The 72089-nt window shown below is 35.2% G+C and overlaps 3 protein-coding genes and 1 pseudogene across 3 annotated transcripts; 1 reads left to right on the top strand and 3 right to left on the bottom strand.

Moving 5' to 3' along the window:
• Positions 1-36463: 36463 nt before the first annotated feature.
• Positions 36464-37712, bottom strand: LOC148571553 (uncharacterized). The gene is made up of 3 exons (XM_088510158.1): positions 37160-37712; positions 36818-37065; positions 36464-36646 (listed from the first exon to the last, which is right to left on the bottom strand). Exons 1-3 carry the CDS (start codon positions 37710-37712, stop codon positions 36464-36466), a joined length of 984 nt encoding a protein of 327 aa, XP_088366284.1.
• Positions 37713-38136: 424 nt separating this feature from the next.
• Positions 38137-39431, bottom strand: LOC107633332 (uncharacterized). The gene is made up of 2 exons (XM_016336973.3): positions 39022-39431; positions 38137-38905 (listed from the first exon to the last, which is right to left on the bottom strand). Exons 1-2 carry the CDS (start codon positions 39429-39431, stop codon positions 38137-38139), a joined length of 1179 nt encoding a protein of 392 aa, XP_016192459.3.
• Positions 39432-39481: 50 nt separating this feature from the next.
• LOC148571552 (uncharacterized) lies at positions 39482-44738 on the bottom strand (annotated as a pseudogene).
• Positions 44739-50080: 5342 nt separating this feature from the next.
• Positions 50081-51956, top strand: LOC107634514 (1-aminocyclopropane-1-carboxylate synthase 7-like). Its single transcript, XM_016337974.3, has 3 exons — positions 50081-50285; positions 50385-50680; positions 50945-51956. The coding sequence occupies exons 1-3, from the start codon at positions 50112-50114 to the stop codon at positions 51819-51821; spliced, it is 1347 nt and encodes a 448-aa protein (XP_016193460.1). The 5' UTR covers positions 50081-50111; the 3' UTR covers positions 51822-51956.
• The last annotated feature ends 20133 nt before the right edge of the window (positions 51957-72089 follow it).

Below are 72089 nucleotides of genomic sequence, written 5' to 3'. Positions count from 1 at the left end.
GTGGTTATCTTTTCTACTATAAATACATTGAGACCTTCAGGTATATTCAGAACCCAAACCTGCCTAAAGCCTTTACTAACTTAAGCATCGGAGTCTCTTGCAGGTACCACCCCCATCTCTCAACAAGAAACTCGAACAGCAGCATCTCGGCACCAGTACAAGTTACACGCTGCCTCAGAAAGAGTCCAGACCTCATGTTCAGGCCCAAATACAACCTAATTTCAGGTAATCTTCGGAACGTTGGTGTCGTTACCGGGGACCTGGAAGTCTACACCGCACCATGGTGGACGAGCAATTTGAAGATGGACGCACTATATCTGAGTCTGAGCCAAAACCTCAAAATGACGACCGAGCTCTTATGATACCCCCACGACAAGAAGGAACAAGTAATTCTAATGGGGAAGGAACATCACGAAATTCTCACACTCAACGACTACAGTTAGAGGTACATTTACCTGAGAATGAAGAGTCCCCACATCCAACCAAGATCATGAGACTCGTACATGGACAGCAAGCCCGATTGGAGCAACTCGAGCAAGAGATCGAGCGATAAAGAGAAGTTGAAAAAACTCTGTGAAGAAAGGTATGGTGCAGAAGAGAACTCGAGAAAAAGCTTTTAAAAACAGAAGTTGATCTATGAACTCGGACCAACAATGCTGAGGAGAAGAAAGCCCTTGTGGGGGAGAAGATCCCTTTATAGAAGAGATTATGCGGGCTAGGGTTCCAAGGAAGTTTAAAAGTTCCGACATAGATTTTTATGATGACACAACCAACCCATCATCTCAGGAATTTCAAAAGTAGGATGTATTTGTCTGACACGACTCGTTGCAAGACTTTTCCGACAACCTTAACCAAAGCAGGAATGAAATAGTTTGATAGCTTACCACCCAAGTCAGTGACTTGATTTGATGACCTGACCAGGGAGTTTCTTACCATTTTTAATTCAGAAGGACAAAGTCAAACATGCTCTAATCTCTTCTGGGTAAATCAAGAAGTTGGAGAGATCCTCCGAGCTTATATGGAAAGGTTCAACAAAGTCTTCTTAGAAATATAGAATTTGTCTCTCGAAGTAGTAATAATGGGATTAGTTAATAGCTTTAGAGAAGGGTCATTCTCTCAATCCATATGAAAGTGGCATCCAACATCTTTATATGAAGTACAAGAGCAGACAGAAAAGTATATCAATATGGAGAAGAACTCCTGACTTAGAGATCTAGTACCAAGGCCGAACGTACCCTTCCGAGCTCGGGATAAGGAAAAAGAGACAAAGAAAAAAGAGGAGTACAGCTCGAAAAAGCCTCGGAGATACCACAACTACACCCCACTCTGAGTTTCTCTTGTTGATATCTATAGAGAGATCTGTCACACTGAAAAACTTCCACCTCTTCACCCCTACTAAGCACAAAAGGCAGGAAGTCAGACAGAATACTGTGAGTATCATAAACTATATGGTCATTATACCAATGATTGTTATAATCGGAAAAATATTATAGAAAAGTTAGCCAGAGAAGGTCGGCTAGAAAGATACCTCGCTGAAAGGTCGGACGACCCAGGAAAAAGGAAGAGAGGTGATGAAGATGGATGTCGGCGAGATCCACCATGACAAACCCCTGATAGGCACATACACATGATAAATGGAGGATTTGCAGGAGGAAAAATTACTAAATCCTCACAAAAGACATCTTAAGGAGGTATATCAAGTCGGAGAAGACATCGGATATCCAGATCTACCTACAATTTCATTCATCAAAGAAGATTCACAAGGGGTGACATCTTGTCACGACGATCCCATGGCAATTAATTACAATGATCCCTATTAATGCAAACTTCCTTAGAACTTTGGTGGACCAAGGAAGTTCGGCCGACATACTATTCAAGCCCGTTTTTGACAAACTCGGGTTAGAAGAAAAAGACTTAAAGGCTTATCTAGACAACCTTTGGGTTAGAAGATACGCCTACCCGTCCTCTTGATTTCATCTCGTTATATACCATTTTTAGTAAAGGCATGAAATCAAGAACCTTAAGCATTGACTACATTGTGGTTGATTGATGCGTGAGCATTTTTTCTATATTTTCTTAGTAATTTAGATGCGAATTTGTGGAGTTTTTATTAGATTCTAGTGTTTTAAACCTGTTTGGATGCTACTTTGATGTGCCCTGTTGTTCTGGTTATTTCAGGTAAAGTTCAAACAAGTTTGACAGAGTTCTTGTAGAGAAAAAAAGGAAGAATTTTGATGCTGTCAAGCTGGCGCTAAATGCCACAACCCGGCATCTAGCGCCAAGAGCTTCGTAACTTGTGCCAAGTATGTACGCTAGTGGCGATATACACTGCTACCTGGCGTTTAGTGCCAGAAGGCCAGTAACACCAGATTTGCTTTCTGTCCAGCAGCGGTAAACGTCAAGCCTAGCTTTTAGCGCCAATGGCGCATTTTTCACTCTCCACGGAAGGCCTTATTTGATTTTCTTTAATTAGTTTTTAATTTAGAAAAAGATATTATGAGGTTTAGAATTTTAATTTCAAATCAATTAGGATTAGATATAAAAGGAAAAAAGATTCAGCCCTTTGTGCTCTCTGCTCTTCTTCTTCCTCATTTTGCACTTTCATACTTTTGCTTTAGGTTTTTCTCTGAGCTATGAGCAACTAAACCTCTACTGTTAAGGTTAGGAACTCTGTTTATTTTGATAGATTAATGATTAATGTTATTTTCATTCTACTCTTAATTAATGCATTGGTTTAAATTCAAGGATTGTTTTCGTTCTTCATCCTAGGGATTAGAATATATTCGAAGATAACTCCTATTCTAATTGAGTTCTAGTTGAATCTTGGAAAGTTAAATCACTTGAACAACGGCTTGAAATCGATTCCTCATAACCCTCTAACTACCTTGACTTAGTATGATATGTGACATATAATCATCTAATCTTTGGGTACTTAAGGTTTGTGTGGCTCATAAACTAGAATTGGACTTAATCCTCTAAATGAAATTAAGTGACCAAGGAATTAGCGGTTGACTAGGTTAGAGGAGATTAAATTAGTAAAGAATTAGGGTTTAATCAATTAAAGTTTGTCATGAATTGAACCTTTACATGATTAAAGTAGTTGATAAGAATTATTAATCTGGAAAATTAATCACCTCCAAAGCCTTAACTGTTTTCTCATACTATTTTCACCAACCATTCATTACATGCTTTCTTGAATTCTCTGAATTATTGCTTTATGATAATTGGAATAAAAAACACTCAATTTAGCTTGTCTTACTAGCCTAATCACTCAATTATTATTGCTCAGTCCATTAATCCTTGTGGGATCGACATTCACTCACCTGAATTATTACTTGGTACGACCCAGTGCACTTGCCAGTAAGTTGTGGTATTCGAAAATCCGCACTAAGTTTTTGGCGCCGTTGCTGGGGATTAACTGTGATTGACAACTATCCGTTGTTTAATTACCTAAATTAGACGTTTTCTACTTTAATTTGCTTAAATTTTTATTTTTAATTTTTGAGTTCTTTAATTGCATTTTTTCTTGTTTTATTCAGTTTATTTTCTTAATTTTCCTTCTTAATTTTGAAATTTTTTCTTTAATTTTCTTTTTCATTTTTGAAAAAAAGTGCTTCCTTTTGTTTATTTTATTTTATTTTATTTATTTTACTTAGTTTACCTCACTGAGAAATCTCTTTACTTTGACGTAGAGACTCCCACTTTTTTCTGCTTTCTGTTTGTTTGAGTAAGAACAGAGACAAGGAACCTCTTCTTAATTTTGATCCTGAGATTGAAAGAACCGTTAAAAGACGCCAACAACAGACTAGAGCTTATAGAGCTACTAAAAATCTCAGAGACAATTCTAAGAAGGAAGCTGAATGGAGCCAAATAATAACAACAATGTTGCTATTCCCAATGCTCCTAATACTCCTGAGCAACTTAGAAGAACTCTTGGTTCTAACACTGCTCCAAATCCTACCTTCTATGGCAGTAGCATTGTTGCGCCCCCAGTGAATGCCAACAACTTTGAGTTGAAGTCTCAACTCATTACTTTGGTGCAATAAAACTGTCAATTTCATGGACTCCCGCAACAAGACCCAAACTTGTTTATCTCTAATTTCATGCAAATTTTTGATACAGTGAAGACTAATGGAGTCTGTCCTGATGTGTATCAGTTATTGCTCTTTCTATTTGCTGTATGAGATTGAGCAAAGCAGTGGCTTAATACATAACCCAAGGAGAGCCTAGATACACGGGATAATATGGTCAGTTGGTTCTTAACTAAATTCTTTCCACCTCAGAGGATGACCAAGCTGAGGACTGATGTTTAGACCTTCAAGAAACAAGAAGGTGAATCTCTCTATGAAGCTTAGAAAAGATACAAGGTTATGCTCAGAAAGTGTCCTCCCGATATGATTCTAGACTGGATACAGTTGCAGATCTTCTATGATGGGATTACTCAGGCCGCCAGGACCTCTTTTGATAATTTTGTAGGAGGATCCCTGCGTATGACGAAAACTACTAAAGAGGTTCTAAAGTTGATTGAGATGGTTACTAACAACCAATATCTATACTCTTCTGAGATGACCGCCATGAGGAAGGGATTCATGGATCTAGATGCTTTGGATACTATTCTTACTCAGAAAAAGTCATGTCTCAACAGATAAATGTCATTACTCAACACTTGGGTGGATTACAAGTTTCAGCTATGAATATCCAAGATATTCCTTGTGACATGAGTGGTGGAATTTCTCAAGGTGAGAGTTTTAATTATGGTCAATTTTTCTCTGAACAGGTTAATTATGTAGCCAATTCCAATAGCCCCGTAACCATGATCCTTTTTCTAAGACTTACAATTCGGGGTGGAAGAATTAACTAAATTTCTGATGGGAAAATCAACCACAGATGCAACAGAATTTCAATACCAATCATGGCCATAAGAATAATTTCAATCAGAATAATTTCAACAACAATAATCCACCATCCACTTCTCAGAAATATTCTGACTTGGAAGGTTTAGTGGCAGAACTTTCCAAGAATACTATTAGTTTCATGCAGGAAACCTGAGCTTCAATTAGGAACTTGGAGGTTTAGATAGGTCAATTAGCCACACAAGTTGCTGAAATTGATTAGAGGTCCACCAATACCTTTCCTAGTAACACAACTCCAAATCCAAGAGAGGAGTGCAAGGCTATCACCTTGGTAAGTGGACAAGTGACAGGCATATAGACAAAAGTTACTGAGGAGCCGATTGAAAAAGAAGCCCCGGAGAAGGCACAAGTCAAGGAGAAGCACGCCCCTGAAAGGAACCCTGATAATCCCTTCCTGGTTGATGTTGAGCAATACAAGGTGAAGTCTCCAGTGTGTGAGCATAAGCCCAAAATTCCATACCCTTAGAGGTTTCAAAAGGAGACCAAGGACAAGCAGTTTTCAAAGTTCTTGGAAGTCTTCAGAAAATTACAAATTAATATTCCTTTTGCTGAGGTTTTAGAGCAAATGTATCTCTATGTTAAATTCATGAAAGAGTTGTTATATATCCAAGAAGAAGACTTTAAAGGAAGATGAGATAATGGTCTTGACCAAGAAATGTAGTGCCATAATTTAGAGTGATTTACCAAGAAAGAGGCCAGAGCCAAGGAGCTTTCAAATTCCATGCACCATTGGAAGCACAACCTTTTATAAAGCCTTGTGTGATCAAGGAGCAAGCATTAATTTAATGCCCTTGTCTGTGATGAAGAAGCTGCAAATCAAAGAGGCACAACCAACAAGGATAGCATTACAAATGGCAGATAAATCCTTGAAGAGTGCACATGGAATAGTGGAGAATCTCTTGGTCAAAGTGGGAAAGTTCTTCCTCCCAACTGACTTTATCATTCTTGACATGGGGGAGGATGATAACGCCTCTATAATCCTAGGAAGACCATTTATAGCCATTGGGAGAGCTCTAATCGATGTAGGAGAGGGTGAATTAGTGCTTAGAGTGCATGGGGAGCAACTGGTCTTTCATGACTTCAAGAATATGCATTCATCAAGTGAAGAGGAGAGGTGCATGCAGACTAAGCTTATTGATCCAAACCTTAAAGAACCCCCTAATGATACACAACAGGATTTGTAGCCTAAGCCTCCTTTGTTGAAAATCAACAAAGCACCCCATGACATCAAAACTAAGTTTGGTGTTGGGAATGTAGTGCCAAGAAAGGGGGAGGCCCCCAAGAAGAAAGTATCCATGCGATGGAGAAATAAGAAGATTCCTACTGAAGGTTTCTCACCAGGGTTGAAGGTCGTGTTGACTTGCAATCCAGTGTTACCTCATACAGTGAACAAAATTCTCTCTCTTGAGCATATTGAGCTACTTCATGAGGACACAGGGAGAAGATTCACAGTAAGAAGGGAGGAGTTGAAGCATTATGATCAACTCCCACCTTAACAAGAAATCAATCGTCAAGTAATGACATTAAAGAATCGCTTGTTGCGAGGCAGCCCAATCTTTAGTATCCTTAGATTTTATATGCATTTTGGTTTTAGTTATTTTATTTTGGTTTTTTATAGTTTTCCTTCTTTTTACGTTTGTTTTGATCATGCAAAGTATTTAAAACAAGAAATGGTGCAATCAGAAGGGAATTCAGCACACTCTAGAGGATATTCAAGTCAAGTGGCTCGGCGCTAAACACGGGGGCACAAAATTCGAGGAATGGTTGATGGAGGATAAATGTCGATCTAGAAAATCCAAAGGTTTTTAAACTCGAATGTCGCAAGTATAGTCTATACTGACAAGTGATCCTCAATCAAAGTTTAGAAGAGTGTCACAAGAATCAAATCAATTATTGAGAGTAGGTTCCCAGGTCATTTTTCCTAGGACTTGCAATTGAATGCACATCATTGATTAGGAAATTTGGGGGTTTTGAATTGCTTGCAGGAAAAGTAAAGTGACTAGAATTCAAAAGTAATTAACAATTAACATTTAAAATGGGAGAAGTAGGATCACCAAGTAAGTAATTGACTATCTAACAAGCATGCAATTAAGATGATAACAATAAAATGGCATATGACTAAGAAATACGAATTTAAAGTAAAAGAACTAAGAAATTAAAATCAACAAAAAGGATTGACAATCTTTTAATCTAAAGAGCCTTGGCTAGGGGTGAGAACTAAGCTTCCTATCCTTGTTGTTAACCATAAATATGGTAATTAGCAAGAGTATTCCTACTTTGGAATCCTCTAACAATGAAGGAAAGTCTAGTAAGTATAATTGATTTTAAGTAAAGTTCGGGCAAGTTTGACAGAGTTCGTGTAGAGAAAAAAGGAAGAATTTTGATACTATCAAGCTTGCGCTAAATGCCACGATCCGGCGTCTAGCACCAGGAGCTTTATAACTCATGCCAAGGATATACGGTAGTGGCACTAAACGCTGCTACCTGGCGTTTAGCGCCAGGAGGCCAGTAACAGTACATTTTCTTTCTATCCAGCGGTGCTAAACACCGAGCCTAGCGTTTAGCGCTAGTAGCATATTGTCCACTCTCCACATAAGGCCTTATTTGATTTTCTTTTATTACTTTTTAATTTAGAAAAAGATTTTATGAGGTTTAGAATTTTAATTTCAAATCAATTAGGATTAGATATAAAAGGAGCAAAGATTCAGTCCTTCGGGCTCTCTACTTTTCTTCTTCCTCATTCTGCACTTTCATACTTTTGATTTAGGCCAGCATAAGGACATGGAAACAGCTGACAGAAAAATTCCTGAATCAATACTTTCCCCCAAAACGGATGACACAGCTAAGGCTGAACATCCAAGGCTTTAAACAAGGAGATAAGAAATCTCTTTATGATGCCTGGGAGAGATACAGAGAGATGCTACGAAAATGCCCCTCTGAAATATTTTCAGAGTGGGTTCAGTTAGACATCTTCTATTATGGGCTTGCAGAAGGAGCTCAGATGTCTCTAGATTACTCAGCTGGTGGATCTATCCACATGAGAAAGACAATTGAAGAGGCTCAAGAGCTCATTGATACAGTTGCCAGGAATCAGCATCTGTACCTAAGCAGTGACCCTTCCATGAAAGAAGAGGTTCAAACAGTAACTGCTGAACTCAGCCCTGTAAAACAAGCTGCTGAATTCAATCAGCAATTGGACTTTCTAACAAAGCAGTTAGCCGAATTCAAGGATAAACTACAAGAGACAAGGATGGCTAATATAAATATGGAAGAACAATTGAAGCAAACAAAGCAGCAACTGTCAAGACAAATAACAGAAGAATGCCAAGCAGTTCAATTAAGAAGTGGGAAAATATTAAATACCCCACCTCAAGGCAGCAAAGAGTTAAGGAATGAGCAAACAACCCAAAATTCACCTGAGGACAGTAAGAGCCCAGGGAAAAGTAATTCTGGCGTTAAAACGCCAGCAATCTGGTGGAAGGCTGGCGCTGAACGCCCAGACCATGCCCAAGACTGGCGTTCAACGCCAGTAACAAGCAAAGACTGGCATTCAACGCCAGAAACAAGCAAGGATCTGGCATTGAACGCCCAAAATGGGCAAGATCTGGCGCTAAACGCCCAAAATGGGCACAGTTCTGGCGTTCAGACGCCAGGAACAAACAAGGAGTTGACGTCTCACATCACTCCAGCTTCTAACTCTGGCACTCAATTGCCAGTGAGGGATCAGACACACACAAGTGCTGATGACAATCCCTCTAAAAAGGCTTCTTCAGCCACTTCTGTAGACAATAAACCTACAGCGACTAAGGTTGAGGAATATAAAGCCAAGATACCTTATCCTCAAAAACTCCGGAAAGAGGAACAGGATAAGCAATTTACTCGCTTTGCAGATTATCTCATGACTCTTGAAATAAAGATTCCATTTGCAGAGGCACTTGAGCAAATACCTTCTTATGCCAAGTTCATGAAAGAGATCTTGAGTCATAAAAAGGATTGAAGAGAAATAGAAAGAGTTCTCCTCACTGAAGAATGCAGTGCAGTCATTCTAAAAAGCTTTCCTGAAAAGCTTAAAGACCCTGGGAGTTTTCTGATACCATGCATATTAGAAGGTAACTGCACCAAGACAGCTTTGTGCGATCTTGGGGCAAGCATCAACCTAATACCTGCATCCACTGTCAGAAAGCTTGGCTTAACTGATGAAGTTAAACCAACCCGGATATGTCTCCAACTTGCTGATGGCTCCATTAAATACCCATCAGGCGTGATTGAAGACATGATTGTCAGAGTTGGGCCATTCGCCTTTCCCACTGACTTTGTAGTGCTGGAAATGGAAGAGCACAAGAGTGCTACTCTCATTCTAGGAAGACCTTTCCTAGCAACTGGACGAACCCTCATTGATGTCCAACAAGGGGAAATAACCCTGAGAGTCAATGATGATGAGTTTAAGTTGAATGCTGTCAAAGCCATGCAGCATCCAGACACATCAAAGGACTGCATGAAAGTTGATCTTATTGACTCTTTGGTAGAAGAGATCAACATGGCTGAGAGTCTCGAATCAGAGTTGGAAGACATCTTTAAAGATGTTCAACCTGATTTGGAGGATTCAGAGGAGATTAAAGAGCCTCTGAAATTTCCTCTGGAAGAGGAAAAACCTCCTAAACCCGAGCTCAAACCATTACCACCATCCCTGAAATATGTATTTCTGGGATAAGGTGACACTTTTCCAGTGATCATAAGCTCTGCTTTAAATCCACAGGAAGAGGAAGCACTTATTCAAGTGCTAAGGACACACAAGACAGCTCTTGGGTGGTCCATAGGTGACCTTAAGGGCATAAGCCAAGCTAGATGCATGCACAAAATCTTATTGGAGGATAATGCTAAACCAGTGGTTCAACCACAGAGGCGGCTAAATCCAGCCATGAAGGAAGTGGTGCAGAAAGAGGTCACCAAATTACTAGAGGCTGGGATTATTTATCCTATTTCTGACAGCCCCTGGGTGAGCCCTGTCCAAGTCGTCCCAAAAAAGGGAGGCATGACAGTGATTCATAATGAAAAAAATGAACTGGTTCCTACAAGAACAGTTACAGGGTGGCGCATGTGTATTGACTACAGAAGGCTCAATACAGTCACCAGAAAGGATCATTTTCCTTTACCATTCATAGACCAGATGCTAGAAAGACTGGCAGGTCATGATTATTACTACTTTCTAGATGGCTACTCAGGCTATAACCAGATTGCAGTAGATCCCCAGGATCAAGAGAAAACAGCATTTACATGTCCATCTAGAGTGTTTGCTTATAGAAGAATGCCATTTGGGCTGTGTAATGCACCGGCAACCTTCCAGAGATGCATGCTTTCTATTTTCTCTGATATGGTGGAAAAATTTCTGGAAGTCTTCATGGATGACTTCTCAGTATATGGAGACTCATTCAGCTCCTGTCTTGATCACCTGAAACTTGTTCTGAAGAGATGCCAAGAACCAACCTAGTTTTAAACTGGGAAAAATGTCACTTCATGGTGACTGAAGGAATTGTCCTTGGGCATAAAATCTCAAACAAGGGAATAGAGGTGGATCGAGCAAAAATAGAGGTAATTGAAAAATTACCACCACCTGCCAATGTTAAGGCAATCAGAAGCTTTCTGGGGCATGCAGGATTCTATAGGAGGTTTATAAAGGATTTTTCAAAAATCGTAAAACCTCTGAGTAATCTGCTAGCTGCTGACACGCCATTTGTGTTTGACACAGAGTGTCTGCAGGCGTTTGAAACACTGAAAGCTAAGCTGGTCACAGCACCAGTTATTTCTGCACCAGACTGGACATTACCATTTGAGTTAATGTGTGATGCCAGTGATCACGCCATTGGTGCAGTATTGGGACAGAGGCATGACAAGCTTCTGCACATCATTTATTATGCTAGTCACGTTTTAAATGATGCCCAGAAAAATTACACTACCACAGAAAAGAATTACTTGCAGTGGTTTATGCCATTGACAAGTTCAGATCATACTTAGTAGGATCAAAAGTGATTGTGTATACTAACTATACTGCTCTTAAATATCTACTCACAAAGCAGGATTCAAAACCCAGGCTCATCAGATGGGTGTTGCTTCTGCAAGAGTTTGATATAGAAATAAGGGACAGAAAAGGGACAAAGAACCAAGTGGCTGATCATCTGTCCCGGATAGAGCCAGTAGAAGGGACGTCCCTCCCCTCTCTTGAGATCTCTGAGACTTTTCCGGATGAGCATTTATTTGCCATTCAGGAAACACCATGGTTTGCCGATATTGCAAACTATAAAGCTGCAAGGTTCATACCCAAAGAGTACAACAGGCAACAAAAGAAAAAATTAATCACTGATGCAAAGTACTACTTGTGGGATGAACCCTATCTCTTTAAGAGATGTGCAGACGGAATAATCCGTAGGTGTCTTCCTAGAGAAGAAGCACAGAGGATCCTATGGCATTGCCATGGATCTCAATATGGAGGCCATTTCGGAGGTGAGCGATCAGCCACCAAGGTCCTCCAATGTGGCTTCTATTGGCCCACACTCTATAAAGATTCCCGAGAGTTTGTACGTAACTGTGACAGTTGCCAAAGAGCTGGTAATCTGCCTCATGGTTACGCCATGCCTCAACAAGGAATCCTGGAGATTGAGTTGTTTGACGTATGGGGAATTGACTTCATGGGACCTTTCCCACCATCATTCTCAAACACTTATATTCTGGTGGCAGTTGATTATGTATCAAAATGGGTTGAGGCCATTGCCACACCCACCAATGATACTAAAACAGTGCTGAAGTTCCTCCAGAAATATATCTTCAGCAGGTTTGGGGTCCCTAGAGTACTAATCAGTGATGGGGGCACTCACTTCTGCAACAAACAGCTTTATTCTGCCATGGTCCGGTATGGGATTCACCATAAGGTGGCGACCCCATATCATCCACAGACTAATGGACAAGTTGAAGTCTCTAACAGAGAGCTAAAAAGAATCCTAGAACGGACTGTAAATACCTGTAGAAAGGATTGTGCAAGAAGCTTGGATGATGCTCTGTGGGCATACAGAACAGCATTCAAGACTCATATAGGGACCTCTCCATACCAACTGGTCTATGGTAAGGCATGTCACCTACCCGTGGAACTGGAACATAAAGCCTACTGGGCAACCAGATTCCTGAACTTTGATGCTAGATTAGTTGGAGAAAAAAGATTGCTCCAGCTAAATGAGCTAGAGGAATTCAGATTCACTGCCTTCGAAAATGCCAAGCTTTATAAAGAAAAATAAAAAAAGTGGCATGACAGAAAGCTGTCATCTAGAATCTTTGAACCAGGACAAAAGGTTCTGTTGTTCAACTCTAGGCTCAGGCTATTCCCCAGGAAACTGAAGTCCCGGTAGAGGGGACCATATGTGATTACAAGTGTATCACCATATGGTTATGTGGAGCTTCAAGATATTGATTCTGATAAGAAGTTCATTGTCAATGGACAGAGAATCAAGCACTATCTTGAAGGCAATATTGAGCAAGAGTGCTCAAGGCTGAAGCTAGACTAAAAGCTCAGCAAGGTCCAGCTAACGACAATAAAGAAGCGCTTGCTGGGAGGCAACCCAGCCATGGGGCATCAATCCTCTAAGTATTTTTCCCTATTTTTATTTTTATTTGTTTATATAAAGTTTACTGATCCTAAGGTAAAGAGTCAATTGTATAAGTTCACAGGGTTACAAAAGGATTCTGCACACAAAACAGAGAAAAGGAGCTCACTGGCAAGAAAACGCCAGTAAAAGTATGTTTTGGGCGTTGAACGCCAGTGAGGATAGCCATCTGGGCGTTAAACGCCAGAAAGAAGCTCTTTCTGGGCGTTTAACGCCAAATTTACAGCATTCTGGGCGTTCAGAAAAATGCCCAGTAACAAAGGACTTCCTGGCGTTCAACGCCAGAAAGAAGCAGCAGCTGGGCGTTGAACGCCCAAGAGAGGCAGCATTTGGGCGTTGAACGCCCAAAACATGCAGCGTTTGGGCGTTCAAACGCCAGGATGGTGTGGAGGAGGTAAATTCATTTTTCTTCATATTTTTTCATTCTAATCTTAATTTTCATGCTTCAATTCATGATTTTTTGCATAAACATGTTAAGAACCCTGATTTCTAAAATCCCTAATTTCTAAAAACCCTACCTTAAAAATATCAAATATATCTTAATCCATAAGCACCAACCCTCTTTTTCAATCCAATTCAACTCTTTTTCAAATTTTCAAAACAAATCTATCTTTTTACTCTAAAATCCTCTCAACTAATATCTTTTTCAAATCTTCACATTATCTTTTTCAAAAATTAGAGTTATCTTTTTCAAAAATCTTTCATATCTTTTCAATTTTAAACTATATCCTCTCTTATCATATCTTCTATCTTATCTTTTCCAAATCAATCTTTTTTATCATATCTTATGTAAATTTTCGAACCCACCCCCCTCCCTTTAAATATGGGTTCGGCCTCCCTCCCCTTCCATCAACAATTGCACCTAGCTCTCCTTCTATCCCTCTCCTTTCTTTTCCTTTGCTTGAGGACAAGCAAACCTCTAAGTTTGGTGTGTTTATCCGTGATCACTAAGAGCATGGCTCCTAAGGGAAAACAACCCACTTCAAGAGGCAAGAAAGAGAGCGTTCCAAAACCACTTTGGAATCAAGGGAAGTTCTTATCTAAAGAACATTCAGACCATTATTATAAAATAATGGGTCTAAGATCAGTGATCCCGGAAGTTAGATTCGATCTGAAAGAAGACGAATATCCGGAGATCCAGGAGCAAATCCAAGTCAGGAACTGGGAGATCCTAGCCAATCCTGAAACGAAAATGGAAAGGAATATGGTCCAGGAGTTCTACACTAATATGTGGCATACAGACAGGCAAAGACTATCTGGATCTGATATCTATGACTATCAAACTATGGTCAGAGGAAAGATTATTCACACCCACCCTGACAAGATCAGAGAGATCTTAAAGCTACCTCAGCTGAAAGATGATCCAGACTCCTTCAATAGGAGAATGATGAGAACAAACAAGAGCCTGGATAAGATTCTAGAGGACATATGCATCTCTGGAGCCAGTGGACCACCAGCACGAAGGGTGTTCCTAATCAACTCAAAAGAGAAGATCTCAAACCAGTAGCCAGAGGCTGGCTGGACTTCATTGGGCATTCTCTGCTGCCCACTAGCAACCGTTCTGAAGTCACTGTTAAAAGAGCAGTGATGATCCATTGCATCATGATGGGAAAAGAAGTGGAAGTTCATCAACTGATTTCAACTGAATTCTACAAAATTGCTAACAAAAATTCTAAAGAGACCAGGTTGGCTTACCCAAGCTTGATTTCTCTGCTCTGCAAGGACGCTGGAGTAAGGATGGGAATAACTGAGTATATCTCAATTGAGAAACCGATCACCAAAGCATCAATGGAAAAACAACAAGCACAGGATGACCCCATCAAGAAGAAAACACAGGAATTTCTCCCAGAAATCCCTCAATCTGAATATTGGGAGTATCTTGAAACATCAGTTACCAAGATGCAAGAAGCTATGGAACAAATACTAAAGGAACAGAAGGAACAAAGTCAAATTCTTTGCTATTTGATTAAAGAACAGGAAGAGCAAGGGCGTGACTTGAGGGAATTAAAGCGCCAGAAGTTATCTCTTGAAGGACCAAGCACCCCACAGATCTGAGGAACATCCACTTCCCAGAGCAAAGGTTGTTAAATTCCAATTTCTGCTTTAACTCTGTGATAGTTGTCTTTATAGGAGTTTACCTTAGGAGTCATATAATAGTAATTAGTGTCTATTTTGATTTTATCTCCAATTAAGTTATAGTCTATTTTTCTCATCATCAGCAAACATGAATAAAATAGCAGATCTTTTGAATAAGAGGCAATAAAATTCGAGTTTTAATAAGAAAAAAAATTCTAATTAGTAACATGTGGTGGCAATGCTTTCTGTCTTCTGAATGAATGCTTGAGCAGTGCATATATCTTTTGAATTTGTTGTTTAAGACTGTTAAATATGTTGGCTCTTGAAAGAATGATGAACATGAGACATGTTATTGATAATCTGAAAAATCATAAAAATCTTTCTTGAAGCAAGAAAAAGCAGCAAAGAACAAAGCTTGCAGAAAAAAAAATTATAGAAAGAAAAAGAAAAGCAAGCAGAAAAAGCCAAAAGCTCTTAAAACCAAAAGGCAAGGGTAAATAAAAAGGATCCCAAGGCTTTGAGCATCAGTGGATAGGAGGGTCTAAAGGAATAAAATCCTGGCCTAAGCGGCTAAACCAGGCTGTCCCTAGCCATGTGCTTGTGGCGTGAAGGTGTCAAGTGAAAACTTGAGACTGAACGGTTAAAGTCAAGGTCCAAAGCAAAAAGAAGAGTGTGCTTAAGAACCCTGGACACCTCTAATTGGGGACTTTAGCAAAGCTGAGTCACAATCTAAAAGGGTTCACCCAATTATGTGTCTGTGGCATTTATGTATCCGGTGGTAATACTGGAAAACAAAGTGCTTAGGGCCACGGCCAAGACTCATAAAGTAGCTGTGTTCAAGAATCATCATACTGAAATAGGAGAATCAATAACACTATCTGAATTCTAAGTTCCTATAGATGCCAACCACTCTGAGCTTCAATGGATAAAGTGAGATGCCAAAACTGTTCGGAAGCAAAAAGCTACTAGTCCTGCTCATCTAATTAGAATCTGAGCTTCACTCAAAAACTCTGAGATATTATTGCTTCTTGACTTATTAGTCTTCTATTTTATTTGTCTAGTTGCTTGAGGACAAGCAACAGTTCAAGTTTGGTGTTGTGATGAGCGGATATTTTATACGCTTTTTGGGGTTAATTTCACATAGATTTTAGTATATTTTAGTTAGTTTTTAGTTTATTCTCATTAGTTTCTAGGAAAAATTCATATTTCTGGACTTTACTATGAGTTTGTATATTTTTCTGTAATTTCAGGTATTTTCTGGCTGAAATTGAGGGAGCTGAGCAAAAATCTGATTCAGGTTGAAAAAGGACTGCTGATGCTGTTGGATTCTGACATTTCTGCACTCAAAATGGAATTTCTGGAGCTACAGGAGTCCAAATGGCACGCTTCTAATTTCGATGGAAAGTAGACATCCAGGGCTTTCCAGCAATATATAATAGTCCATACTTTGCTCAAGGATAGATGACGTAAACTGGTGTTCAACGCCAGTTCCATGCTGCTGTCTGGTGTCCAGCGCCAGAAACAAGTTACAAAGTGGAGTTCAACGCCAGAAACAGGTTACAACCTGGCGTTGAATGCCCAAAACAGCCCAGGCACGTGAGAAGCTTTAGTCTCAGCCCCAGCACACACCAAGTGGGCCCCAGAAGTAGATTTCTGCACTATCTGTCATAGTCTACTCATTTTCTGTAAACCTAGGTTACCAGTTTAGTATTTAAACAACTTTTAGAGATTTATTTTGTATCTCATGACATTTTAGATCTGAATTTTGTACTCTTTGATGGCATGAGTCTCTAAACTCCATTGTTGGGGGTGAGGAGCTCTGCTGTGTCCTGATGAATTAATGCAAGTAATTCTGTTTTCCATTCAAACATGCGTGTTCCTATCTAAGATATCCATTCGCGCCTAACTATGGAGAAGGTGATGATCAGTGACACTCATCACCTTTCTCAATCCATGAACGTGTGTCTGACAATCACCTCCGTTCTACATCAGATTGAATGAATATCTCTTAGATTCCTTAATCAGAATCTCCGTGGTATAAGCTAGATTGATGGCGGCATTCATGAGAATCTGGAAAGTCTAAACCTTGTCTGTGGTATTCCGAGTAGGATTCTGGGATTGGATGACTGTGACAAACTTCAAACTCGCGAGTGCTGGGCGTAGTGACAGACGCAAAAGGATAGTAAGTCCTATTCCGGTACGACTGAGAACCTGCAGATGATTAGCCGTGCGGTGACAGCGCACCTGGACCCTTTTCACTGGAAGGATGGATGGTAGCCATTGACAACGGTGATCCACCAACACACAGCTTGCTATAGAAGGACATGCGTGCGTGAATCAGAAGACAGAGGAAAGCAGAGATTCAGAAGACGAAGCATCTCCAAAACTCCAACATATTCTCCATTACTGCATAACAAGTAACCTTTAACTCATGCTCTCTTGTTTATTCGCAATTCAACTGATAAATATAATTGACTTCCTGACTAAAAATTGCAAGATAACCATAGATTGCTTCAAACCAACAATCTCCGTGGGATTCGACCCTTACTCACGTAAGGTATTACTTGGACAACCCAGTGCACTTGCTGGTTAGTGGTACGAGTTGTGAAAAGTGTGATTCACAATTCGTGCACCACCGACCTGAATGGTCGGCAAGATGAAAAGACGTGGTACAAATTAGTGTTAGAAGTTATGTAAGCAGTTTGTGGTCCGATCTTAAAAGAGTGGGATCTAAAACGAAATGCAAGAGTAACTTGATAAGTTTGACTACTTAAAGTCAGAATTTTAAAGATTAAGGGAAAATAATATTTATAAATGGAAGGTCCAGAAATGACTGACCTACTCCGCCAACGTCTTTCCCTACTTAATGGAAATTTCTACTGAACTAACAGTTATACCAACTAATGAAAGATGGTTAACAACACAATCATTCATGCGAAAAGCCACTATTAGAATAGTGGAAAAAAGTTTTTAAAACAAAATAAAAGTTTCTCAAACTACAACTATTACAAAAAATTAAATTGTTCATAAAGACCCACAAGCCAGGTCGTTCAAAGCAATGAGTTACAAAGGAAGGAGCTATTCACCAGTAGTAGCGTCTTCAAGCTGAGTAGAGGAGATCAAAATACCTTTAGAAGAAGTAGGGAGTTCCTTAGGAGGAGGTCGGATAGGCTCATTGTTCAGTTGAGCGGCGACCTGATAAGCTCCCCCAACTTGCATCTTCGAGGTTTTGAAGTCGGGCATATGAGTGTCCTCCTCATCTTCAGGAGTAGGAAAAATCTTCCTGTTAACCACCATGTTGTCAGGGCTGATGAAGAAAAGGTTTGACTCAGGAGCAACAACCCAGAACTGAGCCTTCAGGTTCTCCACCATCTCATCCATACCTTCATCTATGGTTGCCTCAAGCTCTGTATATTTATCTCTGGAGTTGGTGACCTCATCTACCAAGACGAGCTTCTTCCCAAAGACCCTGGTGTAACTCTTCTTGGCCTTCTTTTTTAGACCTTCCGCCACGGCTAAAGCGGCCTCAACTTGTTTTACTCTTTCTCGAGATTTGGCCAAGTCGAACACAAGCGCCTCCTTTTCACCCTACAACTCTTTTTTTGCTCCCTAAAAAATGTCACTTCAGCTTGAAGATCAGTCATAGTACACTGAGTGGCACCAAGGGGAGTCTTTTCCAATTTCTTCAACAACAATGGACACATCCTTGCTGTTCGGATTTCACCACGGGCTAGAACTTGGAGATGACTTTTTATAGAAACATCATTCATACCAATAAAACTATTTAGAAGGATGTGTTTTTCGGCCCAAGCTATGACTCAAAACCTTGCTCATAGACTCCTACTGATTCGGTAGTCTTGCATTTTTAGGCTTCGGCTCGGGATTAGGAGGAGGAAGAGTTTGTTTCTCTGAACTAAAAGGAGGAGGAGGAGTGGGATCAACAATTTTTTTTGATACCAAAGCACCTGAGTTCCACTTGGAGGGAGAAGAAAGGTCGCCAGATCCACCGGACTCTTTTAGTAATAGATTTCAGGTAACGATATTCTTCTTGGCGGTCCGAAGAGTCTTCATGGCAGCTGACTTAGGAGCCATCCTTTTTGCACGACATCAAAGTCAGGTTACAACAAAATCTAAGAAACAATCAATAAAAATTACCTTTAAAACATGTAAAAGAAGACTACTTAATTCATGTTGATGTTGCCTTGGATTTTTTAAAAATCTCTTAGTATCCAGATAAGGAGCTCGACCCCAACACTCTTGGATTAAAGATAGTACACTCTCTTCTACCTTATCTAAATTGTCCAGGTTGTATTTGACTATTACGGGACTCTCCTCCCAATACAAAGGAAAGATTGGCTCATCCCTTTCACCTAGAAAGAAAGGTCAAAAACCCTTAACTGCTCAGATTTTGAAGAAGTAAATCTTAAAGTTGTTGAAAGACTCATAAAAAATAGCACAGACCTTCCTCTCTTAGATAGTTCGGAAGGAGATCCAGCCATGTTTTTTGGAACTAAAAGGTTTAGTGACCATAAAAAAGTAAAAGAAAGCTTTAGAGGAAGGTGGGACATCAAGTTCATGGCAAAGGAGTTAATAGATTTTCAGAAAATTCCAAGAGTTGGGATGAAACTGGGAAGGGGCAACATTACAAAGCTTGAGGACTTCTACTTCAAAATCGGTAAAGGAAAGACTAACCCCCAACTTTGTGAAAAAAAAAACACTCATATACATGTATATAAAGTGATGTTCTGACTTGTCAAGTCGGGAAAAACAAATCCTCTCTTCAGGGTCGGCAACTATAATCTTGTGTTTCCTCTCATGCTCTCGATTTTCATACAACCTATGATGTCTATGAAGAGTCTCATTATACTCATCATTATCAATAATGGAAATGGGAATAAGAACAGACATATCTACCTAAGTCAAGTCAAACGGAACTTTAGAAGACATGTTGTGAATTACTAACCGAGACATAAAAGCAATACCTATAATACAACAAACACAGGAAAAACATCACAACAAGTCGAGTATATCAAAGCAACTATAACAATCATAAGAAGTCGGGTCATCGTTAACAAACACCAACAAATACTTATAGAACTCAGCAACTACAATCACACTATCAAAATAGAAACGGCGCCATCTTCAATAACTAAGGTGACGCCATTTGGGGGCAACATAACGTAAAAACCCTACACTCAAGACTCACAGTAACAATCAAAAGTTCAGATTCAATAAAGAAAAGAAGCAAAGTTTTTCAAAACTTCTCCAACAAAATAAAGCAACAACACCATCCAGAGTACAAGAAAATAGAGACAGAAATTTAAAAAAGATAAGCAACGCTAATCTTGAAGGAGCGCAAATCAAAACAGAATACTTGAACAGTAAAAACATGAACGTTCCACTCCAAAAGCATAGACAAAACCCTTTTCAGAAGAAGTGGAAGAAATGTTTGAAAGAAAATAGGCAAACATTTCAGAAGAAGGAGCGAAAAAGGAGAAAGAGAAAAGATTTGGGTATTTATAAGACACAATGGACAAAAGAGTAAATTCACACACCCTCATAAATGATGTGCGTGATTTCCAAGGCAACCACAAAAGTAACGTGTGTCGTACCATAAGGGGAGGCAACATTTTGAAATTTTTCAAAAACACATCGAGTACCTGACCTACTAAAGGCGGTATACTTGACGTAGGAGGCCAAACCTACAAATGCTCGAGCCCGACCTTATAAAAACTCGGAATCAAGCAGAGACACTATTCATACTCTGACCCAAAATAAAACAAGGCCCACAAAGATAAAGCCAACCCAACGGAGGTGGCCTCATCTACTCCTATCCAACCTCATAGAGGTCGGGTGTGACAACAGAAATTCAGCCTTACCTATTTGAATAGATAACTAATCCCTAAGATATCTTCTATCCATCTAGAAGAGAGATCTAAACAACTTCTTCAGAAAAGGGGAATGGCCATCCACCATCTAAGGTAGAACTACTCTAAAAAGTGGTTATCTTTTCTACTATAAATACACTGAGACCCTCAGGTAAGAACTCAATCTACTAAAAATCTGCCTAAAGCCTTTGTTAACTTAAGTATCGGAGTCTCTTACAGGTACCACCTCTCACTTCCTCACGAGGAATTTGGACGGCGGCACCTCAGCACCAGTGCAAGTCGAACGCTACATCAAAAGAAGTCTAAACCTCACATTCAAGCCCAAATATAACTCCGTTTCAGATAACTCTCAGAACATAACATATGTTAAAAAAATTATAATTACAATGATAAAAATTAATATAATACTTATTGAATATTTTTCTTAAAAAAAAATTCAATTAAACAGCCAGTAAAATAGTATTAAATTGGATAAAAAAAATATTCAATTTCTCGAAGATTGTATAAGAAAATATAATTATCTGTAACTTAATTTGAAAGATTTAAATGATAAAAATTATGGTTTATAAATTCTTTATCACTCTATACGGATACAATAAAACTAATATTTATTGAATATTTTAATATTTTTATTTAAAAAAATTAAATTAAAAAACCAACAAAACATAAAATAGTATTTAAAGGAAATCAATTATTGTAACGATTATAATGATGACAAATCTTATTGTGTTCTACTAAATTATTATAATTTTCAAAAATGTATTACTGTATAATTTTCAAAGTCCATTAACAAAAGATGTTATAAAATTTATTGAGTGAATAAAAAAAATTTGAGATAAAACTACTAATGAAATTTTGTGGGCCATAGCCCGCTTTTTCTATTAAAAGATCTGCCAGTGCCCTCTGCTAACAATGTGAGTCCGATTCCTGTATGAAATGGCTTCTCTTAATTATGCTCATAAAAAAAGACAAAAATTATTATATTTTTAATAACTTATTTTTTGTTTTACTAGTAGACACTTCATCTTTTTTTACACGTTATTAACACATAAGAATGTTATTAATATGGCAGCTAAGAATTACGAAATAAAAAATCCTCTGACGTACATTAGCTTTCTATATTCTTTCTTCTGAAAATAAGAATACAACCCTAAAAAAACAAAGATGGTTAGTTAACTGCAACATGATTACTAGAAGCAACATATATATTGACTATTGAGAGGACAAAAAAATGTGGCATACTGTATTGGAAATCTGTTGGCTATTCCTTGTATTATGTTTTGATCTCAATTACCTATTTGCAATGCAAGTGGGCTTAAAATTGAAGAAGGAGCAAATCATCTTTATCTATATATATATTGATTAGTTATACGTACAAGAATACCATATATCGTGAAGAAATATGTGTAATAAAAAAATAATTAACAGTTATGTTTCATGAGTTCCAATATATCGGAGCATAAGTGTAAGTAATACTAAAACGGGTTGTGGTCAAGATTATATTGCCAAGCTGGAATGGTGGCCAGCCAAGCAGAAATGTTCGTTAAAACTGACCAATGAGAAGTGATGCTCGGTAAACAAACCTAGGGTCAAAAGTATGGAGACGGGATATCTAGAATTCAAGGCAATAAATGTTGGTTTTCTGTTGGAAGAAGTAATCATTATTTGATGTGTCCAATCCTAATAAGAAGATTTACTCGTTGAAATTATATATAGGAATTTAGGGAATGCAAGATCATAATTCATATCCGAGCTATACTATATATATGTGTTTCTTCTATTATATTATTTGAACACTACTGATATCACGCATGCACTAGTAGTGGTCTCACATCTCATGTGAATGTGATCATTAGAGAGAATTTCATTAATTACTCCATCTTTACAAAAACAGGCCAATCTTTGGAGCATATTGTTAGTGACGTACAAAATAAGAGACACGCACCTCCATGGGAAGGACCTGAAAACAAAGCCAAGTGGACCAACAAACAACGCCATGCATACGTATACACAACTTTTATTTATATATATGTAGATAATATATAGAACTACTTGTTAATTAATATTAGTTAATTTTTTAATTTTAAAAAACTTTGTTTTAAAAATTTGAAATTTAAATTTAAAATAAATTAATTAATTTTAAAAAATTAGTTAATATTAACTAAAAAAATAATTCTATAACATTATTATTGTTTTCATTAGTAAGGAGATTGTTTTTTTTTTTTTTTTTATCAAAGATAGAAGACTCGAAATCCGCAACCTCTTAATTGAGTATGAAAAGATTATATCATTTGAGTTATAACTCATTAATTGTTATGTTCTTTAATTTTGTCATAATTAATAATCAAGCCCACTAAAGTCAACAAAAAAAGTCAACCCTAGTTAATAGCTACAGGCACATAAAGTTACTTTTTATTTTTATTTTATTTATTATTTTTTTTCTTTCCAACTCCACGATTTTACCCATTACCACCAGCTATCCACCACCACCGTTAGTTAGCCACCAATTGCCGGTTCCATACACATTTCCCTTAAATTTTAAATCTTAAATTTTAAATTCTAAATTAATATTACTTTGTTTTACCTTCAGATTTTTTTTTACTTAAATTTTGGATATTTTTTTTTATTTTATATGTTTCTTTCTGCTGATAATAATTTCTTTTCAACCGTTAACCTATTTTTAAATCAATTGGCTGGATTAATATTACTTTCTTATCATTTTTCGTTAATAATAAATAACGTGATTTTTTAAACCTTTGCTTGAAATTAAATACTATATATGCATATATCACAATTATTTTGAAATTAAACGAGTAATGATTTGTAATAATCCAATGATTTTTTCCCATATATATCACGAAAAATTATAGGCCATACTTGGACTTTTTCCTTTTTGGGGTACAGTTCCATTTCTGGACCCTTTTTTAAATGAGAGTTCCCTACTTGACATTATTAAGGGCATCCAGAATTTGTTTTTAGATACATAATTTTGTTACACAAAGTTATATTTATTGAGAAAAGCGTGTGTACGAACACGGCATATGAATCTTGGTGTTTGCTATGGTACGATGATAAATTTATACGTACCGATATAATAAAAACGTGGACAAATAATAAAACGCCACGTAAATTATATTATCTCCGTCAGCATTTAATTTTTATTTTTTTAAAATATATATTTTAACATTATTTTTACTAAAATACCCTCATAATTTAATAAAAATAAAAAATATTTTTATATAAATATATAAAAAAGACTTAAATGTCCTTTTTTATGTTAAATAAAAATTATCATTTTAAATTAATTAAATTTTAACATTCAACTAACTTTAATCTTATATTTTAAAATCTTAAATAATTTAAAAAAACAAAACAAAAACACATGAAAAGAAAACAAAAAAAATAAAAAAAGTTGTTCATCTAGCTGCTTCGTGTTCTTCGTCTCCTCCCTCCTCTTCCTTCTCTCTGCTAAAGGAGAAGAAGAAGAAGCCCTCTAACCCTAAACCTTTTTTCTCGAGCTTCAATCAGTACTGTTTCTGTTGGATCCACAGAGACGGCGACGCCGGGGTCTTCTGCTTCCTCTCTTTTGTCAGAGCTGCTCACCATCTCCTCTAGTTGTGCGTGGTTCGAATCTATTGCAGCTGCGAGAGACGAAGCCCGTCATGTACCACTGCTTACTGCTTGCCTGAAGCTTTTCTCTGCTCTGCTCTGCTCCGCTGCACTGAAGCGCAGCAAGTCCATCGCCGTACCAAGAAGATCCCGCTCTCTCCTTGACCCCGCTATCTCTTCTCCATCGCCGTACCAAAAAGTTTTATGCCTGTTAATGAAGAGTAATTTCTCTGATATATTTGTCATCTGTTTCTTTACAGATTTTGCAATAGGCACAGATGATATGTACAGAACTGCAGAAGCAATCAAACTTGCTGGAGCAAAGATAAAGAATGCAAATTCCTTTGATAGTTCACATTCATATAAAATTTTATCAGCCTTTGAAGTTTTAATATAATGATATCTTCTACTGTTGGATAGTACAGTGACATTGTGCAAGCTCTCAGAAGGGGGGATCTTCGACATGCACTCCAAGATCATGGCTCTTGGAGGCTGCTCCACACTTCTACCAGCTACAACAATCTAATCCTCTCCACTAAATTGCCTTGACCCTAATTATTGGAGATATCTGAGACAAAGGGAAATGTTTTGCTAAGATATCAAGTCTCTGGTTCAAGTAGGACAGGTTAACTAGTGAGTAAAGGTAGAAATCCCTTTGAATGTCATTTTAAGATTTATTGTTAATCCTTCAAGCTCTCCAGTCCTAATTAGCCAGGTTGCGATTTTAACCATTAACGCTCTATAGATTTTGTAAATTGTATTCAAGAATAACGAAAGGGAAGATTGGTTCCTGCTCATTTTTGAGAAAGTGCCATTTAAAGTGACATATAAAGATAATTAGATGAAGTTTCACTCTTCATCATACATTATTTTATATTTTTTCAACATTACAGTCTGATTGTATTTCGATCATTTTGCACATATACATTACACATATATTCAAAAGAAAACACTGTCAAATCAAATTTTATAAACCACACTAGTAGTTGAATTTGATTTATATTACGAAAAAAAAGTTAAATTTGAATACGTTTAGTTTCATTTCATATTGGAATTATATATTTTGAGAACATTATACCAAATACGAGGCATATTTAATTTCATTTTAAGTAACTTTAATTATTCTCTGTGAAATGTGAAGAAGGGCAAAAGAAAGAAAATGATAAAGGAGTACTTACCCCCCTATTTTGAGGAAATAACAAATTTAGTGAAAATTTTGAAGAGTAAACAAAATTTCTAAAATGATTTCGTCCCAAATAAGATTCCTCTTAAATTTTAAATAAAAGTCATGCATTTTCACGCTACAAAACCCCTTGTAGGAACCAAGACTTGTGGAGTGTCATCGAATTTAAAATTTCATTTACTAAGACTATAGCGCAAATATAGAATTACATGTAATGTAACCAACTAGTCCAAACACTTTGAAGTTCAATGAAGCAGCAAAAAAGAAAAGAAAAAGAAGCAATTGAATGATGGTAAAAATTGAAGCTTTCACAAACCTCGGCCATTTTCTAAAGCATAGTCATAGGTTCAAATTAACTATGATAGCATCTAATTAACTCTTTTTTCTGTCCATACAGGAAGATTGGGTGTTGTGTAGGGTGTTCTACAAGAATAGAGAAGTTGGTGGCAAACCTAATAGCATGCGAAGCTGCTATGATGACACAGAGAAACTGAAGGAACCGAGACATCACTTCTTGTTTCAGAGTCAATGCAGATTATGACACCACTCCCTTCTATTAATGAATTAATCAATTCAGTAAGCTAGGCTAGTCCACCAACAACTAGAAAACCAGTCCCAATTTGCATTCCTTCCACCAACAATCCGAATTTGCAACCAGAGTCAATTGCTCTTCTAAGCACATAAGTACTTATTAAAATATGAAAAAGGGTAAGCATCCATGAAACCAAAAAGTTCACCATACTACAGATTTTTGGCAAAATAGAGAAATCCCAATAACAGAGGCATTGATACATTATATTGACAAGAACAAAGAAACAAAATAAAGATATTGAATCAAATAGAAAAAAAAAGTGATTAAAATTCAGACAAAAAAAAGTTATTAAAATTCAGACAATCATGTGATTAAAATCATGTTCCGTTCGAAGAAATTCCAATTAATAATGGCATGAGCAAGGCTAAAGCATGCTAATATTTAACAAAATCCCAGCCCCAATTTGCTTCCCTGCCACCAATTTGCAATCACGGAGTCAGAAGAGATAGCGGAGTCAAGGAGAGAGCGGGATTTTCTTGGTACGGCGATGGACTTGCTGCGCTTCAGTGCAGCGGAGCAGAGCAGAGCAGAGAAAAGCTTCAGGCAAGCAGTAAGCAGTGGTACATGACGGGCTTCGTCTCTCGCAGCTGCAACAGATTCGAACCACGCACAACTAGAGGAGATGGTGAGCAGCTCTGACAAAAGAGAGGAAGCAGAAGACTCCGGCGTCGCCGTCTCTGTGGATCCAACAGAAACAATACTGATTGAAGCTCGAGAAAAAAGGTTTAGGGTTAGAGGGCTTCTTCTTCTTCTCCTCTAGCAGAGAGAAGGAAGAGGAGGGAGGAGACGAAGAACACGAAGCAGCTAGATGAACAACTTTTTTTATTTTTTTTGTTTTCTTTTCATGTGTTTTTGTTTTGTTTTTTAAATTATTTAAGATTTTAAAATATAAGATTAAAGTTAGTTGAATGTTAAAATTTAATTAATTTAAAATGATAATTTTTATTTAACATAAAAAAGGACATTTAAGTCTTTTTTATATATTTATATAAAAATATTTTTTATTTTTATTAAATTATGAGGGTATTTTAGTAAAAATAATGTTAAAATATATATTTTAAAAAAATAAAAATTAAATGCTGACGGAGATAATATAATTCACGTGGCGTTTTATTATTTGTCCACGTTTTTATTATATCGGTACGTATAAATTTATCATCGTACCGTAGCAAACACCATGAATCTTTAGGGCACTCAGGGCCTGCATGCAAATTAAGCATTTAAAATGGATATCCAAGTACGACTTGGACACTTGTAAGCTGTAATATCTAAATGAATATGTAAGCAAATAAAAAGGAAGGATATGGATGGTAGGAGAAAGAGAAAACAGAAAGTTGAAATATTAATATGACAAGGCTAATGCAATGCAAGCCTTATTAGTCAGTGAATTTAACGTTCGACCTACTCAATATTCTATACTTATCTAACACCATTTAGAGATTAGAGATAATATCCAATCCATGATTAGAACAAAGATTCCGCGCGGCGTGTCACCGTTTGCATTACATCTTCCAAGAAGATTCATGGCCTCTAATTATTTTGATTTGGGGTCCAAATTAATCATTCCATTCCAATTTCCCTTACCCATCATCATTTATTTGTTGTAGTAATATTATATCTTTTCATACATCAAATAAACCTTTTAGTTAGCACTGTCTAGATTTCTGCCTATGATGATTAACCAATTCTTTTAGGCTAGTGTTTTGATGTGTTATGATTAACCAATCTAATTAGATAAATTAATTGATTTATGCATGTGGTGTGGAACTTTCAAATAATATCATTGCAATTGAAATATATTTCTGACTTGTGTTGTGACTTGTGACTTGTGAGAGACCATACATACTTGTTGCTGCATTAAATTTTAGCGTACTTGTCATCCAGGCAATATACAGCTAAATCAAAATGAATAATTAAATGAAATTATTTTGTAATAAATATACTAGTAATATGAATTAGTTTGGAAGTGAATAACGTCATCATCAAGGTGACATGACGTCGGCCCCATGGAGGCCTTCACTTTGAGGTGACACTCTTAGCTGTTAACAATTACAGAAGATCCCATATCCCACGTACGGGTTTGATTTTTACACTTTCAAAGCTTAGAAAAATGAGGTACCAGATGTCGGAGAAAAGCACAAGTGAAGCAGTTTTGTGAGCTTCCTTCAAGAACAATAATAGACTACTAGCTCGTCACTTTCATCACACATCTTAATTAGCATTTTCCATTTTTCATTTTCAAACCAATACTATTTGCTATTTTGGTTAAAGATCATAGACAAGAGTCAGCCACATATTCCTTTTAGCTTCTTCTTTATCTAGTGATAATAGTGCATATCATTCTCAATCATGGCTAATTACTAACTAGTAGTGTAGTTAAGTGTTAATAAGTTAATTCATCAAATCAATATATATATATATATAATCATTAATGTACTTGTCACACCTACAACACAATTAAATTATATTTATATGAAATATTTTAATAGGGATTATTATTAGTTTGATAGATGTTCCTACCTAAGAGGGCGAAGTCGCCGCATAGTCGTGATGGGACCCACCCTCCAATCACGTTATCTAATCTAATAATATTATATATATATTAATTATAATATATCCATAGACGAGTTTGCACTAAGATTCACCATATTAACTGTAGATCTAAAGTTGATCTTCTCTAGCACATTAGCACATGGATATTCATGATCCACCACGTCTTTGTTGTAGACTTGTAGCAACAAGCATATTCTTCTCCCTCATTCCTCGCCCATTGCACAATCTTATCTACTAATTATATGAACACGATCTCCACAAGTATCTTAAATTCCTAACTCATAAACGTACATTGTTGCACTTTAATTTGAACTAACTATATACGTGTTCGTGGCAAAATTACATCTTCAGATTAATATTATTCCATTATGATCCATGATATAATAAGATTGCATAAGATCTAAGTATGCGTATGTGTATCAACTCCATATTATAGAGTATTGTATTGAGGGGTAGGAGACAGAGGAGAGATAACAATTAGGGAGGGAAGGGGCCAGCTACGCGACAGGAACTCGTACGTGGCTTCACTGGCTTGGTTCATTTTAGACTTAGCTCAACTCGATTTATTTTATTAAACAGGTCAAATTTTGAATTTTTATAAAATTTATTAGTTAAAAAAATTACATCATAAACTTTAAAAATTGTCTACAAAATTTATTGGGAGGACTTGTTAAAATATTTTTTTGTAAAAATAAATTATTCTTAATTTAGATTTTTAACTATTTACTTATATTAAATGTAAAATAAAACTAAAAAAATTAATAATCAAGATTAGTTAAGATGGTAGCTTTTTTGTTCGTTCAAAAAAAATTATGAATTGTAAATATAGTTATGATATATGACTAATGATTGGTATATAAATGAATTATTCTTTACAAATTATGAATTATAAATTTTAGAATGCAATCAATGTCAATTTAGATTTTCTTTTTAAGTTTATTATTTGAAGTTATAATTCACCAAACAGATTTTTCAAATAGGTTTATGGTCATGTTGGATTTTAAACAGGCTAAAATCGAGCTTTAAAAAAAAGCCTATAAAAAATAACACATTATTTAAAACATAAATTAGACTCATCAAAGTCAAATTTCAACTCCGCTTAACTCATTTTCACCCTTAATAATAAAGGACACATGCACACTACTATTTATACGATGTACAAATTAAATATCTAAAATACCTAATCATCAGTCAAACCGTGATTAAGTAATTAAATTTGGATTTAAATGACAATTGTTCAGTCATGTTTCTTGCACATTAACTATTAAAATTAAAAATTAATTGGTTGATTTAGTGGTTAATTCACTTATTTTCTTAAACAAATATCAATATAACACCCTAATATTTTTAAATTAGGCTTAAGTCTTATTTAGATATATTAATTGTTGATACTCAAATTTTATAAAATTTATAAAATAAAATTTTATGTAAATTAATTTATAAAAAAATAGTGGATAATTAATTTTTATTTTTTGAAATTAAAAATATTGAAAGCCTTAATTATTAATATCGTTACTAGTTGAAAAAGTAAGTAGATCTAATGATACTAATACAAAAAATGGACGTGCTAAATTATAAAGACAAAAATAATGACAAACTTTACTCATATCAAATAATCATATAAAAAAATATATTATAGTTCACAATTGTAGTCACTCAATAAAGATAAAACAAGACATATCGAAAATTCTAATTCTATCACATTACTTAACTATGACTAAAACAATCGCCTATTCTCCATCCTTAATATAAATTTGAGCAAGTACTTAGTGTTTCGTATCTATGTCCTTGATATCCCGCTCCTAATAATGTACTGATCTTTCAGCTCAATCGAGTAGTGTATTACTTTGCACCCTGTCATTTCTAAAGATGGTATGGGGAAAGGAGTGAGAAACAAAAGTTTCTCAATAGTTTATCTTTATGGTGTCATCTTATCCATCTCCAACCACTCTAAATTTTAAAATAAAAGTAGTGATAATGTAATGTTGTTCAATTATTAGTTTCAAAAGTCTTGTTAGTCAGATGGTGTAATTTTTAGATTCTTTTCATTTACTTATGTTACAACACATATGACTCATGATGACTAAATGCATATAACGTTAAAATCATACAAAATACAAACATATGAATCTTGACTTAGTTTCTCTTAACATTTTCCTAACTTCTCTTTATATGAAAAGAAAATGATCCCTTATTGACATAACTCTTATGCAATGCATGAAATTGACTTTAACTTTTCTTAAGTATTCTTGTAACATTATTTTGACTTTGGAGGGTATTGAGGTCAAATCGTGTATAAAATTGATGGGAGTCTTCTTCTCTTACCGAAGGTTCTTATTCCAAAAGCTTGTCGATTACCTTCTCTTACCAAAGGATCACTTCGATTATCTTGTCTCTAAGGTCACCTTCCCTTACCAAAAGATCATTCCCTCAGTTTCTTAATGTACATAAGATTGTTATTATAATGTTTAATGTGTATGCAATAAAGAAATATTATATCACGACATGCAATGCTAACATCTAAATTAAAAAAATATTTAAGATACGACACAAAAAAGGTAGTATAAAATCACTACTTCCAGTGAAATTTGTAGAAAATACTATATATATTCCAATGCAAATAGATACGATTCGTTAGTGAAAAAAGACTTATTCTACGGCTAGACTTTGTGTGTGTTTTGATGTAGGTATGAATCTTTGGCTAAGGGATTGATTTCATTCTTTCGATGAATATTGAGTTTGCGAAAAATATGAATCATATGCAAATCTCTGAGTCCCTGTTGGCCTTATTGTAAAAAGAAAATCTCCATATTTTTTGTATTCGTAGTTTGTATAGTTCAGAGAGGATACCTTCTCAAACAATATATGAGTGAAATTTGTAAATAATATGGCGAAGAGTTTAGAGTGAGGGTAAGGAAGTGAGAAAAAATGGTTTTTCTTATAATGATGAAGTGAAAAAAATATATGAATAACAATTTATAGAGATAATAAAAGATAGAGAAGGTAGGTTATCTAAAATTTTTGTATATAAAAAAGGAATAGAATGAGAAAGAAAATACTCAAATGACTTTTAGGTATGTGCAGATTATGTTAGGAGAATCTAACTCGCGTTTAGGTAAAATCTCTAATTTGAATTATCACTTTGCAAGCCATATAAAGTTTTCTATGTTTGAAATTTGGAAATAGCTATTAGAAATAAATTTATAAAAAATGGAGTTAAATTTGAAATGAACTTTGAATGAACTCAATCGATAACTATAGCTTGAGATATTTACAAAATACTGTTAGTATATCAAGCTGGTTAGTTAGAGCGCGATTTTCTAATATGAACTTGTAACAGATTTATCTACATAATTGAATTTGAATTTGAGATTTCACTGAACTCAAAGAATAAAACTAGTTTTCTTATCTTTTTATGTAGCCAAAGATTATTCAAATCCAATAAGTATGGAATTAGTTATGATTATATCTTGAAAGGTTATTTATTATCAATTAGAAATTCGCTAAAACTAGTGTTTTTATATTTTTAAACACTACAAGAAAAACATTGAGCACCGTCAAATTTACTGTCGAATTTAGTGTCGCACTTTAACGCCGACTTTACCGGCAGATTTAACGATGGTTTTGGTGTGGGGTTCGTCATGTCAAATCATTACCAGCGTATTTCCATTTCTAACGGTAAATTTGCCGTTAATAATTGGAGGAAAAATGAGAAAAATAGGTGCGAACTTTAGGACAAATTTACTGTCAGAAAAATCCGACGATAAAAACTTTAGTGGAACACTTCGTTTTGGCAACACGCCCCGTTACCGTCGGATTAATCGTCCCTAAATTTGAACCGCAAATCATTTTTCCTTTCATTTCGAATTTCTCTCTCTCTCTCTCTCTCTCTCTCTCTCTCTCTCTCTCTCTAACTTATCGCCTCTCACTCTCTTTCTCTATAACCCTCTCATCTCTCCTCTCTGTCAACATCCTCCTCTCCGGCAGGCCCCTCCAACTGCACCCTCTCACCATTTTACTGTCATTGCTACTGCAAATGCTTCAGCCGCCACTGCAGCAAACGCTTCTGCCGCCACTTTTGCTCTTCTTCTTTTCAGCGCCGGCATGAGGTCAAGGGCTCCTACTATTGTTATTTGTTATTAGTTATTATAAAATAGGATTTGTGTTGATTTTTATTGATTTGTGTTGATTATTCAGGTTGCTTAGTAAAGTTTTTATTATATATTTTTCATTATTGTTAATTTGTTCTTAATATTTTACTTGAAAATTATATTTTAGTGCTTTAATTTTCTTTTCAAATTGGTTGTTGCTTCAATTAAATGATAATTTAGAATCAGTTAGAGAATTTATAAAATGGAATTTGATAATGAAGAAATTAAAATAAATTATATGATTTAGGGTCACTACAACATTTTCAGGTTGAGACAACATTTAAAAAGTGTTGCCTAAAGGCTGACAAAAAGTTGCTTTTGATCTATGGCAACACTTTTGGGCCTAAGGCAACATTTTTGGTCGGCGTTGCATATGCAGCCGTTGCCTTAGATCAAGGCAACACTTTTTTGTTTCAAAAGCAACGCTTTTGAGAGCAACACTTGGTAAGTGTTGCCTTTGGTTGAAAAACAACAACACTTCAAAGGTGTGTTTGAGATAACATTTTTGCAGTGTTATCTCTTCTCTCATATTTTGGTTACTACTAAAAAGTGTTGCTTATTTGCAATAAAATGCAACTCTTTTACGTGTTGCTTATAAATTAGAATTTGCAATCTTTTGAAGTGTTGTCTATTTAAAATAAAATACAACTCTTTTACGTGTTGCTTATAAGTTGGAATTTGCAATCCTTTGAAGTGTTGCCTATTAGTTTTGAATATGCAACCCTTTAAAATATTGCCTTTTCTTTTGGATATGCAACCTATACAAGTGTTGCTTTTTCTTTTGGATATGCAACCATACAAGTGTTGTCTAATATTCAAAATATGCAACTAATAAAAGGGTTGCCTTTTTGATAAAAATAAAAATTATTTTTGTAATAAAAATATAAAAAAATAAAATTTACAATAAAATTTTTTGTTCATACATCTGTAATTATTTTAATTAATAAATAAATTTGTGCACAATAAAAAATAATTATAAAAGAGACAAAATAACTAAAAATGAAATTCTAATTAAAATAGATATTAAAAAGTTCAATTAGTATTTCTAATACATGTTCATCAATAATTCTCAACAAAATAATAAAATTCTTGTCTAACAATAATTGTCATAACAAAATAGTAATTAATATCAATCAAAATAATATCAAAATATCTATGCTTGACTTTGTTGGAACAATCTGATAGTGTGTGGATCCAAAATCAGTGCCAAATGAAAGCTTTTCGGTAACATCAGAGTAATGGTATGATGAACTCAAAATCCTCTTGCCTCCACTGAGTCCAATAACTGCTGCATTTAAATGAATTGGGGTTTAGTTAAAGTTGCATTTAAAAAAAAATTGAAACATAAAAGGTGCAATAACGGAAAATGATGCATGGTATATGTTTGATGAAGTACCTGAGTAAACTGAGAAAGAGAAATGCAATTCAGATAACGATGATTGCTCCAAAAAGGTATTAGCTTAGTAGTTCTTATTTAGAATCATAGAATCACAGGAAGAGACTTCACTCACATAACTGTTTGGTGTGGAAGGAAATAACGTTGCTGCTATATTAGATTTTTCTCTTTTATTTTTTAATGATTATTCTTTTATTATCACTATCGTATAAAATTAATTAATTTATGTTTGAGAGAAAGCAACAGAGAAATAAATGACTGAAACATAAATTTGAAGGGGAAAAAAATGAAAAGATAAAGATATGAAACAACTCCCTTGACAATTTCTGTCATTCCTGCGAATGAAACAGCAGTTACTAGAGTCTGTTGCAGTGACAACACGCATCACTCCCCAACATAGCCACATTATTTCAGCAATGAGGAAAAAATTTTCTTCCTCACAGTAGCACAACGCTACAAAAATAAGTAATTAAAAAGGAAAAAGAAAAAAAGATGATTGATTAAAAATAGCAAGAGTGTATTGCAGAAGCCACCATGAAGTAAGATGGCAGAAGACAGAGAAAGCAAAGGCAAAAAATGTTGATAGTCCATTCCCAATAAATGATAAATCACAAAAATTACTGCAAATTTTTTTGTTATACCTGGTCATCACTTTGGATCACGAGTTGATGAGGAAGGACGATCGTTGCCATTCGAACATTGCTTACTATTTATATCATGTGTTGATTCCTTGGCTCGTAATAAAGATAGTGCTTCATCAATATTTGTGCCAAGAGAACTCTGTTGCAAGAGAAGCTTCACAAGATCCTCCAAACTTTGGACTCTATCTTTTGTCTCATGAAGTTCAGTTTTCATTGAACTTATAGTCTCTGCATGTTGTTGCTTAATTTTAGCAATCTCCCGTTCTTTCTGCAGAGATGTTTTTGTGATTGTCCTCCCATAACATCGAACTCTTCCTGGTTGTTCTTTGCCAAATACTGCAGTAAATGCTTTCTCGAGAGTGTCTCCAGCTTCTTGGTGGCTCTTAAGTTTATCCTATTAAAAGAAAACATAACAATTTTAGCTTGTTCCACTCACTTATTCTCATGCTTCTTTCCAAAACAGTCTAAAAGTAAAGGTGTTATGTCATGGCTATTTCCTCGGTTCAAGAAGAAGCATAGCAATAATGTGATGATGAGTTTCCCAAACAGAACTGAATCTGAGAAAGTTTCTCAAGTTCTTAAGGACATGTGAATAGTTTCAATTGAGACACTCAAGAGGGAGTTAATGGAAGCAAATGAGAGTAGGGATGCAGCATTAATGGAAGTTTCTGAGATGAGAACTTCATTGGGGGAACTTTTAATACTTTTAATAATGATATAATGAACATATTAAAAGTTAAAACTTAGATTTTATGTCCTTTACCAGTCATGTCCATATCAGCTACCCATTAAATATAAATAGATGACAGAAATTAAAGGATGATTTGATTAATTTCAAACCTAAAAAAGCAAGCTGTCTTAAATTAATGCCTACCAAATCCCAAACTCTAAAAGGACACGGGACACTATTGTGAGTTTGTGACAAGTCACTGTTATTTTAATTAGAATTAAGAGGTAATATATCATTTAACATTTGTATCTTTGACTTCTCGCCTGCTATATCTAAATAAATTAAAGCATAAGCAATTCACATGTATATTTTAATTATGGACCCCACAAAACATGATCATGTATGTTTTAAATCTACTTAATTAGTTATTTATAAATTATATTAGCTTTCAAGAAGAATCCTCCTCCACGGGGAATTGACTTTGAAGGCTCTAAAATCAAGATATATACATATTACATACTATAACAATACATTTTTTTAGTTTAAACCCTCCGGTGGGAATCTTAAGGGTAGAAGAGAATCCAGGATTTTATATTCAGGATAGGATCTTAAGTTTTATACAGGACAATCTGACTTAAAATAATACTGTAAATTAAGGCAGTTTTATTTTAGATCAATTTGTAAATTAAGGCAGTTTTACTTCAACTTATTATGACTTACAATAACAGCTTGTGTTCCTGAATCAAGCTCTTTTCCTTTTCGTCCAGTTCGAGTTGCAACAAACACATCAACCTGTGATGGGTCTTCTTTGTTCTCATTCATTTCACGCTACAAGTAAGGGGAAAGAGTATTAAAAATGGCCAAAAATAATATTTATCTAGTTTTAAGATGGTCATTATACAACAAGAAAAAACTTATAAAAAATCAAAATTATTACCATTTCATTACGCACTCTTGCAAAATTTATAGGTCCCATTCGATGTTGATGTTGTTGCTTTTTACGATTTTCAGAATTTAAACGAGATAGAGCCTATACCCAACAAAATTAAAGGGAGTTATATGTAATAAACCAAAAGCATAAAAAAAGACAAAGAAACAGAATTATTTATTCTACAACTCACCTTAACAGAAGGAATACTCCATTATGCAATTAACTTTTGAAATTGAACTTCTGGAATATCTAAAGGGCGATTTTTCAGCATATCTTCAATGTTGTTATATCTCTCAAAATGCTTTCCCTTGATTCTTGTTTTGTAACCTTTCCAAGCTTCTCGAACACCAGTCATCACCCACCCTTTCCCCTCTTTTGGAAGAATGAACTTTGACTACGAAAAAGTACAAAACAAAAATTGTAAATGACAATTCAAGAACACTAAAAACAAAGACAAAACTGTAGTGTAAAACAGCAGCTATATATTTTCACAAAACTACAGCTAAGCCATACGAAATTGAAAATTTTCAGATCATAAAAAATAGATGAGAAATAAAACACTTACATTAATATATTTCCATATGCGCTTTTTTACTTTGAGGGGCACAGCTTTCCAACTAGTGTACATCAATGTTATGAAATCGCTATTCCTTCCCATTGTTCCAATAAAGTAAGTTAAATCATTCACTCTTCTTGGAGTTGGTCCCATTGCTTGTCCTTTATAAAAAGTCACCTCTTCTCTTTCTTCCCAACTTCTTGCATGGATTTTAGCACACCATGTTTTTCCTCGTGTCCTTCTAGTCTTTGGAGTATCTATAAATATGTGCAATTTAACCATTTAAATGAATTATATAGCTATACATGCTAATGAATAAGTAAAATGATAATTATGTATAAAGTGCAGCACCTTTAACATTGTTAGTTTCCATAAGGTGATTGTCATCACCATGAAGAACTTCATCTTCATATTCACCAACATAGTCCTCATCATCCGAGAAATCATCATCATCATCATCTCCAACTTCATTAGCATTTGCTCCACTATGTTCCTCCTCTCCTTCCACATGAATCCCATTTGTCTCCAAAAATGTATCAAGTGTCATGGCTTGACAACTTGATTTTGTATTTGTCTTCCTAAGATTTTGTTGCTTTTCTTGAATAGATCTTTCATTTTCAGCACTTGGTTCAAAATCGTCATCTTCTCTTTCCAAATGAACCCCATGTGTCTCCAAAAATTTATCCATACCCATGGTTGGACGCTTTTTAAGATTTTTTGGTTCTTCTTCACTAGCTCCAATTTTCTGGTTCGGCATACTTTTCATTCTTTTGGAAAGTGGGACTTCTTTTTGAGTGCTTTGCTTAGAAGGCATAGGAGTCACTCTCTTTTGTCCATGACCACCAGCCATCATTGGAGAGATAAAATGTTGCTTCTTATGAATTTCTGCTGTATTTTTCTGCATGAATTGCTTGTTGCTTTGATACTGTTTTACCAGTCTTCTCCGCTTTGGAGTAGTTCTTGTTTCCATTGTATTTCTGAAATAAAACAAAACAAAATAAAAGATGACATTAGACATTAGAATTTGGCAATGTAAATAAAGTTCTTTCCCAACACCAAATTCAGCCTTTAATAAATCATTAAAAAACTGAATGGAGTTGTTTGCTGAGGATATAATTGAAGACTACTATTTAATAGTAATAAACAAGAAGGAGCTGAAGGAGATAACATTGTGGAACTGAAGGAGCTGTTTGCTGAGGATGTAATTGAAGACTACTATTTAATAGTAATAAACAAGAAGGCATGCCATAAGACACATATATAAAAAAGTGATACATCTTTCATTCCACTTCCCTACTATTTAGTGTAATGAAGGAAAAAAGTATAAATCATTCAATGTCGTCTTCGGAATTATCTTCTGATTCTGTGTTGTATTCTTGTGAAAGAAGAACTCCTTTTGAAGCATCTATAACAACTTCGTGCAAGTCACCCCTAATCAAATCAATTTCACCATTATCATTGGGTATAGAAGGACCCATTGACTGGTCAGATGGCTCTTTTTCATATATAGCTTGGGGATCAACATCATCTTCGTCACCTATGCTAAATAAATCCCTTGGAATTGACTTCATAACATAATGTTTATTTTGATCAAATGGATCTTGCACATAGAAGCATTGGTCTACTTGACATGCCAACACAAAAGGCTCTTCTTGATAGCATTTTTTGTTGAATTGAACATACGAAGAGCCATAGCCATCCTCTTGAGTCTCATACCAGTCACATCTAAACAATACAACCTTAAAATTGCCAAAGTAGTCTAACTCAATTATATCATTTATTCTGCCACAGTAGGAAACTTTTGCATGAATTGGATTTGGATCCTTTGCACTTGCAAAGCTCGTAGTCAACGCAACTAAAGTTACACCACTATTTTGCGTCTTGCGTCTTGCCTCACATTGCCTAGTATGAAATCTATACCCATTGATAAAATACCCCGAATATCTTTTTGCAATCTTGTTGGGCCCTCTAGAAAGCTCCTTAATCCAATCTGGAACATTCTGACGCATGGCACGTGCTTTAAACCATGAGGGAAAGTTCATACTATGGTTCTTAGCTTTCACCCAACTTGTTCCTTGTTGATCAGCCTCATGCTCTCTAAATCCAAAATTAGGATTTTCGTAAGTAAAACCTAGAGATAATACCATGATTCATAATTAAAAAAATTAAAAGAAATGGACAGTTCAATAATATGTTTGGTAAGTAGGATTTACCTAACATAGTCTTCAATTTTTCCACAGTTCAATAATATATAGCTATGGGCTTGGTTTCGAGACTTGTCGTCAAGAGAAAAAATCTCACCCTTCTTTGCTCCCAATGGACAGCCTTTCTTAGGAAACAAAATTGGAAATGAATGTGGAATTTCCGCTTCAAAGTCATTAGCATCATTATTCCGGGGTATTCTATTCAATTTTGTTTGAACACCATCATGTAAATAACGTGAGCAAAAAGTTAAACACTCATCAACCAAGTAGGCCTCCGCAATAGATCCTTCAGGACGACTTCTATTTCGAACATATGACTTCAAAGTACACATGTATCTTTCGGGAGGATACATCCACCGAAATTGAACTGGGCCGCCTAGTCTCACTTCATTAGCCAAATGAATAGGCAAATGCATCATTATGTCAAAAAATGAAGGAGGAAAAATCCTCTCCAATTGGCATAGTGTTATCACAATCTCTGCTTCCAATTGATTTATCTCTTCTAATGTGATAACCTTTTGACATAACTGACGAAAAAAAGAGCCAAGCCGAATTAAAGGGATTGCGACCGAATCTGGAAGTATACTTTTGATGGGAATTTGCAGCAAATAATGCAGCATAAAATGGGCATCATGAGTCTTGTAACCTGATACTTTTCTTTCTGCAAGGTTCACGCATCGAGAAATATTTGAGGCAGCACCATCAGGTAGCTTTGCTTTCTTCAAGACATCACAAAAAATTGATTTCTCAGCTTTAGTCATGGAGAAACATGCTTTTGCAAACTTCACTTTTCTATGACCTCTTATTTCTTTTGGATGAAGATTCTTACGAATGCCTATTTCTTTCAAGTCATATCGAGCATTTAGGTGGTCTTTTGTCTTTCCAGATATATCCAAGAGAGTTCCAAGAATACTGTCAACTATATTCTTTTCTATATGCATTACATCAAGATTGTGTCTTGATGTGTTATACTTCCAGTAAGGTAAATAAAAAAAGATTGACCTTTTCCTCCACGGGCCTTCATTCACCTTTTTTTTTGTCTTCCCAAAGGAGTTCTCCATAGAATCTAAGTGACTTAAAACTTCCATGCCCTTTAGCAACGGTGGAGCTTTTCGATGTTCTTCTTTTCCATTAAATGACATTTTATTAGTTCTCCATGGATGTTCCTCGGGCAAAAAAACATGATGACCCATATAACACATCTTCCGACTATGTGTAAGATAACTAGAACAAGTCCTAGAGTTACAAGAAGGGCAAGCTAGTTTCCCCTTTGTACTCCACCCGGATAACATTGCATATGCAGGGAAATCACTAATTGTCCATAAGAGAGCTGCATGCATTTGAAAAGTTTTATTTCTTGCGGCATCGTATGTTTCTACCCCCAAGTACCCATAACTCCTTCAATTCCTCAATCAATGGTTGCAGGTATACGTCAATATCATTTCCTGGCGATTTTGGTCTCGGGATCAACAGAGAAAGCATGAAGTATTCTTGTTTCATGCACATCCATGGTGGCAAGTTATAAGTCATTAAAATAACCGGCCATGTGCTATGAGATATACTCATGGTTCGAAACGGATTGAATCCATCGCTCGCCAAACCAAGTCTCAAGTTACGAGGTTCCTTGGCGAATTCTGAATGTCGGTTATCAAAATCTTTCCATGATTGACCATCGGCAGGATGCTTTAGCTTTCCATCCTTTTTACGCTCTTCCTGATGCCAACTCATATTCTTAGCGGTCTTTGAGCACATGAATAGCCTTTGAAGCCTGGGAATTAGGGGAAAGTGCCGTAATGTCTTTGCAGGAATGTTGTGAGCTTTCTTTGAAGATATGTCACCTTCAACTACCACAGGCTCATTCCAACGAGAAGTTCCACATTCATGGCAACATGTTTCATTCTCGTGCTCTTTCCAATATAGCATGCAGTCATTTGGGCATGCATCAATCTTTTTATAATCAAGACCTAAATCTCTCACCATAGCCTTGGATTTGTTGAAAGAACAAGGGAGATTCAAGTTAGGAATAGCCTCTTTCAACAACTCCAGGAGGGAAGTGAACGAGGCATTGCTCCATCCATGTAGACACTTCAACAAGTATAGTCGGATGGTGAAAGATAACGTAGAAAATCCCTTGCAACCAGGATATAGTTCCTTGCTAGCCTCGTCAACCAAATTATAGAACTTCTTTGCATCTTCGTTCATACCTTCTTTTTCTCCCTCAACATCTGCCACATTCCTAAACCTTTCGTCTAGCAAGCCTTCAATGTCATCGCATGAATAAATCTCACCGGTATCACCAGTATCGACATCCATACCAATTACACTTTCCCCATGATTAACCCATCGTGTATAGCCCTTGACAAATCCAAAGCATATTAAATGGCTATAAATAGACTCTCTTTGACCCCAAAGGAAGTTGCAACATTTTGCACAAGGACATAGAATTTCCTCTCCTTGAGGATTTTCAACGGAGTAAGCATAGTCCAAGAATCTATTGATGCCGTCTCTAAACTCTTGGCTATGTCTTGGTAAACTCATCCAGTTCTTGGATGAGTCCTGGGAAAACCTAATTGTTCATAGTGATATTACTATTAAACTAAAAACGATTTTTATTTATCAAAATGGAATCTGAAACTTGCTATATATGCACAGTTACTTAATATAAAATATATTAAAAAGTGCAAAAGAATAACATAAACATATAAAAGCAAATAAGTATAAGATAGAAATATCTTACGAGGTCATGCCGCAATAATTTGCACTTAGTGTTCAGCTGCGTGCAGTAGCTTCATACTTAGCAGGGTTGGGATCCGTCAACAATGAGCAAATTGACAAAAGAACCTGAAATAGAACAAGATTAAAAACTTTATGTTTTCCAACATTCAAAACAGGATCAGCATAAATGAGGTATTTTCATTCACATAGGATTCTATTTAGAAAATTTAAAAAAGAACAGATCCAGTTCTTATTAAGTATCTGCAGACCACATAGTGAATTATCAAGTTGGAACTAAAACTATAACTCAAGTCAGGATTAATGGATGTCTATTTTAAGTGCAGTATTATTTAATGAAAACTGTCTCCAAGTATGATCAGTACTAACATCTAGATGCATTAAGGAGATCAAATAAAAAATAAGATGAAATGAGAAAAAAAGAAACTTAAAAAATAAATATTTTCTAATTATTTTTAATAAAGAACACAGACCACAATTCTTTTTTTCTTTTTTAGTTTCTTTCTTGACGAGACCTGTAAAATAATGAGTTATATGTGGCGTTGAAAGAAGCCATCCAAAGAAGCCTAGTTAGTTGGATTTTATTATGCGCAAATATAACAGGACTAAGAATATTAGTTTAGTGGACTACTCTACATAAATGAACTAATCACTATTAATCTATTCTCAATTTGTCATTACTACTATACTAATCATTATGATTAGGATGTCAATTTCAATAATGTAATTTCTAGAAACAACCACAGTAGCTAGCTGTCCCACCCAATGACCCAGTCCTCATAATTGGTCCTCTTTATATATGTTTATGCTTAAAGTGGTAATTCACTAATTCCATTTCATTCCCCAGGAAAAGCATCAAAGAAGGAATAAATTATAAGGAAAATGATACTAATTTGATAACCACAAAATTTCCAATTACCAACAACTATGTATATTTTTTAGCAATTGTGCAAATACACATCATGTTAATATAAATACAAGAACCGTCTCTAAAAGATCAATTTGGAGATGTTGAGGTAGTCAAATTAGCATTACCAGAAAAATTAACCATGACTTGGAACCGACTACAGAGCAAGCCTCAGGGCGCTAACAAATTAACCATGACTTGGAAATCCAATGTTAAAAATAATTTAGTATTTATAAAGATTAAATAATAACAAAAAAATGAAAAATACTAAAAATTAATGGTTTGAAGAGTTTTTCTAAGCTCATCGTTACCCAAGGCAGATTATACCTGGTAACCTGAGTAGGAGCAGTAGAATGGGCAAGAAAGCGAGTACGATCCTCTATACTTGTCAGCAAAATCAAACAGCTGCAATGAACATGCATGTGTAGCTTAAATTAAATTAATTAAGTTAAATGTATGTGCAGGAAGAATTAGGCGAAAAAGGTGGTGTGTATTCCTGCACCAGCAGCTGCAAACAGCAGACAAACTGGAGAGGTTGTTCCTTCAGATTTGTGGGCTTGGAGGAAATACGGTCAGAAACCTATCAAAGGTTCACCTTATCCAAGGTAACTACTTCATTCACATTCTTAATTTCTTTTTCTTTACCTCCTTATTAATTACAATAATATTCTTGGTAACATCCATCAAATATTAATTAAATTGTAAAAACACGCTAGCTAGATGCAACAAATAATAATGCACATATTAATATCAATATGTGTATGTATTCTTATAGTAAGTTATATAATATTGCTGACCTATAACTGAAATCATCAATTTCTTGCAGTGTACTACTGTGTCTCTTCCATGTTTCTTGACCATTCAACACTCACACCTTTGAGGTTTTAAAAAACACAACCACATACTATTCAACAAGCTTCACTTAATTTCTTTAGCAACCCAAAGTTAAAAGCAATATCTCCTTTTAATTATTATTGATTGAAGAAATGACATTGTCAATTTGATTATTGTTGGTGATAGAGAGGTTAAATTTGTGTTTCTTAAGATGAATAAGTCTGTGACATTAATTATTATTTATTTTTATTATTATTAGGGGGTATTATAGATGCAGCAGCTCAAAGGGTTGTTCAGCAAGGAAACAAGTAGAGAGGAGCAGAACAGACCCAAACATGCTTGTTATTACTTACACTTCAGAGCACAATCATCCATGGCCTACTCAAAGATAACCATCATAGTGTAAAAATCATGTGTAGCTTGTGTTATCCAATTCACTCCAACTCCTTCCACACACCAACTCATCATAATAATTATACTAATCACTTCAACAACTGCTTCTACCATAACCTATCTCTGAAACCATTTCATCCCCATTATAATAATAAAACAACAGGTATTTTGTAATATATATAAGCTAAAATTTAAAATCATAATAAAAAAACCAAAATAAAATGGTACTGCACAAAGCTATGTATGTAAAAACAAGTTTAAGTTCAACCAGAAGATTTAAAATACACATGCAGTTCCATTAAACGCACACAATGACAGTAGAGTTGCTTCAACACTAATGCACACATACAGCAACAAATTTCATATAACCAAAAATTAGGATTCAAAACACAAAAATAGAAAAGAAAAACAGAGATAAAATCATGAGTACCTGTAAAACAATGATCAGCGGTGATGAACCCTAACAGAAGAACGCTGGCAAATTGGAAGAGATCATAGATGAACGGCAAGCAAAACCTAAAGACTTTATAGATCTGGTTACAAAATACACAAATATACACAAATATGAACGGCTAGCTCGAAACAGCAACATTATTACCAAAAACCCTATAATAGCAACATCAACATTATTAAAATTAAGATTCAAAATGAAAAAGAAAAAGGAATAGGCAGAATCATAGGTACCCGGTGATGAACAAGTGAGCAGAAATGATGGAAGCTCGAACTGCTAGCGGAGACGATCGAAGGTCAAACGCGAACAAAGTGGATTGAATCTCGATTGCGAGCAGAGAAGATTGAATCTCGAACTACAAGCAGAGAGAATCAAAGCTCAAACGCGTGTCAAGACCTCCATTGCCATCCTCGAAGAGAAGAAGACGAAGAAGAAGATGATTTAGTAGCACGTCAATGTCTGAGGAAGATGAAGATGAGGATGAATTAGCAAAGAAGAGCACACGTCAATGTCTCCTCTATTGCCATCATCGAAGAGAGGAAGATGAAGATGATTTTGTGCTTGTTAGGGTTGGGGTTTTGTCTCAGACTTTCTTTCAGTAAAAGGAAAAGAAGATGATGAATTGAAGACCCGTGGAGGAAAGGGGTTTTGTTTTTCTTTTTTTTAGTTAAAGTGGGAAAAAATATTTTGTTAAAATATTTGGAGAGAAGCTTATAATTTAAAAAAAAATATTAATTTATTTTAGACAACATTTACAAATTGATGTTTATTAAAAATTTTAAAGCAACTTTTATAAAATGTAATATATGAATACAATAAATGTTGTCTATTTAATTTATTAAAGCAACATTTTTGTTATGTTTTTTAATTAACTAAAAAATAACATTTATAACATGTTGATTTAAAAGAGTTGCAATAGTCTTATTTTTTTGCAATAAATATTAAGAGTTGCTTTTTATTATTTTAGACAACACTTTTTAAGTATTGTTTTGAATATATGTTGCCGTAGATCAAAATTGTTGTAGTGGGTTCGTTTGTTTCACAAATTTAGAATGCTTTAAAAGTTTAGCAAATGTGTGTATTTGAGTTTATTGATAACAATGCTTGAAGCCTCTTAGTGGGTGGATTAGGATTTGAACCCTTGTATGTTGCCTTAAAAATGATTGAAAAAATTAAAACAGAACAGAATTTAAAGTTACATAACTTTCTCATATGATGTGGTGTGAGTCTGAAACTTGTTCTAAATCAAACTTGAAGGTGTCTAGTATAGCCCCACCAAAATTTAGGAACAATGAGTTAGAATTAATTTTTTGTTATTTTTGTAAAAACTTTCCTGCCTGCTGTTTTTTAGAAATTGCTAGGACAAGGACAGAACTTTGAAAAATTGTACGAAATTCAATTTTAAAGCGATTACAATGAAACTTGATGTGAATTAAAGCTTAAGATCCCTATAATACATCCATTAAAAGAAATAGCTCGTGCACGAACTTTTCACGACGTGTCTCCACCTTGTAAGAATATAAGACGCTGTATCGGATAATGAATTTCTTTAACTAAGTTTAACATAGTTTATTTTGATTAAGAATTTTGATCAATGTTGTGAATATGTTAAGAACATTTCCAATTAGTATGTTTTTCGCAGACATGCGGATCAACCTAGTGGTCGTGGTAGAGGGAGGATTTCTGCCGGTACCCTTGGAAATTCTGGATCCTCTCCCTCTAACCTGACTACCCCGGTGATGTCACAGGTTGCAGGTGCATTAGAATAGCCTTTCATTATGGTGCCTAACCCCAACTACGTCCCTGCATCTACGACGATGATGCTGCCTCAATTCGCTTAGCAGAACACTATCTCAGCGACGCCGCCTCCAGCGACGAACACCACGACGCCGGAATCCTCTCACGGAAGCTAGTCAGCTAATGCCCCTCCACCACCTCCCATCATATGGTTGATTATCTGTTCTGATGGCGAAATGGTGTAAGTACTATTTTAAGTCTTTTATATGCTGAAAGTGTTTGATATATCCTGGTTATTGATTCTAGTTTTAGTGGATTTAAGATTGTAGGTTTGAACCGCTAAAAGTGTTTAATATATCATGATTAATGATTCTAGTTTAGTGGATTTAGTGGATTTATAGATTTTGCTTCTTGATTATTTACTATTGTTCATTGATTGTTGATAGTTGGTGCTGTTTAAGTTAATTGTTGATGGATAAAGTTTGTGGCGCATTCCATTTATAGATGCAACTCTGCCAAAATTTCTAAAAAAAATCTCTATATATTATGATTTTTTGCTTCTGAAGTTTTAATTTATATTGTCATATTGGATTGTTTATGAATTGTTGATAGGTTTGCACCAAACAACAATGCATGTATTCAAGAGATGACCAACGTCATCAAGCTGATGTACGACCAACCATGGCCGAGCTACAAGAAGATCCCATCTGAGACTAGAAAGCAATGATTGCAGAAGTGGGCAGTAAAAATTTAGTATAGTTAAACCTTATTAGCTAGTTTATATCTTCTGTTTTGTTTAACTAATTTTAAAGTTTTTTGTGCAGCTTTTCTTTATATGGGACAAGGAGCACGATGTCCTCATCAGGAAGATATATGACCATCGAATGGGTAGGCGGCTGCGATAGATACTGGAGGATGTATGTGAGAGGCACGACCACCTCACTACCTGGCTCCGCCCAGAAATTAAGAAGGCTTTGTACGTTCACTGGGAGACCGATAAGGGATTCAGGCATCAGTGTCTCACAAACAGAGCTAACATGGCATCGATCAAGTCATCCAAGTATAACGATGGCTCAGCGACCTTCATGGAGACTAAAGCCAAGATAATATGGGTTAAATTTTTTGATATATCATTAGTAGAACAAAGTCTTTCAGTGATCTCTAATTTTGTCATTAACTTAGTTAAATTCTTTGAGATATCATTAGTAGGCATCCTAATATATTGTTTCAATGCAACATGTCTAGTCGAAGTCGCTGGATCGCGATGCGACATTGGCAAAGACCTTCAAGTACACCCACACTTTGAAGGAAAACAAAGAGAGATTTGCTGATACACTGTGTACAATAGCTCAAATAATAAGATTCTGTACATCAATAATATAGAACACTTTTAGTACTTTTTTTTCTAGTTTGATAATATGATAAATTTGTTTATTTTTTGAAATACTATGAATATTCAAAGACAAATTAGATGAAAATTTGTCTTGATTAAAATTATATTTATTTTGTATGGAATTATGTTTATTTTGCAATGGAAAAATCTAAAAAAAATTATGTTTTACCTTACCGATGGATTTACAGACGAAAAATTCGTCTATATTCAGAGTTCGGAATGCTTTTTCAGGCTCCAATTACCAACGAAAAATCTGTTAAAAAATCTTATGCTAGTTACCAACAGAAAATTTATCGAAAAATCTGACTTTTTAGCGAAATGGAGGGGATGATTACCAAGAAAAAATATGTCGATAAATTATCGACGGGAAAAAATTTGTCGGTAAATAATTTTCAATGCTGCTTTTATAGAGGGACAAAATCTAGTAACGAAAATTCGTCTATAATAAAGATAAAATCTATCTATAAATCCTTCTGTAATAAACAATTTTTTAATTATGAGAGGAGAACGCGTTTTCAGTTTCAGCTCAATGTTCTCCGTTTTTTTAATTTAAAAAACGGCATCACTTTATGTAAATCAGCCGAGTTTCAATTCGATCTAATTAACCGATACTCGACCGATTCAACAGCTCAACAACAATTTTTATAATTTTGATTTTTCTATTATAACCGAACCGCAAAAACATTCGGATCTCAGTTAAATTGGTCTAGATTTTAATTTGGTCCAATCGATTCATCCGATCTGATTTTTAAAACCATGTATACGACTATTAATTAATTCCTTTTAATAAATGAAAAATACAAAAATATATGTACTACTGATGAATTTGGCTCTTTAATCTGTTGCAATGATGATCATTGATTGCAATGATGATGAAATCACATCATGGAACTATGTTAAACTACTGTTGAAATGACAACAAATTTTTGACGGAAGTCGTTATTGAAGTTCTATAGTACTTGCGTTGTGTTGTTTGTTCTTGGCTCCCTCTCATCAATTAAAAGAGTGTGGGGGTCACAAGATCCGTGAACGCTCTTTTTTTCTTACTTTCAACCTCCTCCTTGCAATTCACAATCTATCTTGTTCGATCTTTCCAGTTACTACCTGATAATGTATCTTTGCCACTCGTCATGTCGCTATTGAAACTTAACTACTCTTATTAAGACACTACGTACGTTAGAACAATAGAACCTATAGTAATCAATGTGAAAGCATGCTATCTGGTTTCCCCCATAAAGGAATTTTTGGAGTATATTTGTTCTTCTAGTTGTTAATTAGAGTGTTAGAAATTTTTAAAAAAAATAATTTTTTAATATAATATTAAAATTTTTATGACTAAAAGAATTTAATTTTTGTTATCTCTTAAAAAAATAGCATAAAATAAAAAAATATTTATGTAAAAAATTTAAATAAATAAAAAAATATTTGAATAAGATATATTAAAAATATAATTATTTATATTTTTTTATTAATTTAAAATTAAAAAAATAATTTTATGATATAGAAAATTGATTAGTCATAACCTCATGTACAGGTTGCTCAGTTGCTGAGAACTGAAAATTTACTTCTCATCGGAACTCAATCACTCTTAGATTAAGAAATATCTATGCAGTAGGGTTTCATTGCTATTATAATGTATTAGGAAAAAAAAAATGTTAATAACATTTTTTAAATGAATCTCTATATTTAAAGGTGGGTTTTTTCGTGTCTAGCTATATAATTTTTGTCTAATTACTTAAAAGTAGAGATAGAGTAAAGTGACAATCTCCTCTTTATTTTTAAATTCTATGAGTAAATATTAAACACCATACAAGAGACTATACTTAAAATAGAGAAAGTGATCGTTATGATATTTTTAACATGGTGTTTAATTTGCTAAAAAATATAAATTAATAATATTTTATAAATTATAAAAAATAAATTAGACAATTTAAACACTAAAATAAAAAATATCATAGAATTGACCAATAAAAAAACACATAATAAAAATGTTTTTACTTGATAAAATAAAATACTACTTATATATATAAAAGTATATAAATATTTTTAAAGACAACTCGACCTCTTCGAATATGAGAATTGGTAAATTTAAAAGTGATAAAGTAATACTATAAACTAACACTAGTCCATTAAACCGACAAATAAGAAAAATCCCTACGGTTTTGGAAATTATAAATAAAAGAAATCCACCCCCAAACAACCACCATATATATTTGATCCGTGCGGATCTGGCAGGAAGTACAGTTGTCACTAGTCAAAATCAGATAAATCTTTGTTAAAAGGCTATAAACTACTCAAAGTAAGTGGGCTTTATAGCTTTGAGTTTGCTACCAATAATTGATAATTTCATTTTTTATTTTTTTATTTTCTTAGTGGTAAGCGCGCCAGCCAAGTTGAAGGGAACGTTTTTTCTATTTCTTATTGCATCACTCTTAGCTCAAAGCTTATATATAGCGTGAGTTTCATGACAAGCTTCTCATTCAACACAACACAATCTCTCATCATATATCAGAATCTCTCTTTCATTCTTCTCTCACAACATACATAATACACACCAACATAACATATATAATTAAGAAACTTTCGGCTTTGTTACTAAATATTAATCTGTACGCTATAATTAACAAGCTAAGAAGCAGCTAGATATAATAATGGGTATTGAGATTGAGAAACCTTGCGTGGTGGAGCTTTCCAATATTGCAGTTTCTAACACTCATGGAGAAGACTCTCCTTATTTCGCTGGTTGGAAAGCCTACGATGACAACCCCTATGATGAACTCACTAACCCTTCTGGGGTTATACAAATGGGACTAGCAGAGAATCAAGTAAGTAAATACATGCATTATTATAACCACACTATATACACATATTATACATATATATTAGAATATGAACACTAATCTTGTTATTTTTTTATTGTGCAGGTTTCATTTGATTTACTTGAGAAATACTTGGAGGAACACTCAGAGGCCACAACATGGGGTAAAGGAGTTCGTAATAGTAGCTTCAGAGACAATGCTTTGTTTCAAGACTACCATGGACTCCACTCTTTTAGAGCTGCAATGGCCAGCTTCATGGAGCAAATAAGAGGAGAGAGAGCCAAATTCGAGCCTGACCGACTCGTCATCACTGCTGGTGCAACCGCAGCCAATGAACTCTTAACCTTCATCCTCGCAAACCCTGGAGACGCTTTGCTCGTTCCAACCCCTTACTATCCAGGGTAACAAAATGCTTTATATATACATTTAATTATATATTATAAAAAAATTATTCTAGAATTATATTACAGTGATTATCATGATTATAACATTTTAAAAAATATTATCAAAATAAAAAATATATATAAATTTAATTTTGTCAACACTTGCATAATTATTATAGTTACTACAGTACCCGACTATAAAAAAATATGGGGTCATTTTTTCTTTTTAATTTTTGGAACGTAAGTTTTAGCTAGAAGAATCTAATTGTGACGATTCTACAGATTTGATAGAGATTTGAGGTGGAGGACTGGGGTGAAGATAGTTCCAATTCACTGCGACAGCTCCAACAACTTCCAAATCACTCCAGAAGCGTTAGAAGGCGCATACAAAGAAGCAGAATCTATGAACACAAAGGTGAGAGGAGTGCTAATTACAAACCCCTCAAACCCATTAGGTGCAACCATAGAGCGCTCAGTTCTGGAGCAAATTCTGGAGTTTGTTACTCGCAAGAACATCCACCTGGTTTCCGACGAGATCTACTCAGGCTCAGTGTTCTCTCCATCAGAGTTCGTGAGCGTTGCGGAGATCCTGGAAGCACGCAATTACAAAGATGCTGAAAGAGTTCACATTGTTTATAGCCTCTCGAAGGATCTTGGACTCCCCGGCTTCAGAGTGGGAACCATTTATTCTTACAACGATAAGGTGGTTACGACCGCGAGGCGGATGTCGAGTTTCACACTGATATCCTCTCAGACGCAGCATCTCTTGGCTTCCATGTTATCGGATAAGGACTTCACGGAGCTCTACATTAGGACCAACAGAGAGAGACTGAGGAAGCGCTACGAGATGATCATTGAAGGGTTGAGGAGCAATGGGATTGAGTGCTTGAAAGGTAATGGAGGATTGTTTTGTTGGATGAATATGAGTCCGTTGCTTGAGAAGGCAACCAAGGAAGGTGAACTTAAGCTATGGAATGCGATTATTCATCAAGTGAAGCTCAATATATCGCCAGGGTCTTCATGCCATTGTTCCGAACCAGGTTGGTTCAGGGTTTGCTTTGCAAACATGTCTGAGAACACCCTCCAAGTTGCACTCGAAAGAATACGTAACTTCGTAGATAAAATAAGGACTCACACTCTCACAGCTGGTTCTAATTGACGACTCTATACTATACATATACTTCATGATTAATTAGTCCCTTAACTTTTTGATAAATGGTACACTTGTTAATTCCTTCGGGCCATTTTGATCAATTCTTTGGAGGGGTAAATGGCCGGGTACTTAATTAATACTGTAAAGCATATTATTACTTTTCATCTTAATAATTGTCATTGGTTGTATTTGTTTGCTTGCTTTACTGCTTAAGCAAGTTTCTTGTAACTCTAGTGCTACTTTTGTTTTGGAATTATATTGCTGATCAATAATGAAAATAGATCTTATCTATCTACAGTTTATATATAGAAATATTGACTATGAAATGACGTTGGAATATAAAAAAAAATGCTCGAGTCGAGTCTCGGTATAATTTATTATTTTTTATTATTATTTTTAACTATTAATTCAATTCATTTAATCTACTAGTCCAATAAAAATCACAATTCACTCCAAAAACAAAATGCACCATTCATGCCACGACAACATTTTACACGAATAATAAAAGTATATACATAATCATGTTAGGTACACATTAAATTAGATACTAATATAAAATATTTATTAAAATATAAATATATATATTAAAATTAAATTAAATAAAATATATATTTATATATAAATATATTAGTAGTTGATTTTATGGTAAAAAATTATATATAATATTATATACACACAAAATAGTAGCCATCAATAGTTATTTATTATTGGAATATGAATTAGTTTTACAATTTCAGAATATGTATACGAAAAGTTGATTGCGGACGAAAAATTGGATATATATTTGTGTACAATTTATTCTTCAATTTACTTTCTATGTATTTTGTTCCTGTTGTATATTTTGCATAAAAAGTTTCTTAATTTATTGGCTAAAATTTAAGAATTTAAATGTTAGGTAAAAATTATACTAAAACGATGAAAAAGATAATAAAAAATATTTAAAATTATTTATATTAAGTATTTTATTTATTAAAACTTAAATATAAAAAATTAATTTCTAATTACTTTATTTTTAAAGTATCAAATATAAAACAATTATTTAAAATTGAAAACTTTGAAGTTTTCAATATTGTTGTACGTATTAGAAAAAAATTAAATATTTACATTAAGTAATATTAATAAGTATTCTTAGAGGTGAGAACATTTGCTAACCAGTCCTATAAAATTATTATTGACATAAAATCAGTAAAAATTGGTATTGAAAAGTCTTTATACATTTAGTCATTATTGGTTTCATGGATTTAGACATTAGCAGTGCTTGTTGTGACTTTGTGAGGGACAAAGCTATACCGTACCGGCGTACCAGGTCAAAGGTGAGCACACGTGTGCGTGTGAGTGATCGTGTGCAAGCGCGCAACAGCTAGCAAGAAACCAACCCTATGATATGATGTGGAAACTTCATCTCAAGGTCGTTTTCATCATTTTTTTCCCAAAGTATCCCTAGTTCTGACATAATAAAAATTAATCTGTGGTAAATTTAGATTTTATTTAAGATTTGTCGTTAGTCACATGACTAATTAAGGCCTATTTATTAGACTTGGCATGCACGTGATGTTCTAAAACAATTGCGAATCTATATGTATCCATGTATTATAAGCATGCTTATAGGTACAAACTAATTTGAGCTAAAACTAACACTGATGATAATACAATCTCCTCCAATTCATTACAACAACATATATAATCATTATAAAAAATACTTAAGAGACGATAAAAAAATATGAAATTATTTTATTTTATATTTTTAATTATTATTACAATAATTAAATAATATTAAAGATAATAAATATTTAAAATTATAAATATTAAATTAAATAAAATAACTTTAAATTGTTATCCTTTTGACATTATTATAATCATCATTATATGTCGGAAGTGTTCTCATTGCTTTCAACTTATAGTACTAGAGAATAATAAATTAATTACATGATAAGAACTGAATACTATAATCTAAGTCAACATTTGTATATTAATAGAGAGACTAACTAGCTCATCGCTTCTTGTCTTCTGATCAAGCATCATCAGCAGGAGTTTAATATAATTATTAAATTATTTAATTTAGTACTAATTACTTTAAAGGTATGGTTTGACTTTGATAATGATCCATCTAGCTACTTTTCTACTAAATACGTACAGACCCTGCTGATGATTGTTTGTATTTGTAATACATATGAGAATATTCTTGTCGGTTTAAGTTCTTAATGCGAAACATCTGTATGTATATATACACACAGACCCATATACTAAACAACGTAATACAAGATACTTAAACATGGCTTGATATCCAATCAAACGTGACAACTAGTTTCTTGTGCCAATAAACAGAATTTATTAAAAAGGCGAAGTCTACTCATCATATATATACATAGTTCGAGTTACGTTGTGTACTTCTCTTATGAGCGATGATTGAATAAAAATGATTTAGTCAACCTCAGTTGTGTGGTCAAAATATTTTTGGCTTATGAGGATCACGATAATATTATTATTTTATATTAATTATATTAAGTGTATACTAAAATCAATTACTAAAATCAATTATTAGTATAAAATATATATTAAAATATAAATATACATTAAAAATAAATTAAATTACATTTATATATACATAAATATATTATTAATTAATTTTAATAACTAATTTTGATATACAAATAGTATTTTTGATTTTATATTCCATCCATCTTTGAACGAGATTGGTATATATCGCGTCACTCCTTTTTTTTCTTAGTAATATAGCCCAAGACAGCAAAGTATAGTATCACGTTGCATTTGACTATTTCTTTTGTTAGTTGGCAATAATAAATTATATATTCCTGGTACGTAAATTAAAGGTTGATATGCAGTAAAATAGCGATTTTGGGATGCATGATGTGAGTTACTTCTCGGTGTATAATTAGTACCATAATTTAAGTCCGTTCGAAAAATTAATTAAATATTGCGTAGAATAATTATGCCTGCGTATGAGAATCGCGGTAAGTTTTGTATCTTTCTTAATTTGTATGCACAAGATAATATCCTCCTATATAGTATATCCCAGATTGCATAACAGAAGTTTTCTTGTTTGTTGTTGACAATTTCTGCGCATTTGAACCAATCATTCTGTGCTATGAATTTAATTAAGATGGAGAAATGTTGATGACAGTTCCTCGAAACAGTTATTATTATGCGTGTGTTGTTAGCTAAAACTGATATATCCTACCAAACAAAGACGAGTGTTGGGTTGGGTCCCATCTGGCTCCTCAAGTTTAACCATAACTGCTGGTTGTGACAAATATAATTATTTGTGTTTTTTTTTTAGTTTAATTTTTTAGATAAATAATTTTAAGTAGAAAACAACTAAAAACAATTTATGTAAAAATTCATGAATAAAAAAATCTACATTTATATTTTTTTATCAATTTAATTTTTTTAACACCTCTCATAGATGCCTTCAAATATTTATATTTATATAAATATAAAAGTTATGTAAACGAGTTATTTATTTTGTTACTATTAATTCTTTATTATATTTTTTAGTTGAATATAACTATAGTCTTTAATAATCTCCAATTTTCCAGGATTCATCTATCTTTTGGAAGCCGAGATGTTAATAAGTTTTTTACTCAGAAAAAAATACAAAAATTTTTAAACCGAGTTAGTTCGATATTTATGATTTAGGAGCGAAACATACTCTTCTTTTGTGAATATCAATTTTTAAAATAGAGGAATGATAGGGGCTAGCAACTTTGTGATTTGTAGCCATTAAATACCCATCAATGATAGTTTTAATGGTGTGAGATAGGTGTGAGATTTCATCCAATAGCTCACTTTTCTTTGCTGATTACATGCTGCCCAGAATTTAACAAAGTTACTAGCCCCCTAGACTTTTCCTTTAAAATATACCAAAAGTTCCATTTTGAACAAAATAAAAGGTACCAAAAAATAAAACATAAACTGGAATTAAATTTCTTGAATTTAAAATTACAGAAAATAAAGTGAATGACTTCAATCTAAAGGAAGTAACAAACGCCTTCAACACAGTCGAAGGACTTTGGAATGAAAATGACAATACATAATTTAAAGAGAAAAAAAAATTACTTTACTGGAAGAGACATTACAAGAAATTGAAAAGAAAAATGTAAAGACATGAATTGAAAAACATAGAAAAAATTCTATAGAAATGAACTTAAGGTACACTCAGAAATTTGTTAAGATGTGAGTGTGCAGGAGTATTTTCTGAAGACAAATTCCAACCCGTTGCTTCTTTTGAGCTTTGTTAATTTATAGATCAATTCGATCAATCTTATCCTACTGCCAGATGTCATCTCTGAGAAGTCCGAAAAAAAAAAAACGTTTCCGCCAAGTGCAAAGCCAAATAACCGCCCTTGTGCAATACACCATCGATCTTGACACGTTGTCTGTTAATCTCATTTTTTGACAAGTTATGGTAGATCGAGACCCCTTTCTATCAACACTTATTTTCCAAGCTAGCATCCTTACCAGTTCGACCAACAATATTTCGATTCACAAAATTCTTCGACTAATAAATTGCCCCTTAGAATTATTATTATCCTTGAAATCTTTTTTAAAGATGAAATAATTGATCCTGATAAGATTTATCTTAACTTCTGGATAAGAGAGAAAGTCCATTCACATGCTTGATAACCGTCTCTATTAGCATGATCCTATTAATTGTGCACATCCCGTGTGTCACTATTTAATTACACTCTTCTCTCTCTCTTTTGCACTTCAATTTTTTAGAATGATATATTTAATTAAAACATTGATGATTTGGACTTTTGTGTGGCCTAGAATTCACAATTCAAATCTCGTTGCAAGTATAGTTTCTAAACCAATCAATAGTCCTTTCATACAAAAGATTGTTTGTCACAAGTAACAAACCCCTAAATTTATAAACCGAAGTATTGAACCTCGGGTCGTTCTCCCTAGGAATCACAATAAAGTGTCTTGTTATTGGTTATGAGTTATATTTTGGGATTTTGAGGTTTTAGACTAGAATATAAATGGCAATGAAAGTAAACTAATAACTATGAAAGCTCTTGGTAAGGTTGTGAGAATTAGAAGTCCTATCCTAGTTATCCTCCTCAATTGTGACCACAAATTATCCATTGCTACCACTTAATTAACCTCTAACCATGGAGGAAAGTCAAGTGGATGAATTAACTTGATTCCACAAGTCCTAGCCAACTCCCAAGGGAAAGACTAGCTTTAGTGGTATCCAAATCAATTAGCAACTTCTAATTATCAATCAACAAGGGAATTAGATAACTCAAGCATCACTAATTACTCTACCATAGCCAAGAGGAACAAAATCTACACTAAAATCCAACCAAGCATTTCATCAAATACTTGGAAGGCATAAAAGTAAAGCAAAGTAAATTGATAACAACAATGAAATCTAACAACTACTTATTGCAAGGAATTAATAACAACAATCAAAGAAAACAAGATCTACATGAATTACCTCAAATTGCATTAAAAGAAAATAGAATGAACAAGAGTGGATCTACAAACAAAATAGAAGAAAGAAATAACAACAAGAGAAGAATGATGAATGTAACAACATAGAATTGAAAGGTAGAAGAAGAAGAAAGCATGAATTGAAACCTAGATCTAAATTATTGAACTAAACCTAATCCTAATTCTAATCCTAGAGAGAAGTGAGAGCTTCTCTCTCTAAAACTAAAACTAAACTAGCCTAATGTGTCTTGTGTTAGATGCTCCCCCTCCCCCTTCATTCCTTGGTCTTTTTAGTCTCTTTCCCACCAAAAACTCAGCTCCAAATGGGGCTGGAAACCCTCTAAAATCGCCAGGCACGTTTTCCTCTTTAAATATCACGTGTGGTCATCGACGCGTGCGCGCACAGTGCTGTGCGCGCGCGCCCCTGGAGAATTTCGCGATCTGCGCGTAAGCGCATAGTGCGTGTGCGCGCCCATGAGGTTTTCCAAACTTTTGGCTTTTCATGATTTCTCCATTTTGTATGCTTTCCTTTCACTCCTTTGATCTCTTTCTAGCCCTTTTCAACCTGAAATCACTAGCAAACACATCAAGGCATCTAGTGGAATCAAAGGCAAATCAAAATTATCAAATTAAAGGTCTAAGAAGCATATTTTCACATCTAAGCACAAGTATGGAGACAATCACAAAACCATGCTATTTTATTGGATAAATGTGAGGAAAGGTTATCAAAATGCTCTAAATGCAACACAAGATAAATCCTACAAAGGGGGTTTATCAACCTCCCCACACTTAAACCAAACATGTCCTCATGCTTAACCAAGAATGAAGCAAAGGGTATGACATTTATTCAATGCAATTAAACTACCTATATGCAACGATCCAAATGAATGCAACTAATTATATGAATGCTAATGCTTGGTTAAAACAAATCAAATTCCAAAAGAATACATGTAAGCACAAAGGGCTCAAACAATGGAAGTTGAATCCAACCCACAATTGTATTGAATTACCATAGGAATTTACAAACTTGCATGAACATAGATGATAGTGGTGAATACATGTAATTTGAGCAGTCGAACCCTCACCGGATGTGTATCCGCTCTATTCACTCAAGTGTTTAGGGGTTGATTTACTCAATTCTCTCCTAATCATGTTTTCCAAAGTTTGTTCTTCATCTAACAATCAACAATCATTCAATGTATGCATTCATTCATCATGAGGTCTTTCTCATAGGTTGTAATGGAGTTAGGGTCTAGGTAGGGTCATATATGGTTAAGTGGGCTAGAGATTTGAATCTTTGATTAACCTAGACCTTCCCACCTAATCTATACAATGACCTATACAAATTCTAATCTAACCTAACTACCCATTTTTCTCACTTTTTCACATACTCATGTATTCCTTTTCATTTCACAACACTTATGCATTGATTTTATTGAGCTTTACTTTGTTTTGAGGCATTTTGTCCCCTTTTTATTTCTTTCTTTTTATTTGTTTCTTTCTTTTTTTTTCTATTTTTTTCTTTTCTTTTTCTTTTTTTTTCTTTTAAACTATATATAAGACATCAATGCATAAGGTCTATACATTTTATTAATACATGTGCATGTACCCAATTCCCAATAATTTCAATAAAAATACAAAACTACTCTTTTATCCCAACCAATGTTCCTAATCTCCCCAAACTTGAATATAAGACACTCTCACTACTCTAAGCCAATCAAATATCCAAACAAGGGACTTTATTGTTTTTCGCTTTAGGCTTGTAATATGCTGAAATAAGAACAATTGGGTTAAGCTAGGCTCAAAATTGGTTAACAATGGAGGATAGAAGGTAGGCTATTTGGGTAAGTGAGCTAATTGAAATAATGGTCTCAATCATATAAATGCATGAATACAATGAATAAATGGACATATAGAATCAAGCAAACCAAGAATCACAATCATAGGAAGAGATAATCACACACAAGAATGAAAAATGGGTGGTTATAAAATGTAACCATATCAATAGGCTCAAATCTCACATGCTTGTGTTCTTGGCTCACTACATGCTCCACAAAGTATGAATTCAAGAAAGTTACAAAAATTTTCAATCAATTGGGGTGTGCTCTATAGATAGATTCTTTTGAAAATTTCATCATTTTGACTACGCTTATTAATGCAATATTGTGATTGAGAGTTTATAAAAATTCCTTAGTTCACCCTTTTCTTTTCAATCAAAACAGGTTTTATATGAAAAGGGTTAACTAGGTCTAAACAATTCTAAAACAATTTCTAATCACAACCATAAGCTAAAAGATAACTATATAAGAAAAATCCAACTAAAGTATGAAATCTAGCATCCAAAATGACAAAGTATGCAACAACTAAGGCAAAAGTATCCAAAGTAATCCAAAACAACCAATATATATAACAGTGTACAAAACAAGATAACTAAGAGAATATAACTAGGAAATATGCCAAAATGTTCACCGATCCACCAATGGTGCCAACGGCAACCTCCCCACACTTAAGATCAAGCATCATCCTCGATGCTAATCCTCAGGCTCAGGGAGAGGTACGCCGGTTGGCTCTGGCTGGGGCTGTGGCTGAGGTGTCTCCTGAGTAGCCTGGGTCTGGGATGGTGCCTCCACATGAACCGGCTCCTCCTCATGAGTATCCTCATCATGTAAATCCGTATGCTCCTCCTCGTGGGTCTCCTTATCTGAACCAGAGGACTCTGGGAGAGGGGGCAGCTCAAGGCCCTGGGCCACAAACATCTGGTCAATCCGATCCAGGCGACGCATGATCTGACGCTGGCCGTGCTCCATGAACCGGAAAAGACGCTGAACCAATAAGTAGGTTGGCTGAGGTACTGGTGGTGGTACTGCTGCTGGTGCTGTAGAAGAAGATGGTCCTGCTGCTGCTGTGGAAGATGAGGGTCTAGCTGCCTCGACTACTGCTCGAGCTCGAGAGCGGCGCCTGGAAGGGGACTTCTCGTGCACCCACCCGCCCCATGGGATAGTAACTTCCTTCTCATCCTCATCTGGGGGTGGTTGAATTGCATCATCATCCCTCCATGGGGCGCTAGCTAACTCAATCAACCTAGTGATCATGGTGGGAAATGGCAGAAGGCCACGGATGTGAGCGCACCACATGCTTCTCCTGATCAGCCGGGGGAAATATACCTCCTTCCCTTCCATGACACAGCCAATCAGAAGAAGCATATCAATCGGGATCTCAGAAAAGTGTGTAGTAGGCAGGACATAGTGTGCGAATATCTGCTGCCAGGTCCTAGCCTCCTTAGTTAGATAGGTGAATAGCATCCCCTTTGGCCTGGGGTTGGTGGACTCCATGACCCAAGAGGCGTCCGGCGTGGCAATAACGCTCTTCAGCGCTTCATAATCAAAAGTCATAGTGTTTATGGCAGTCTCTGCCTCCTGATATGCACAAATATCACTAGTCTGAGGTAGGCACTGTAAAACACTCTCAATGTTTGCCTCAAGGATCGAAATCTGCCCACCCCGCAGGTGCACTGAATCCAGAGTCTCTCGAAAGAAGTTACAATAAAACTCCTTGACCCAGGAAGTGTTGATCCGTCCCAAACCCCTATCAATAAAGCCAAGGCCCAATCCCTGAATACGGGCCTCAATGGGTTCCTTCAGGTCATCGGGTAAGGCCAATTTCTTCTCAATATTCAGTCCCGTCTTCCGATAGGCGGAAAAACGGAGCTCACAGTAGAGATTTAGGAACATGTATGTATCGGTGGGTGGTTTTAGCTGATTCTCCTTATCCACCTTATTAATCGGATTCTTGGCATAATTGACATAAGGGAAAAGGGTAAGAGCTTGAGATTTCTTTCTCTTTTTGGAAGTAGTGGACTTTTCTATTTCTCTATCGGCCATCCTAAAAATCAAATATGACAAATAAGCACTTAACCAAGTAGAGAGATAGCAAGCAAGCAATGGGATAGTCATGAAGTGAGTATATTAGGCGCATTCACCATCATAACTCAAAAGAATGGTTAAACAGTTAAGTAAAATGAAAATTGAAGTTAGGAGGTTAAACTAGTTAGTGAGTTAAAAAAAATGAGATTCGTAGTTAGTGTTATGATGGAAAACGGCTTAATTGAAAGAGAATTGCAAAATGTGTACACAAGCACGTTCACACTCATGAAGGAAGTGCAGTCATTGATGATGAAATATGAAATTGCGAATGATGCAATTAATTGAAAACAAGTCATCAATCAATTCTTTGCAATAATTTATATTGCAAGGTTTAACAGTTACACAAGTAGAATTCATCAACTATTTACAATGCAAGAACCATACGCACAAAATTACAAGTTAGATTGAATGGGGAGTGAAGCACAAGAATAAGACATTCAACTAACTTGAAAAGTGTAAACAAGGGATGGTTTAAAGTGAGTCATAGGAAACATATGAAATATGGAAAAACTGACCCAAGGATACCTAAGAATTGAACTTTATGTAGCTTGGTGAATAAGCAATTTCAAAGCCAACAAGTTCAATCATAAGCAAGATGTTTGAAAGCAAAGCAATTCTAGAAAATTGGGTAGCATTTCGGCAGTAATTCGGACGTTTCCGGACAACAACTAATCAGCAGGAGAGTCACATGAATCTAAGAAGCAAGAGGCATAACCAAATAGTAGCAAAAAATAATGTTCGTGATGCCCAATGGAAGTCACAAAGCCAGGCAGCAGCAAAAGAATTACAGAATGAGAAATGCAACAGGCGCAATTATCACTCAGCAAAGCAATCAATATCACGCAGCAATCAATCAAAATAAGCTCAGATAGGTAAACAAATACGGCGCAAATATCAAGCCTAGAATCCTCTATCCAGAACCTAACTACTTAACAGCAGATATCTCTAGCTATCCTAACATGTAACGAAAAGAAAATTAAATTCTAATTAACAACAAATTAACAGTAAACTAATGAACAAAGAAAGAATGAAATAAGGGAAACAGGAGAACGACCTAGGAGCAGACCAGGAATATGCAGGAATGGAATGGGGAGGGTAGGCAGTAGTGAGGTTGGGAGGACGGAAATGCAGTGCCCGCTTCAGATGGTGGCGGCAGTGACCCCACGGCGGCGCAGCAGGGGCCGGCGCGGTGGCGGTTGAGAGAAGACAGAGAGAGCGAGGGAGTGAGAGAAGAGGAATGAGCAAGAGAGAGAGAGAGAGAGAGAGAGAGAGAGAGAGAGAGAGAGAGAGAGAGAACGGGGTGAGGGTGGAAGAAGAAGGGTAGGGGGACGGCAGTGGAGGCGCGCCGGCGCGGTGGTCAGAGGCGGGATGGGGGTGAGAGGGGTGGAAGGAGAAGAAAGGTGGGTTGGGGGATGGGGCGTCTGCATGATTGTTCGTCGTGCTTTAGGGTTATCCCATTTTAGAATCGACGCGAGCGCGCACCGTGCGCGTCCACGTGCATTGAATATTTTTGGGGATGGACGCAAGAGCGTCATGTGCGCTCATGCGTGACTTGTTTAACTAGCAAGGATGCGCACGCGTAATGTGCGCGCACGCGTGCAAAGAGTTGGGTTGGGGGCTCAGTGCTAGCCCAGCATCAGCACAACTCTCTGGACGAAGTATGGGCTGGGGCCAGCCGCTGAGGGACGCATACGCGCAATGCGTGCATCCGCGTGCTTGGCCATCTGGTCTAGGTGCGCGCGGGCGCGATGTACGCGCTCGCATGTTTCCCCTCAACATTGCAGGGACGCGCACACGTACCGTGCGCATCCGCGTGGGTTGAGTTGGGCTAAAGGCTCAACGTTAGCACAAGAGGGGCCCAACTCTTTGGAAAATCTATGGGGTTGTATCCGCTCATGGACGCGTGCGCGCCCTTCGCCCCCCCCCCCCTTTTTTTTTTGAAAAACAGGGCACTCCCCTAATCTATAAGCATTCTAAAACAATTAAAAATCAAATTTAACAAAAATTTTTAAGTTTTTGAAAAATTTTCAAAGACAAAACAAACAAAACTTGTACTTTAAGTAACCTACTTTAACAACACTCTAAACTAATCAAAACTCACTACAACAACCTATCAATCAAAACAAAATGTATAAGAGTATAGAAAAGAAGAAAACTAGCTATAATGGCAACTCAAATCACTTATTAAGTATATATACAAGAGAATGGAAAGAGTTTACCATGGTGGGGTGTCTCCCACCTAGCACTTTTAGTTTAAGTCCTTAAGTTGGACATTTGGGAAGCTCTTTGTCATGGTGGCTTATGCTTGTACTCATCCTTGAATCTCCAAGGATCATTGTTTTTCAAATGGTTGACAGAAATTCCAACCAAATTCACCATGCTTGGGCAAAGTTCTACCCAAGATATGAGCTCCCATAGTTGGTCTACATGCTTCGCTCCGGGATCCCATATCTTGTTTTCACACCCATCTTCTAGTTGATTGTCATGATTCTTCCATCTGGGTGGTTGATACATAGAATTCTCTTGAGCACACCAAGTCTTCTTCCTAGACCCATGTAAAGTAGCATTCATCCGATCATAGTCCCTATACTTTGAGGTTTTGACCTTGATGAGTCTAATTCCAAACCTCCAACCACTACACAACTCCCTTTTACTCTTAATTCCACAAAGAGCTCTAAGTTGACCATCTTTTTCAATTAAACCATATTCAAGTGAGAAAGTAAAGCTTAGGGATAAGAATTTTACCCACTTGAATGTTGTGTTGGATGGTGACTTAGGGAGGGAGACCTTCCCACACTTAGACAATGCGAGGTCTACTTCTTTGGGCTCTTCTTTAGTTGTTTCCACATCTTCGCAAGCTTCTTCAATTTCAACATTTTTCCTTTTATCACTTGGCTTGGTGTTGTCTTCAAGAACTTCAATTTCTTTCTCAATAAGAGGTGATTCAATTTTGGATAGGAATTCATTGATGAATGAATCTATCTCTTGCTCAACCTTTTCATATTCTTCAATCTTGATATACACTATGCCAACTTTTTCTTCTTGGTAGCTCTCTTCCGATTCACTCTCTTCTTCATTGCTCACCAAAGGTATGAGAGGTTGTGCACATTCTTCTACAATTTCAACATCATGTCCAATGGGAGAGGATTCCATTGTAGATAGGTATTCATCCATGATTGAATCCATCTCTTGATAAGCCTCTTCCAAGTCTCCAACTATGATATGCCTTGGAGGTTGTGCACCTTCCTCAACATCAATATCAAGCTTCTTGGAAGAGTGCTCCATGATGCTACGTTCCCTTGGACTTTCAACATCTCCTAAATCTTCAACCACTTCTTCCTTTTCTTCAATGATCATAGGTTCCTCCAATTGCTCTAATACAAAATAACATTCTTCATTTTCCACTGGAGTTTCCAATCTCTCCTTCATGCTATGCTCTTCAACTGATTCCTCACATATAGCTATGGGAGCACCTTTAGTGTTCAAGCATTGGTAGGCTAAAGTATGCACTACCTTAGTCAAATTAGTCACAAACTCTAGGGTGTTCCTTTGCATATCTGCTTTTCCTTGAAGTAGCAAGGTGAGAGAGTCATCTATTGGGGCTTGGGGTGGATAGAAGGGTTCATCATTTTGGAGAGAGGGTTCATAGTAGGAAGGTGGTTCTTCTTGGCAAGGGTATGGAGATGGTGTGCATTAAGGTGGTTCTTGGTGGTAATCTTGATAGGGTTGTGGTGGCTCTAAAGGTTCTTGCTCATAATGGTCATAAGGATATGGTATGGGTGATTGGTCATGTGATGGGTATAGATCATAGGAAGGTGTTTGGTAATGAGAGGCTTGTGAGAATGGTTGAGGTTCATGTTGAGGATAAGAGTCATAGTCATATGATGGCGGTAATTGATTATCATAAAAGGATTTACCATAGCTGTTAAATTGACATGCATTAGGATGGAAATTATACCTATACGCATCCGGAGGTTGTTGCCAATAGGAGTGATCAATTCCTTGAGGCTCCTCCCATCTTGAAGTGTTCCATCTTTGGTACACATTGTCATTAAAGTCCACATTTCTTACAACACAATTAGAACCAAACTCATAGCCAAAGTGAGAATTCATGATAGCAAGAGGTAATGAAAATAAAATCAAATAAGAAACAAAGGAAACCAAATCCTAAAACTAGCAAGAACTAACAAAGAAGCAAAAGGCAAACATATTCACAATATTCACATATATACAATAACCAATAACACAACACCATTGCAATTCCCCGGTAACAGCGCCATTTTGATGATTTGGACTTTTGTGTGGCCTAGAATTCACAATTCAAATCTCGTTGCAAGTATAGTTTCTAAACCAATCAATAGTCCTTTCATACAAAAGATTGTTTGTCACAAGTAACAAACCCCTAAATTTATAAACCGAAGTATTGAACCTCGGGTCGTTCTCCCTAGGAATCACAATAAAGTGTCTTGTTATTGGTTATGAGTTATATTTTGGGGTTTTGAGGTTTTAGACTAGAAACATAAATGGAAATGAAAGTAAACTAATAACTATGAAAGCTCTTGGTAAGGTTGTGAGAATTAGAAGTCCTATCCTAGTTATCCTCCTCAATTGTGACCACAAATTATCCATTACTACCACTTAGTTAACCTCTAACCATGGAGAAAAGTCAAGTGGATGAATTAATTTGATTCCACAAGTCCTAGCCAACTCCCAAGGGAAAGACTAGCTTTAGTGGTATCCAAATCAATTAGCAACTTCTAATTATCAATCAAAAAGGGAATTAGATAACTCAAGCATCACTAATTACTCTACCATAGCCAAGAGGAACAAAATCTACACTAAAATCCAACCAAACATTTCATCAAACACTTGGAAGGCATAAAAATAAAGCAAAGTAAACTGATAACAACAATGAAATCTAACAACTACTTATTGCAAGGAATTAATAACAACAATCAAAGAAAACAAGATCTACATGAATTACCTCAAATTACATTAAAAGAAAATAGAATGAACAAGAGTGGATCTATAAACAAAATAGAAGAAAGAAATAACAACAAGAGAAGAATGATGAATGTAACAACATAGAATTGAAAGGTAGAAGAAGAAGAAAGCATGAATTGAAACCTAGATCTAAATTATTGAACTAAACCTAATCCTAATTCTAATCCTAGAGAGAAGTGAGAGCTTCTCTCTCTAAAACTAAAACTAAACTAGCCTAATGTGTCTTGTGTTAGATGCTCCCCCTCCCCCTTCATTCCTTGGTCTTTTTAGTCTCTTTCCCGCCAAAAACTCAGCTCCAAATGGGGCTGGAAACCCTCTAAAATCGCCAAGCACGTTTTCCTCTTTAAAAATCACGTGTGGTCATCGGCGCGTGCGCGCACAGTTCTGTGCGCGTGCGCCCCTGAAGAATTTCGTGATCTGCGCGTAAGCGCATAGTGCGCGTGCGCGCCCATGGGGTTTTCCAAACTTTTGGCTTTTCATGATTTCTCCATTTTGTATGCTTTCCTTTCACTCCTTTGATCTCTTCCTAGCCCTTTTCAACCTGAAATCACTAGCAAACACATTAAGGCATCTAGTGGAATCAAAGACAAATCAAAATTATCAAATTAAAGGTCTAAAAAGCATATTTTCACATCTAAGCACAAGTATGGAGACAATCACAAAACCATGCTATTTCATTGGATAAATATGAGGAAAGGTTATCAAAATGCTCTAAATGCAACACAAGATAAACCCTACAAAGGAGGTTTATCAAACATCCTTCTCCTTTAAAATTCAAAAAGTTTCCAAAACCAGTTACCTTCAACAACAATAGTTCTCCTTTTTACCATCTTCTTCGACTGTCATTATCACGAAGAACTCCAAGCTTCAACTTTTACTAATCTTCTGCATTTTTCTAGTATGTTCTTCTTCGTCTCATTCTCATGTTACCATTAGACACTTTTACCACCTTCACTAGTTTTCTTTAAACTTCTTATTCATAAAAAACCTAATCTTTATTCAAACTGACCAATTATTTTAGGGCTCACACATTATCAAGTGATTTTCCTTTCTCATTCTAATCAAATTTAGAAAACTAGTAATTAAATCCATCTCTATTCAAACTGTACAAAAATGGATGCCTCAACTTCCTTGACAGCATCTTCGGTGAACGCCAAAGAGAAACAACCCGCAGAACATAAAGAAGAACAAGAAACCATAAAATCTTTTAAGCAATTAAGCTTGAAATTCCTTTCAACTAAAGCAGACACCATTATCGAGGATCCAGAAGATACCACCAACGACAAAAAGACATTATTCCCTTTTTCTATCGAAATTGAACTTCAATGCTTCCTCAGTCCCTAAAATCCCTGGAACAAGCGAAAAGGGTTTTTCACTTTTTTTAGTAGCAAAAACCAAGACTTACTGATTAAACAAGACCTTTTTGTAGCCCCCTTTGTTGATCATGCTCGTTCATTTCAAATCAACCCCATAATTTCTTTAAAAAATACAAATTTTATGACTTGGTTAAAAGGCTGGAACCTTTTGAGACGAATAAATGGAAGTTTTGAGGAATCTATGATCTTGTTAGACTCTCACGCTTCCAACCATCAACACACCATTGTATCTGCTTTGTGCTTTTGGAACAAAACTACCAAGAATTTTCATCTACCATGTGGCATGGTCAGACCTACGCTTTTCAACATAGCAGCTATCATAGGGCTTCCATCAATTGGTCCTGTAATCACTTTTGACATGAAACCTTAGTACAAATACAACATTGTCGAGAAGAACTCTTATGGAGAATTCATCAGGCATAACATAGGAGAGCAAGACACACCAGTCACAGATGATGAGCATGTGGCCTTCCTATACTACTGGTTGAATACTATAGTTTTTTGTTCGAGAAGTATTTCGATGCAAAAAATATACATTCCTCTTGCTTCTCTCATTCATGAAAAGAAAAACTCAATCTGGCCACGCTACTTTTGGGAAACCTATATGATAAATTAGGACAAATGGTTGACAACCTTCGTACTAGATCATCAGTCAGTACTGGAAGGCCACTTTGGTTATTGAAACTTTGGCTCAATGCATCAATTTTTGAGAAACACATGAAGCACAAAGGGGGAATACCTCCTTTTGAAAGGCAAAGTACTGAAGGCGTTCAATTGATTACCTTGTAGCCAAACTTCATCCATTCATATTCCACCACTAAATTTTTCTGGGAAGTTTTTCGAAACTACACTTGAGCAAATATTTTAAGAATGAAGAATTAAATTTTGCTCCATTTGTTGATCGTAAATCTAGGCCAACTTGGTTTCGACGTTCAATAGTTTTAAAAAATAACGATGAAGATGCAGAACGTTGAGCGATGAAATATGGTCTTACTTCCTCACCATTCAAGTGATACCAACATGTATACCTCAGTATAAGAAAAACCAATTTCGAGTTACTCTTCATGCTCCCCATTATGTTGCAAGACAAATGGGCTTTTCTTAGGCTATCCCTATCCCATTTCCGAACAAAACTCCTCCTCTCTGCCAAATAAATCTTGATAGAAAAAAGAAATCGAAAAGTGCCTTGAGCAAAATGAAAAGTGTTGAAAACATTACTTCCCTCTTTCCTTCATTTGCAGCAGTTATGTTACCAAATCTTTTATTGAATGGTGAAATTACTATTCACACTATGATCGACCACTAGAATACATCTTCCAACGTCTCATCAAATCTTCTATAGACACCCTCAACATGCCAACTTCTAAAACTTCAAAAAGAAAAGTTGAGCCATCGCAGCATTGGAAAAGGAAGAAGGTACAAAAAGTTTCACCAAAAGTCGTCCAAAGCAGCAAGGTAAGTCGATAAACTTCTATTCCATTTTCTTATATAAATTTTCATATTTCTTTCTTTTGATTAATTATATGTTTCTTTTAACAAAAAACTCCAATCTAGGAGGATTCTTCCATTCAAGAAAACACTGATAAATCCACCAACTTGCCCATAGAAGAAACTCCCAACAATTCTAATAACTCTTCTGCTTCTTCCAGCACTTCGAGCTCTAACAATACTGCCACAAGTTTTACACACTCTTCTAGCTCACAACCTCGAGAGATCGAGGTATTTCAATAATCTTTATCTATTCCATTTAACAAAATCATACTATCATATCTTAACACTATTTTTTGATACTTATAATCTGATCACTACAGGTCGAAAAACCCACTCAAGAGCCACTTTCAGTTTCGAACGTAACACCAATCAGAACTAAATCTCCTGACAAGAAGGAGAAGGAGCCTTCATCGTCTTCCTCATCAAGTGCCCTTATTTTGTCGCATTATTTGCATGAAAAAAAAGAAGTTAATCAACCTGTCAAGAAATTTGACTCCAAAGATCAACAAGAAAAAGGAAACCCTTTGAAAACTCAGACCATCGAGAAAGAACTTTCTCCTAAAAAGATTGATGTCGATCTTACAATTCCTTCTTCTCCTTCCGTGGAAAATATCCAATTAAAAAATGAGAGGAAGACACAAAACCTATATCCAATGCTAATTCGCAAATTAATGAGACATCAAATCTTGTCGAGAGAGCTAGTCCTAGTATCAATCCACAACAAGAATGCAAACAATTACTACACTTCTGGTAGTTAGCAGCGGTTCTGAAGTAATATTGCGGCGGATAAGGAACCGCCAAAAAATAAGGTGCGGGTAAACAGTTAGAGGTGACTTATGTTAACCACTAGAATAATCACCGCGAAATAGCATTTAGTTTTGTGGTGGTTATACCCGTTGCCATAGTTGGTAACATAAATGTCTATCATTTTAGCAAACCGCCGCTAAATAGCATGTAGGCAAAAAAATTACAGTCGCTTTACAATGGCTAAGAACTGCCGCCAAATACATTTTTCCAATTTTTTTAATCATTTTATGTCAATTTCTACATGTGTTGCCTCTTTTATTTCGTTTGTTTTTTGTTAGTTTAATTTATTAGAAATTAATTAAATAAAAAACTTTTAAGCAAATTAAAAAACAAAATACTATAACCAAATATATATATATATATATATATATATATATATATATATATATATATATATATATACACGCAAATATAATATATATAATAAAATTATCATAAGTGCATCATTATTCCTTATAAATTAAAATGAGGTAATGTCAAGAAAATAAACATTAAATACTAAAACAAATTAAATTCAATACCATCTATTTCAGTTGACTCAAACTCATTATTTTTATTGCAGGTCATGATTGCTAGAAAAAGATGGCCTTGCGTGCGATGAAGTTAGTGCACTCCCCAAAGAATCCAACTCTGTAGCAACATCAGGTGGCAAATTGTCTCCTTGTTGTTGGATTAGATATCTCAAAAGATTTTCCATCACCTATCTCTTTTTCTTATCTTCTGTTGCCTCAACCTTTAATTCTGCAATCTATAACGATCCGCATTTTTGAAAAATCTAAATATAAATAATTTATAATTTATTTTATTAATTGGAGCTCCTTATTTTTAGAAACTAATTTACTAAGAATAATTAAATTGATTTTTATGATTATTAAAGTTTAACTTAATTATGATTTGTTCTATTAATTTGAACTATTTTTAAATATCAGTACTCAATTTAACTTAAATATCTATTAATTATGATTTATTCTACTAATTTACTATTTTTAAAGTTTAACTTAAATATCGGTACTCTTCGATGAATTTAGCTTTGTTAATATTTAATCGTATATTTTTTATCATTATGTTACTAATGTCATTTATATTAGTAACTCATCATATATATATATATATATATATATTATTTGTGTTTTAATATATCCAATTTTTATAATTATCCGTTTAAAATATTTATAACTTGAATCGTTGACTCAGCAGTTTAAACGAGTGACACGTGGCCTTAATGCACTTGCCGCTTTATTAATCTTATCATATCAGCATCTTCCTTCTTTCTTTCTTTTCTTTTCAACGGAACCAAGATAAAAAAAAATGGAGGGAGCCATGAGTGAGAGAGAATGAGAAGCCATGGAAGCCATAACCTTCAGCATTTGATTTCTTGACTTCTGTAATTTTGATAAAAAATATAATCTGATTAAAGTGTTCGTATCTTTCTCCTCTTCCTGTTGACGTTACTTTTATTCAGGAGAAGTCGCCGAAGAGAGCCACTGAAACTTCCATATCCGCGGCTAAGAGGAGCATCGCCGTTGAGTTGCCATGAGAACAGTCAGACAAGATAGAGAGAGAACATGATGGAGAAGAGGGGAAGGTGTGGTGGTTTCCTTCACTACCGTTGCAGCCACCGAAGTCGTCGGGAGCCGTCGCTGTTGCTGTTTGAGGCTGACTGGAAGAGTGGAGGTGATGGTGGCACGACTGTATGTGACAACAAGGGTTTGCGTTGCTGCCGAAGCTCTCTGCCACTATTGCTGGTCAAGAGAAATAAAATTTTTAGACTTGTTTGGTTTTATGGGTTTGACTATTTGAGGTAGGGGCGCTTTTCTTAAACTTATTTTACTTTTAAGAATTGTTACAAGTTGTTATTAATGCAATAAATATATTTTTATGATTTTTGTAAGTCTTAAAGATTGAATTGAATTATTTTGGAAGGGTGTGATTATTTATCTGATTGATTTATTGAATTATTGAGGATGCCGGTCATTTTGATTTGTCGATTTAGTTTGTTGAGTTGGTTATTGTTGAACTTTTTCTTGAATTTGGTTTCTGAATTATAATAGAATGACTTGAGAAAATTGGAGTTGATTTTGTTTGATTTGTCGAAAATGAATTTGAGAATTGGAATTGATTTGGAATGAGTTTGAGAAAGGGTTTGGTTGGGACCCGAGAAGGGTGACAAAGTCCAAGTTTTAGAGGAGATGCTGCCGACATTTTTATAAAAC

This window comes from Arachis ipaensis, chromosome B3 (assembly GCF_059453495.1).
Source record: "Arachis ipaensis isolate K30076 ecotype BB chromosome B3, ASM5945349v1, whole genome shotgun sequence".
Taxonomy (NCBI): Eukaryota; Viridiplantae; Streptophyta; class Magnoliopsida; order Fabales; family Fabaceae; genus Arachis; species Arachis ipaensis.
The sequence above is the reverse complement of the archived record's forward strand: the minus strand, read 5'-3'. Positions and strand labels throughout refer to the sequence as shown.

Excerpts from the sequence above, each read along its gene's own strand:
- LOC107634514 (XM_016337974.3), top strand. The coding sequence starts at position 50,112 with ATGGGTATTGAGATTGAGAAACCTTGCGTGGTGGAGCTTTCCAATATT. Across the intron at positions 50,286-50,384 it reads TGGGACTAGCAGAGAATCAA|GTTTCATTTGATTTACTTGA; the intron begins GTAAGTAAATAC and ends TTTATTGTGCAG. Across the intron at positions 50,681-50,944 it reads CCAACCCCTTACTATCCAGG|ATTTGATAGAGATTTGAGGT; the intron begins GTAACAAAATGC and ends ACGATTCTACAG.
- LOC148571553 (XM_088510158.1), bottom strand. The coding sequence starts at position 37,712 with ATGCAGAAAAATACAGCAGAAATTCATAAGAAGCAACATTTTATCTCT. Across the intron at positions 37,066-37,159 it reads GGAAACTAACAATGTTAAAG|ATACTCCAAAGACTAGAAGG; the intron begins GTGCTGCACTTT and ends ACATATTTATAG. Across the intron at positions 36,647-36,817 it reads GCATATGGAAATATATTAAT|TCAAAGTTCATTCTTCCAAA; the intron begins GTAAGTGTTTTA and ends ACTTTTTCGTAG.
- LOC107633332 (XM_016336973.3), bottom strand. The coding sequence starts at position 39,431 with ATGATGCATTTGCCTATTCATTTGGCTAATGAAGTGAGACTAGGCGGC. Across the intron at positions 38,906-39,021 it reads AAAATTGAAGACTATGTTAG|AGAGCATGAGGCTGATCAAC; the intron begins GTAAATCCTACT and ends TTTTGGATTTAG.